Here is a 58,659-nt window from a genome sequence, read left to right on the forward strand (position 1 = left end):
AGTAGAGTGTTGGGAGAGATCCAGGACTACCTGCAAAGTGGTAGGATACCACGCAGACTGCGTCAAGACTATCCTGACCCTGAGCTGCTACGTCTCTGGAGACAGAGAAAAAGGCTGTTTATCTACCAAGGTCTACTACAGAGGAGTACTCTTGACCCAACCTCAGGTGAGCGACTTCATCAGTTGCTGATCCCACGTAGGGATGCTCACATTGTACTTGAGGCGTACCACGACAAATCTGGACACTTTGGTGTACAGAAGACCGAATCAACCATTCGGAGAAGGTTTTACTGGATTGGCATGCGCCAGGACATTGAGAAGTGGTGTAGAGAATGTCCTTCCTGTACAAGGACCAAAGGAGAAAGACATGACCAAAGAGCTCCTTTGCATCCTATCAAGACTCAACGTCCTCTTCAAATTGTTGCTATGGACCATGTAAAACTGGAGTCAAGTAGGTCTGGGTATACCTATGCCTTGACCATAGTCGACCACTTCACAAAGTTCGCTGTAGCAGTACCAGTGAAGGATTTGACTGCTCAGACAACTGCTGAAAAGCTTTGGAAGAATTTCATTCTACCATACGGCTGTCCTGATCACATTCTAACAGACAGAGGAGCTGCCTTTGAGTCGCAGTTAATCCACCAACTCTGCCAGCAGCACAACTGTAAGAAGTTGAGAACCACCGCTTACCATCCTCAGGGTAACGGTCTTTGTGAGAAGATCAATCAGATCCTCATCAGTATGTTGAGAACAGCCTCAACCTCTCAAAGGGCTGATTGGCCAAAATCACTACCTGAGTTGGTGTACACCTACAACAATACAGTCCATTGTTCCACTGGATATACTCCATACTTCCTGATGTTTGGTCGTCAAGGACAGTTACCATCCGACTTGGCCCTTGGAGTACAAGTACCAGATTCAGTGAACCCTTTACCAGAAATCACCTGGGTGAAAGACCACCAAAGACGTCTGGAAGAAGCTAAGGAGATTGTTGCCACTAAGATGGAAGAAGCCAGACGTAAGCAAGAAGCAGATTTTAATCTACATGCTCGATTGGAACCATTACAAATGGGAGATAGAGTTTGGCTAAAAAACCATCATCGAACAAGTAAACTTGATCCAAAGTGGGAAGCCGAACCCTTCACAATTGTGGCTGTACCCTATCCAGACGGAGAGGTCTACAAGATTGAGAAAGAAGGAAGAGAACCTCAAACCGTACACCGTAACCGATTGAAACTTTGCCTAAAGGAAGATCATCCAGCAGAGTTCAAGGATACAGAACCTAGTTCACAGACAGAAGAAAGCTCAGAGCTACCTGTTCATGTACCAAGTGCATTCTTTGACCCACTGTACATGTTTCTGGGACCTATTCTAACTGTGCCTACCCCAAGAGTTCCTACCAGAGAACTGGCTACCTCAAGAGCTGAACCAGAATCCGAACTACTATCAGTAGTAGTGGAGCAGCCACCTCCATTGAGGAGATCTGAGAGAACCACCAGAGGAATGCCTCCACTCAGATACAGAGTCTAAGTTCCGGCCTTGTTGGCCATATTGTTGATTGCATTATAATGTTCTTTATGAGAAAATGTTATAGCAATGTAACGTTCAAGCTTTAGTGCCTGACTTAAAGTCAAGAGTAACGTTTAAGATATGTGCCTGGTTATATAGCCAAGATTCCCAGAACTGTTTATGTTAGTTATAATCTGCCATGGACTGCCTATTCAGTGACCTTACTTACCCAGAGACTCTCATGGACACTATCTTTGTCATGTGCCACAGAGCGTTATTTGTTTTGCCAAAAAGGGACTTTATGTTCATGGACACTACCAGGACTCTATATATATTGAGCGGTGCCAGAAGCCCTATACTACTACACTGTTATTGCAGCCATGTGTATTGCTTATTCAAACGGACCACTCTAATATGGACGCTGTGCTAAGTGCCAATAGAGAGACTTTAAGAGTTCCCTGTTGGGCAGGAGCCCACTATGTTTACAAAATTGTTTGCACTATATTTGCCTATGTGCCTAACCAAACTTTTACACTTTTACACAGGTATGGTGCCTTTTATTTGTGTTTCCAGCTTTCATCCTCGCCCCAGCCCGTCGCCGAGGCCGGCTTATTTTTAGAGGGGGAATATGTAGTGTACCAGAGCATGGTTCCTGTGGCTGGGCTGAGGATGGCACCTGTCTACAAGCAGTTTATTGTCTATTCTAGGAGGTAACATGTTTTATGTGCAACTATTCTGTGTATTTCTCTGTACCAGTAACTGGCAGGCAGAGAATGGGTTACATGCTTTACACTGCACACCACACAACAGCGCCATCTACTGACCTTAGTGGGAACTGCTCTAGGTAGAGTAGAGATAGTGTATTAATCCCATAGGAAGTTGCTAGAAGGGGGAGGAGCAGTCTCCTCACAAGACCTAGCTGTGACAGGAAGTGGTGTTCAGTCCAGTTCAGTCCAGTCAGTGTGCAGTCACTGGCAAGTCAGTGTGTACAGCCACTATACAGTGCAGCTAGTGGTTGTTCTGCCAGCAGGCCAGTCCAGCCTGCTTGTTACTAAAGAAGGGGAAGGAGATAAAGGAGGAAAGACTGAACCAGAGGAGAGTTCTTCAGAAGTATTTACAGACATACAAGGTATTTCTCTAGTGGGAATCCTAAGGGCAGAACCCCTAAGCAAAAGGACTTGAGCATACTGGGTAGCAGAGATAACTGAGGCCTCTGTACCCATCTTCCTGAAATTCGGGGGGTAAGATTGACTAGGACCCCTGGATACCTCTGGGACCCGAAAGTTGTGGCCTAAGGCCCGGCCCAGTAACGGAAGCAGGAAGCTCCCTAGCAGACTGAGAGGGATTACAGACTCAAGCACCATTGGGGGAAGAGATCCACAGGGTCATAGCGCCCATCAGCATTCCACACACCACCAGGCTCTCCATCAGTACAGTAACCCAGTCAAAGCCGCCAGTATTCACCACTGTATGCTAAAGGACTGTATAACACCTGCAAGTCTTACAGTAAAGGAGTTGTTGCTACACTGCCTCCCTCCTTGTCTCCCTATTGTCTGGTCCACCTGCACCACACCACCATCAAGGGCCATATTACCAGGCAGCAGTATTTTGGGGTTGGCCCCGGGGGAACTATAGGTCCACACCACCGACCACCTTACACACGGGTGCAGCCCCCCTACAGAAACCGCTGCAGCAGCCACAGAAGAGAGAGAGATACCCGGGAAGCGCCAGAGAGTCCCCCTGTACCTGCAGAAGCCCTCGTGCCCACCTGTGACCGTGACAAAGTTCCAGCCATCCTGCAGGTATAGCACACTCTCCCCCTGCAGCCCTCAGTGCATCCCCTCACAGAGGAGCTCAGCCACACGCTCAGGAGAGACTACCATCACCATCATCCTCTCCTCACTCCCCTCACTCTCTTCCCATTACCCCGGCTTGCTGCACATTACCCCACCTGGGCCCCATCTTAATCCATCCCCCTGCAACACACACACACACACTACCTCACTTGAGCCCCCCCCCCCCCCCTGTTACAATACTCACCAACGGCGAAGAAGTGAGGCAGGGCAGAAGTCCACCACCTAGAGAACCACTGGGTGACTTCCTAGAGCGCGTGTCCGGTGGTAGGAGAGAGGATGTGCAGGAGCGTAGCGGGTGACGTCACTGATGCAGCATCTGAGTGTTTCGTGTGGGTGGGCAAGGTGCTGACCCGCACCTTGCCCGCCCTCACGTACCGCTCAGGCACTGCATCAGTGTCTGAATCAGTGGCCAGGGATCAGAGGCGGCAGCTGCTGTTCATAGGCGCTAGTAGGTGGCATAAGTCAGGACCAAATAACTTTCGGGGCAAGGCAGAATTATTTGGGGCTTGGGCCCCGAATGATTATGCCTAGCGATGCCACTGCCTCACAGACTTCTTCCTCTGCCTGTCCCTTGTGTGCCCTCTGTATATAAAAGGTAATACTTTTTATTCTAGAAAATATTCTTTAAGTATCTCTTTGTAACCAATTCTATAAATCATTGTATGCAATTTATGTTCCTGGTTCGCAGATTTCTGAATGTATAGCTTCATGTTATTGTCTAAATATTATTGTTTTAAGCAACCCTGTACCCACAATCTGACCCCCCCAAACCACTTGTACCTTCAGATAGCTGCTTTTAATCCAAGATCTGTCCTTGGGTGCGTTCGGCAGGTGATGCAGTTATTGTCCTAGAAAAACAACTTTTAAACTGGCAGCCCCATGCCTAGATTGTGTATGCATTAGGCTGGCACAACCTCTCTGTCCCTCCTCCCCACCCTCTTCATCATTATGAATGCTCCAGGCAGATTGCCTCCTATTCCCCACCTGTTTAGCCCGGCCCATGGGCTGGATCGTTAAGACACCTGTGCAATTTTCAGCATGCAGAAAATGTTCCAGTGGCATTCCTAATGATGAAGAGGGCAGGGAGGAAGGACGGTGGGGTGGTGCAAGGTTAGGGCACACACACTCTAAGCCACGCCCGTAGGGCACGGGTCTGCAAGTTTAAAAGTTGTTTTTTAGGACAATAACTGCATCACCTGCATCACCTTTAATCCTGGATTAAAAGCAGCTATCCGAAGGTACAAGCAGTTGGGGGGGGGGGGGGGCAGATTGTGGGTACAGAGTCGCTTTAAATGTTCATAGTATAATAAAATTGTATTCTTCTTTGTAACATCATTCTCCATTATTCATGATAAAAAAATATATTTTGTTGTGTTTGTAAGAATTTTTTTTTATACTTATTCCAGGAGCAAACTCACATATGTACTTAAAGTCTTCATGATTGTTATAAAAAGGTTACAAAAGGTTACAGTATTGTCTCTTGTATCTCCAGTGGTATTTCTCATTAGACTTTGAAAGCCTTTTACTGATTTGTCAAGCAGTAATATACTTTATTTATGGTAGTTTGACATTTGTAAGATATGCCAGGTGCTCTTACAAGTTTTTGGTTTGAGAAATAATTCTCAAGTTTTACTAGTTTTAATAGTTTTTTTATTTTGGTGACTCATATGTTTTTCTACCAACAAAAAATACTCCTGTTCCATCATTTGCCATTACTATTTTACTATTCCATATTAGTGATTAGTATTACTAATTAAAGTTAAGCTTCATCTTTCATTTACATGATATATACAGTATTCAACTATAATAAAGTACCTCTCCGACGTGTCCTTGTTGCTTTTTACAAGTTTAACTTATTGTTAGAGATATTTTTTAACACAAAAAACTCTCCCGCTACTGAAATCCTTATAGGTATAGTCATTACAGCAACAGTGTAATACTAGTTGTACATAAAAATCATGTACAATTACCTTTGACAGTATGGCTCCCTATGTACTCTGTAACTGCACAGTTACTGCTGTAATTGACACATTGATGGATACATGTATAGGGTGGTGCTAACTAACAGGGGATATGCCTAACATGTGGGAGGAGGGGGTGGAGATAACATTAGGGGATACTACATACTGGGGGGGGGGGATCTTCCAGGAGGATGCCTACTGGTAAGGGAGTTGCTAACTACCATAAGGGATTACCTAAAGGGGGATGGCTAGATGGGGGGGGCTTACTTTTAGGAAGTTACCTACATGGAGGCATAGAGTGTGAACCTGACTACTATATGAAGGCACAAGTGGGGCTTATCTGCTGTATGTGGGCATAGAGAGGGCCTATGTACTATTTATAAGCCCAAACTGGGTCTTCAAACTACATGGCAGCACAAAGTGAGCATAGCTACAATGTGGAGCAATACACATGGGGACTTGTATAGAGAATATTGAGAGTATAGAATATTGAGAATAGAGACGTACCAGATATCCTAAAAAGTTTTATTAATTCTGTGAGGAGGAAGAGTCCAATAAGAGATGTTCCTTGGGAGTCACTGGATGTACAATAACTGTGCTGTAATATGTTCACTGTATATAGCTAAAAATAGTCTGCTTATAGTGCAGGCAGAAGGATGTTATTAGTTATTTGGTGGTGGTAATATAAAGTTGTGGTATGGAGGTATTATTAGTCCCCTGTATTGCGTTGTTACTGGTAATCGTAGCTTTTATTTAGTAAAATGGTACAATGGTAACATGTAGTTGTTATGTGCTGATTGTAGCTGGTAAGGTCATATTCACACAATGTAAATGTTCTATTAATCACGACTATTGTTGCTGATTTGCAACAGTGGCCGTGATTAATAGAAAATTTACATTGTGCTTCAGTCTATGGAATCGTGGCTGGAGTGTATACTCAAGCTGGGATCCCTAGCGGGCGCAACAGGAACAGACATGTCAGTTTCTGAATGGCCGGTGTCATACATTGTGTGAACACGGCCTAATGGTGCGGTAATGTTATTTGGCCTTATATAGAGCTGGTCTCAATGTACTGGATATGGTCAGTGTGATGGTATTATGTATGAGATAATACTTTCTTTTAGTATTTAGTAAAATATGTGATTCACAATCACAGTGGGGTCAGAGGTCTGGTCACTTATAGGCTGGGTTCACACTACGTATATTTCAGTCAGTATTGTGGTCCTCATATTGCAACCAAAACCAGAAGTGGATTGAAAACACAGAAAGGCTCTGTTCACACAATGTTGAAATTGAGTGGATGGCCGCCATTTAATGGCAAATATTTGCTGTTATTTTAAAACAACGGCTGTTATATTGAAATAATGGCCGTTATTTACTGTTATATGGCAGCCATCCACTCAATTTCAACATTGTGTGGACAGAGCCTTTCTGTGTTTTCAATCCACTCCTGGTTTTGGTTGCAATATGAGGACCACAATACTGACTGAAATATGACTGAAATATACGTAGTGTGAACCCAGCCATAAGTTGTTTCTTTATTGCAACCACTCAGAAATGCCAGGTTTTACAACAGGGTTCATGGAGATTTATGGGGCCCCATAGCAAAAAACTGTATTTTGACTGGATAACACAGTCTGAAGAATACCACCATGTTGTGACTGGATAACACCGCCATACCAGACCTGAACAATACTGCCATGTTGTGACTGGATAACTCCGCCATACCAGACCTGAACAACACCGCTATACTGTGACTGGATAACACCGCTATACCAGACCTGACCAAGACCACCTTACGCCCCCCCCCCCCCCCACCAGACCACGGGTGCCTAGTGGTAAATAAGGTCCTGGATGTGACCACACAGACCTCTGACAGCAGCCCTGCTTTTCTATTCTAGCCTGTTGTACTACGCTACTGCTTTGTGGGGATCTGCAGCTCCATCTTGTATCTAAAAACTGCTGCTGTTTTTTCATAATATGACATATCCAGCTTTCTAAATGTTTGTTTATTTAGTTTTACCTGTTATTCAGAATTTAAAATATATATATTATTTTGGGGGTGTGGAACCATTTGTCTGCATTTCAATGATTCCTAATGGGAAAATTTGCTTCAGTTTAAGAGTGATTTGGAATACAAGCACAGTCCCGGAATGAATTATGCTCTTAATCCAAGGCAACACTGTATATATACACACATACATTCTCCTTCTGTGTGTGCAGGACCTAGCAGATCCTGCTCCTCTGTTCCTCTTCTTCTGACTTCCAGCCTGCCCACCCTGCACTACAGTGAGCAGGCTGATCAGTACAGTGGCGGGTCCCTCTCCGGGCCCCTGGGGGAGGGGGGGTGCAGTGGTCAGCTGTCTGTGGCATGCCTACCATAAAGGCAGAGCATGCTTTTCGGGGCCCCCTTCCTGCACGGGCCCCATAGCCTGGGCCGTAGCTAGGGGGGGGGCAGGGGGGGGCAGCTGCCCTGGGTGCCAAGACCAGGGGGGGCGCCATCACAGGGAGCAGAGAGAGGATGGCAGTGGATGAGGCAGCCTGGAAGCTCCTGCCCTCTGTCAGTGTGGGGAGGCTGGGGAGGATTTTTGCTTGATCAGAAAAGGTATTTCCCATACTGTACTGTCTCTTGGCTGCTGTTTAGCTGTAATTTGCGCAAAATCGAGGCGTTTTTACCACGATTTTGCGCAAATTAGGGCTAAACAGCAGTCAGGAGACAGTACAGTACAGAGATGGCGAAGGACCTTGACATGTGACTATGATGTCACCGCAGGTCCTGTATGTACACTGCACTATGGAGGAGGAGGAAGAACGAAGATACAGGTGTGTGGGAAGGGGAGGACAATCAGGGGTGCGCAGTCTGTGGAGGAGGTACAGGGGGGGTACAGGGTGACACCAGTCTGGGATGGGGGGGTAGACACACAAGAGAGTTGGGTCCAGTGTCTACTTAGGGGCCCCTTTATAACTGCCCTATCCAAATATATATATCCCATTTATATAAACCTTACCTACTATCTGCAGGGGTAGGGAAGCTTGGCTCTCTAGCTGTTGCAGAACTACAACTCCCATCATTTCTGGACAGCCAAAGTTTTAGCTTTGACTGTCCATGTATGATGGGAGTTGTAGTTTTGCAACAGCTTGAGATCCAAGGTTCCCTGCGCCGATCTATAAAGCACCTGTATCTGTCATTTTTCTAAATTATTTCTATTTTGAATTTGGTGATGGAATACCTTACTGGAGGTGTTACTGCTGTTGTCTCCGCTACTGAGTGGAGTTGATGGAACCTCGGGAAATCCTGGGTTCTATAGAACTGAAACATTCACGAACCTGCCGCATTTGATTGCTGATTCCTTCCTGGTCCGTGGGGAAGGAGGAGACATCCCGGGTACCGACTGGAAGTTCGATCAATTCTACTGCTAAGCGTACCTGTGCATTAGGAGACGGCACCATAGAATCACATTACACTGGGTGTCACACTGGAGATAGATCAGGAAGCTTTGCCTCCTAATTCACAGATACAGACAGTAGGGAGCAGAGACAACGGCGCCTCCACAGGTACAGACAGCAGGGAGCGGGGACAACGGCCTCTCTTCAGGTACAGACAGCAGGGAGCAGAGACAACGGCGCCTCCTTAGGTACAGACAGAAGGGAGCGGAGGTAACAGCCCCTCCTAAGGTACAGACAGCAGGGAGCAGAGACAACGGCGCCTCCTCAGGTACAGACAGAAGGGAGCGGAGGTAACAGCCCCTCCTAAGGTACAGACAGCAGGGAGCGGAGGCAACGGTGCCTCCGTTAAGGTACTTAGGGACCAAATTTTAAATGGGAACATTCCAGATACACAGTAAATATGACATTATGTATCCCATATTGTGAACACCACACTAGTGCTGCCAGTAGAGATGACCGAATCACTCATCTAAACAATCCCTCATCTACACTTCATAAAGGCTACAAACACACTTGCTGTATCTGCAGCGTATCCCGGCCCTATACTTTCAATGGCAGACAAACACGCAGCAGGGATGTACATCCCTGCTGTGAGTTTGTCCGCAGCCCGCCCCTTTAACCCGCCGGATGCCGGAGACTATACATTACCGGGTCCCCGCTCCTGCTTGCTTCGGCGGTTCCTGGCATGTCCCGCACGGCCAATCAGTGCGATGCCCTGCCACAGTGCACTGATTGGCCGAGTGGGATGTGAAGACACCGGGAACCGCCGAAGCAAGCAGGAGCGGGGACCCAGTAATGTATAGTCTCCGGCAGCTGGCGGGTTAACGGGGCGGGCTGCGAGTTTTTCTGACATTGAGTAAACAGGGATGGGATCCGCAGCGAGTTTTGCTGTGTATTAGCAGTGAGAAACTTTGTTTGTACCCTAAAAAAAAAATATATATATATATATATATATATATATATATATATATATACATATATATATGGGCCCCCCTGTGCTTACTGCGCATACGGGGGGGGGGGGGGGGCAAATTGAATCTTTGCCCCAGGTGCAGGAGAGGCTAGCTACACCTCTGCCCTTAGCAGTCACCTTCCTAGCCTTCATGGTAGCTACATGACTGTTTTTCAAGCTGTGCATGCTTCGGAATGGCACTGCTGCTGGAACATTGCACTTTTGAGTACTTGCAATAAAGAAACAACTTATATGTGACCAGACCTCTGACTCTGCTATAAGTGGGATTTGCATCTGATTTGAAGGGAATCTGTCACCCCCCCGTGTCGGGGTGACGCGCGCCCGACCCCCTGGTGGAGCACCATATACTTACCCCTTCCCCAAAGTCCCGGTCCTGGACCCGGTCCCGTCGCCGTGATATCATCGTCGGAAGTTGTGCGTGCTCCAGTCACTCTCTATGGGCGTCGGACTAATCACTGGTGAGCGCGTGTATGGCTTCCCAACAGCGGCTTCCCGACAGTGGCGGGACCGGGACTTCAGGGAAGGTGGAAGTACATGGTGTTCCACCGGGAGGTCGGGCGGGCGTCCCCCCGGCATGGGGGTGACAGGTTTTCTTTAAGGATCTGGATTAAGCACTCCAGTTGGTTGCGTGCCAGGTGGATGGTGTCCAGTGCTGGCTTTTCCATTAGCTGCATGGTATTTGGTAACAGCACGACTATAGGGTTACTCAATTTTTCTGATACTGTTATACACTGGGATTTTCTACAATAAAACATGTTTCAGAAAATCTTTAACAAGCCTGTCCCTGTGTGTACTATAGATTTGTCATGGTGGGGGTGAGGAGCAAGTTTTGTGAACAGCTCGGGTACAGTTAATCCATCTTTGGATGGCAGGCACAGAGGTGGTCTTGGGTTGCAATGACAACACTTTTGCTCTAAAGGTTATGTGACAGGGGAAGCCAATCCAACACCTGAACCATCAATGATACACTGTACAGTTATCTAAATGTAACTGTCAGCTTTGACTGTTAAAAACCGCATTGGTGATCCCTCTGTGCCCTCTTATATTGAAGGGTTTAAAACTGAGCGGCAAATCTGCTGGTGCATATAAAACACCAAACAAGTTATCCTATGTTATATTGTCCACACTGCCTGGGTGTCCACTCTGATGTCGAAGGAGTCCCCCGCTGACTGTAGAGCCTCCACTTCTCTGTGGAAATTGTTTTGAAAGTGACAGCCCCCTGAGATTGGACAGCCCCAAAGCCAGTGATTGGCTGAGTGGGCTGCCACTCCCAAGTTTGTTTGATTATGTGAACAAATAGGGTTTATTGACAAAATGACATCTTACATATGTTTTCATTATATAATGAAAAATAATCTCACAGTCATTTTGAAGGGTCTTGCTTAAATTTTCACTAGTATTCTCCACATTGAATGTACATGTGTGCTGCTGTTCTACTCACTAAGGGCCATCTGCTAGATCAGCACTAGTTTGCTTAGCCTATTACATGGCTTTACAATCATGCATTAAGTGCTGCACGGACATTATTTACGATGTCTGTACAGCCTTTTCCTTAAAGGAGAAGTCCGGCCAAAATTATTTTTTACATTTTTATGTTATTAATGATGGAAAGTTATACAATTTTCTAATGTAGGTTAATTATGGAAAATGCTCATATACTGCTATTTCCCTTAATTTAGTGTATCAGGAAGTGTTAGAATTATCTCAAAAGCAGTGACGTCACGACAAATGGTGTAATTCCTATGGAGTGTCGATCTGGGGGCGCACTATATATAGAAGTCAATAAGTACCATTGACTTCTATATATAGTGCGCCCCTGCTGGACACTCCAATGGAATTACAATGGATGTGTATGTAAATGTAATATACAGTGTTTTTGATTGAATACATTTATGGAATACTTTGGGGAGCAAGTGTCCTTGCTCCCCAAAGTATTCCATAAATGTAATTAATCAGTAAATCACAGTAAGCCCACCGAACCACCGCCGCCCGCCGCTGCTGCCACTACCGAACGCCCGCCGCTCTGGACTACACTCAACTACTACTCTCATCACCTGCTTATAGCATGAGCAGGTGATGGGAGGTAGTAGCTGGGTTATATCTCTGAGATCGCCCCCGCCACCGCTGATGCTGCTGATGCCGTGCAGGGGAGCCGCTCATCACTGCAGCCATCATCCACCTCCGCTCCCCCCTCCTGCTTCTTCCGGGATCCGGGCAAACTTTACACTATCTGATGGCTGACTCCCCGCCCGGCCGCCACTCCTCGATTACACATGCCGGCGGCCGGGCGGGGAGTCAGCTATCAGATAGTGTAAGGAAGAAGCAGGAGGGGGGGGGAGCAGAGGGGGATGATGGCTGCAGTGATGAGCGGCTCCCCCTGCGTGGCATCAGCAGCGGCGGGGGCAATCTCAGAGATATAACCCAGCTACTACCTCCCATCATCTGCTCATGCTATAAGCAGGTGATGAGAGTAGTAGTTGAGTGTAGTCCAGAGTGGCGGGCGTTTGGTAGCGGCGGTGGTTCAGCAGTCTTACTGTCATGTACTAATTGATTACATTTATGGAATACTTTGGGGAGCAAGGACACTTGCTCCCCAAAGTATTCCATAAATGTATTCAATCAAAAACGCTGTATATTACATTTACATACACATCCATTGTAATTCCAATGGAGTGTCCAGCAGGGGCGCACTATATATAGAAGTCAATGGTACTCATTGACTTCTATATATATAATGCGCCCCCTGATGGACACTCCATAGGAATTACACCATTTGTCGTGACGTCACTGCTTCTGAGATAATTCTAACACTTCCTGATACACTAAATTAAGGGAAATAGCAGTATATGAGCATTTACCATAATTAATGTACATTAGAAAATTGTATAACTTTCCATTAGTAATAACATATAAAAAAAATAATTTTGGCCGGACTTCTCCTTTAAGTGTAAAATAAAAAACTTTATACATACCTGTCCACACTTCCGATGTTCTTCTAGCCTCTTCCCACTGCCAGCAGCTGCCGCTGTAACTTCAGAGCCAGTCTCTGAAGTAACAGGCCGTTTAGCCAATCACTGAGATGGGACAGCACCATGGCCAATGACTGACTGAGCAACCTATCACTTCAAAGACTGGTGTAGAACATTCAGTGGTGGTTGAGGGGAGAGGGCAGAAGGACAGGTATCTATAAAGTTAATTTTAGTTTTTTACACAGTCATCAGCTGTTTGCCATATATTGCTATTACATGTAGCAATGCGCAGTTGGTGGTCAATGATTTTTAGGCAGGACTAAAAGACACAATCAGTTTTCATTGGCTGATCTTATTCTTTATTACCTGGAGTGATTAGTAATCCAAACTAGAATAATGTACCAACACCAGTCATTGCACTAAGGGGAGGCCAGACAGCTAAATGATGTCTGTTATTTTAGACTCAAAATAACGGACGTAATTTTAAAACGGAGCTAAAAAAAAAAAAAAAAAAAATCGTTGTGTGAACATAGCCATACAGTGGACCTGTGTAAACATACCTATGGCTAGATAGGACTAGACATCAGAATCCCAGTCTCTTGCTGAGTTGGGGAATGCCTTATATTCTCTTGCTGCTAACAGTCCAGCTTTTACCTCAAGGTATCCTATTTATGTAATAGATGTCCATGAGCCACACAAAATTTTCAGATAAACATGCAAAACAGTATTCTAAAGGCAGAAATATTTATTGCAGCCATTTAAGATCCCTGCCCTGCAAACAATGAAACATTCAATTCTTTTTCCTTAATGTACCAGTACATAAAAAATAAATGATAATGCCCAGTGTTAGCTGTCATTGTGATGCATAATATACATAGAGTTCAATGCCATCAAAGCAGGATATTGTGAAGAAATTAAACAAGGTAAAAAAAACCATGTTTCTAACAATAAACTGCAAAAAAATGTTCTTTATATTTCTTAGTAACCTAGTCACCTGCTTTATTGTAGCTTCAACTTAAAGAGAAATCACAATTTTTTTTTATCTTTTTGTTCCTCATTTGTGTTAAAAAAAAAAAAAAAAAAGACAGCCAAGAGCTGCTTATAAGCACGTTTCAGTTTGAACCACAGGAAGGAAAATAATAAAGTGGAAATCTCATCGCTAAAGCGAGTCAATTTTCTTTATCAGGATAGAGACAGCATAGTTGTGAAGGTTGTTGAGGTATCATTTCTTATCTATTGATATTTGAATATGGCATGTAACAACATGGCATGTACATGAACAAGTGAACAAGTCCTAGTTAGGCTATGTTCACACAACGTCAAAAATAAAGAAAAGGCAGGTGATTTTCATATTTAAAATAACGTCAGTTTTTGCCGATATTTAACTGACTGCAATGGCAATGCATTGAAGTCAATAGGAAGATGGACGTCCAATGCACACAATGTATTGAATAACGGACATTTTTGCCGTGGGCGTCAAAATAATGAACATGATCATTATTTTCGGACGTCTTTTGCAAACAGCGGATGTTTTTTATTAGTAGTTCACACACAGTTTTTCTTTTGTCACCGTTCTTTCTCCGTTTTTACTATCAAATTCAATGGATTTTTCAATTAAGCCGCACCCAAAGACCAATTAGTAACCCAAACTAGAATAATGTACAAACACCAGTCATTGCACTAAGGGGAGGCCAGGAGTTAAAAAAAACATTGTGTGCACCTAGCCTTGTACTGATTTGCTTAAAAAATATACTGACCTTTCGATGCACCTATTAATATCCTCTCAGTCGTACACTTTTTCAGTAAAATACTATTTTATTGATATTTTAGATATGTTCATTTTTCTTTGTAATGTCTATTCTCAGATACATCTAGTAAAATTTTCTAATCAACTGCATTTTATATTGGTAAAAACATAGCGTAGCACAAGAAATGGGCAATATGGACAATATTGCAGAGATGTTCTGGTACCCCAGGTAATATTGCACCCCATGCTCCATTCTCCTTTCCACACTAAGACTGACACAATGGCCAACATTTACTAAAACTATTTTTAATACAATGGCCATTATTTTGCATAAGAAGACATTGTGGGAATATAGCCAAAGACTACGGGCGCTGTTCAGTGGCATGTCAGTTTACTGTGTGGCCGCAAAGAATCCCGTCCGGAGTGTATACTATGGGGGAGATTCATCAAACATGGTGTAAAGTAAAAAACTGGCTCAGTTGCCCTTAGCAACCAATCAGATTCCACCTTCCTCACAGACTCTTTGGAAAATAAAAGGTGGAATCTGGTTGCTAGGGACAACTGAGACAGTTTTATTTTACACCATGTTTGATAAATCTCTCCCTATGTGTATACACTCCAGCCTGGATTCCATAGAAGTCAAAGCAATGTATTTATTAAATTAATAATGGCCGGTGTTGCAATCTGCAACAACAGCCGTTATTAATTGAATAAATACGTTGTGTGAACTTAGCCTAAATGTGGAGACAAGTCTTGTGCGGCCCTTTTTTGGCCAGAATTCTGCTGAAACACATTAGTAAATGTGAGCCAATATGTAAAGGCATGTTGCATGTTACGATGCACTTTGTAAAGATTTTATTCTTTTTATATTTATATTATTCTTTATATATTTATATGTATATGAAAAAGTTATCACGCTGTAGCATCCGGCCGGCCACCCATAGTTGCCGACACCAGAGCCAGGCCGGTTGCTAGGGGCGCGCCGGTGAAGGCGTCCTTTTTTCCTGCCAAGTGTGACTAAGCTAGACTGTATAGTAATTTGGTATTCCCTGGTTTCCTGATTTTTGGCTTAACTTGTGACTATTCTCCCCAACTTCTGATTTTGTACTGCTACGCCTGACAGTTACCCTGCTGGCTTGTTTATCTTGAGACTATTGTGTTTGTTTTTCTGTCTTCATCTCTGTGTTTCACCAATCCAAGTCAGGGACTGTTGCCCAGTTACCTGCTGCTGCCTAGGGCAGATAGTGATGAGTAAGCAGGGATAGTGGGGCGGGTGTCTGTGCAGGGCCTCACCAGTCCTGCGTTCTAGAGTCCAAGCCTGATAGGAATTCTTTTCTTCTGAAGGGATTCTTGGCTCACGTTAGTGTCGTAATCATTATAAGAAATAGGAGGACACATGCTTGAGTGTGGCCCTATTCAAACTACTCTTTGCACCTGTCCAGAACCTTGGAAGAAAGCAGTCCCATGGTATCCTGCTTGTCAATCATTGGGCTACCCACTGATAGCCAATGGGCAGATAATAAATGCTGCAGGCTGGAGTGTCCTTTTAGCAGAGATAAAAAAAATTCCCTAATGTGAGTTTAATATTTGGTTGCATAGTTGTTTAATCTGTTTGCTATCTGTATTTCTTTGCCAACCACAAATCCCATACAATACTTTCATTGCAGTGGCAAACAATTTTCTACATGCGTAAGTGGTTAAGTTTATTACTTCTTTCTTTTATATTGTTTACCTTCTAATATTTCAATGTGTTATAGCAATAGAAAAAAAGATAATGGTTGTGAAACAAGGGTAAGATGTTTATCAGTTTCTAAATTTCAGCACATTATTCGCTCTTTATTTTTCTTTTTGTTGTTCTCAGCGGAAAGAGATATCAGTGTCTACTGCGGTGTCCAGACAATTACAATGAAGATAAACTTTTGCACGGTTCTCTTTTCTGGTTATTCCGAAACAGACTTATCACTTAATGGGAAACATGGAGATGCTCATTGCAGAGGATTCATAAACAACAATACCTTCCCCGCAGTGGTTATCTTTACCATCAACCTTAGCACCTTGGAATCTTGTGCAAATAACCTAGTGGTAAGTTGGTTATTTCTACATTTCTTTTGCTTATGTTATTATTTTTTAAATGTTTAAGGTGTATTCAGATGGTACAATATTTATTAGGGTGCCTTCACACGTACCCGATTCGCAGCATATTTCGCAGCGAAATCTGCAACGAATCCTTGTAGTGTGAAGTTCAATGGAGTTACATACTCGCAGCTGAATTTTCATTCCACTGTCAGTATGTAACCAGGCCCCTTTAACCCCCGCAGCCCGCCGCCCACACCCAGAGCATACATTACCTGCTTAGCACCGCGGCTGCATGTGAGGCTCGCGGCTCCTGTCAATCCCCATCAGCCAATCAGTGCACGTGTATGCTCCGGGCGCAGACTGTGGGCTTTGGGGGGGGGGGGTTAAAGGGGCCAGGTTACATACTGGCAGCGGAATGAAAATTACGCTGCAGGTGTATAACCCCATTCAACTTTACACTACATGGATTTGCAGCGGATTTCACTGCAAACTCTTAGTGTGCTGCGATTCCGGTACATGTGAAGGCACCCTGAAAGTGAACTTTAAAAAGGAAAACAAATTTCCATTAAACAGTCTTAGGCTATGTTTACACTATGTTCTTTTTCAGTAAATAACAGACACTAATTGCAATGGAATCAGCGTCCGTTCTTTACTGCAGGGGCGGCATTGCATTGAAGTCATTGCAATGCTGCCATCTGTGTTCACACATCGTTACTTAAATGCCTGTTCTTTATAATTGATCCGTTAGAAATCCGTCAATTTTTTACAAAACTTTCTACAGCTGTTGAAATAAAACCTGAGGAAGCAGGTGAAAAACAGGCTGCAAATAATAAGCATGTTCATTATTTTTATATCTGTAATCAATCAAGGCACGTCTATTGACTGGGGAATTGTTCTAGGCATGCTCAGTAACCTATGTAGTATATGTAGAAATCACTGCAAAAGGTGGCAGTGGAGGTGAGCTAAGTCCACCAAAGGGTGTAATCTTGTTTTATCTATGTAAAGTTATTACCTGTTATTGTCCCACCTGTGAGAATAATAATAATAAGACTGCTGAAAAGTTATCTTTAAAGAACACTACATAACACTCAGTGGCCAGAGGAAAAACTGCAAGATTTCAGTTTTTTTTTTATTTAGATAATCATATGGAAAATTCAAACAAGTTAAACAAAAGTCGTTTTCTTTGTCGCCTTTGTTATTATTGTTGATAATTACAAAGTCATATAAATAAAATGTCCATAGAAAACAAATATTTATAAGTCCATTTGATTGTTCTTCTTGATCCAACGTGTTTTTCTTTGGCAACAACCGGGTTACTTTAGTTTCTCTGCCATTACCATGGACTTTTTATGAATAAAAATAATCAACTATTAATATTTCTCTCATTTCATTTAATTGATTGCAGAAGTTCTTTATAAAAATATGCTCAACATGATATTATCAACAATACAATTGCTTACAGTCAAGAAACTTTGGCATTGTGTCAACTAAGAATTCATGATAAATTATTTTTCTTCTGCATTATATGAAATTATATAATCAAAGTTTTGCAATTCCTTTCAAGTGCAAATTGTAGACAATTAAAAAAAGAAAAGAAAAAAAATTCTATAAAACAGTTGCGATCAAGAGAAACACATGTGGATTTTAAAATATTTGTTTTATTTTTTAGGATTTCTTTTTATTTTTCGTGGCTCTTTTTTAATTAAAAAAGAGGCTGAGGACTGAAAAGAAGGGAAAGGGTAAGTAAATGTAAATTACAATTTGCTTAATTGGGCACCCTGACCCTTCTTTATTTAATATTATTAAACAGTATAAATAAATGTTTGAAAATGGATATATATGTTTAACATGAGAATTAAAAATAATTAAAAATTTTTGGGGCCTCTCAACTATCATCCTAATGATGATGTCAGAGGAGAGAAGGATCAGGAATGCTGAATGTCATAAGCTTTTGTTCTACGAGAGATAAACCTCCATCAGAGTAGTCTGGCAATCAACGTCCCCTTCTTTCTCCACTGCTAATTATTGAAAGGATATAGACACTTTAACTGATGAAGTGTGGAATATTTCCAAGGTGGCCCCATAATGTATATAGTACATGTGACCCTGCTATGGATGTAGACTACAATGAACACTACAGTTTGAAGTATTTGAGGGACATGAACAATGTCAATAGAGCAGAGCACTTAGAGAACACAGGGTTGCGATAATAACCATGCTTGGGCTTGGACATGAGAACAGGGTCTTACATTTAAAATATTGTGGCACTTGGTTTGAATAAGGCTCCTGAAAGACCGCTAGCTGTTATCCTAGTTCGCTGCTTTGAGATTTGACTTTTTATTCAGAAAGTTAACCAAAAAAGTGTGTGCTGAGTACAAGAGAAATTGTTATTTAAGAACTGTCTAAATATAGTATCATTGGCATTAGACACTATTACTTTCAACACTAAATACTAACAGTGTTACAAAATCCTTGATGAGGGGTGGGATGGGGGGGAGGCAATCATATTAACTTTCGCAACTGCAATCTGCTAACAAAATGCTCTTTAATGCTGCAGTGAAGTGCCAAAGCAATGTGGCCCAGACAGTTCAGACACTATTGGGGACATCAATCAAAATGTGCCCTTGGCATACATGGAAAAGAGGCAGAGTTGCCTCTTTTTTGTGGCATACGAAAGCTGTATTCACTACTGATGGGGGCTAGGGGGAGCAGCAAGGTGGGAAGGAGGTGTGGCCACCTCCTGCACCTGATTTATCATGATGTACCCCTGCACAATTTTACACCTGCTGGTGTAGATTTGTTGTGCAATGCCTGCTCCAAGTGCAGGGCCAGACAAATTTACTCAATAAATCAGTCTGGGAAATTAGGGACTTTATTTAAGACCTGCGTACTCGTACACCAGTCTTGGTAAATGTCCCCCCATGTTTATCCTTTTCCAAAGACCTTTGTAACACTGTCAGCTCTTTGGTAATGAATTTCCAGGTGGCAGATTCCCTATAAAGATTCTGACATTTCTTTATGCATATCATACATAGAATAAGATCATGGCTAGACTACAATTTTAGTTGCACAATCTCAGGTAATTGCTTGTTCCGCATTAAAATTTATTATGCTATAATTATTACTTAAGGCTTGTAGGTTGTGTCACTCCCATTCTATTGGGTGTATTTGGAAAGGGAATGTTGTGCAATAATAAAACAAGGCAAGAGCTGCACGACTGATGTTGTCTATTCTTGGCTTAAAGCAGAAGTCTGGAACTTTTTAAAATTTGACAGCTGGTTGGGGGGAGATAATAAACAAAAACTTCTTACCTCTCCCCGCACCTGTGAAGCATCAGGTTAGAGGCTCCAGGACCCCTGCCGGAAGGCATTTCCCCCCAAGTTCTGATGTCTTCATGAAAATGCCTGACCTGGTTAATGGATGCCTGATCAGCCAATCAGTGACTGCAGTGGTGTCCCACCCCAGTCACTGGCTGGGCGGGGCATCCATCAACTGGGTTGTGACGTTTCAGAGTTGAGAGCTGTAAAATGTGATGGGTGCCCTGGTAAATATGCATTCTTTTTTATGTTCCCCCAGCTCCTGCCCAAACTGCATTTTTGTTTTCCTGTCACACTTCTCCTTTAAGGCTGGGTTCACATTATGTATATTTCAGTCAGTATTGTGGTTCTCATATTGCAACCAAAACCAGGAGTGGATTGAAAACACAAAGGCTCTGTTCACATAATGTTGTAATTGAGTGGATGGCCGCCATTTAATGGCAAATATTTGCTGTTATTTTAAAACAACGGCTGTTATATTGAAATAATGGCCGTTATTTACTGTTATATGGCAGCCATCCACTCAATTTCAACATTGTGTGAACAGATCCTTTCTGTGTTTTTAATCCACTCCTGGTTGCAATATGAGGACCACAATACTGACTGACATATACGTAGTGTGAACCCAGCCTAATAGTATTGCAGAACTTTGAATGATCTCAGACACTTTTTAAATTGCTTTGTGGTAACTTGCTAACAGGTGTCAACTGTACCTGGAGTCAATGCTTACGGAAATGCATCAATGGTACAAATAGGAAATATTTCAGGATATATAGACACGCCAGACCCTCCAACAATTATTAGCTATTTGCCTGGACTTTTGTACAAGTTTAGCTGCAGCTATCCTTTGGAGTATTTGGTCAACAATACCCAGCTTGCTTCGTAAGTACATGTTTTTACTATTTTGTTATCATATTTGTGAAATCTTCTGGATTTTGGAAGATGTGAGATTTGTTGTGTGCAGAAGTATGAATGCAGCTCTGGACTTTATCAAAGGCTGTAACTCAGGAACAATGCAAGATAAGTAAAAGTGTTTATACTCTCTTTACACATACTATACAGTAATGAAATTGTACACCACTTGTTTTTGTAAACATTTAGCTTTTTTATATCTTAAAATTTCTTAATGGGCAAAGACCCCATTGGGAGTAATGTATAGATTATGCTGATATGCAAAAATGGTTGCTGTAATAATTCAGAATATGCTTGTCCTGGTTCAAGTGTACACGCAAATAACCTCTTGACATGTCAAATAGACATGTCAAAAGTTTTCATCAGTCAGGATGAGAAGAATGAGAAGGGTGAAAACCCTGGATTACAGCACAATCCCCTCGCTCTGTGTCAGTGATTAGCCCCATAGACTTCCATCATGCAGCCATCTTCTCATGTGACACAGAGCCAGGAGGGGACTGCATTGAGCGTGACTTCTCCTGACTCGTTCTGCCCCTACCAATCAAAAGCTTTGCTTTTTTTCTCTGACATGTCAAAAGTTTATTTTCGTGACAGTACCTCTTTAAAGTGTCACTGTTGTTTGTAAAAAAAAAAAAAAAAAAAAACAACTTTTAATATGCTATAGAGACATATCAAAAGTTTTTATCAGTCTAGGTTTGAGTGTACAAACTTGTACTGATTAGGAGAACGAGTGGGGAAAGGACTGCACTTCAGCACATCTGCTCTCCGCTCTGTGTAAGAAAAAAAGAGTTGGGCTCCATAGACTTACATTATGAACCCGACTCATCAGACTCGAACAGATTAAAACTTATGAGATGTCAAAAGTTTTTACAAACGACAGTGACACTTTAAGTGATTAATGGTATTTACACACAGAGAAGAAAATTAACATGAGAGGTGACTTCATTACATAAAAAGTGGGCTTAACATTACTTTTAAAGGGGTTGTCCGGGACAAGTAAATAATTGGGAATGCTAGCTGTCCCATTCCACCAGTGCTGCCAGATCCTGGGCTGCCCATTCTCTGCCGCTGTCAGTGTTTCAGCAACATCCAGTGACATGCTGCTCCCACCAGAAGTGACCACTCAGCATACACAGTATAGAATCTACGCTGAGCTGCCATTTCCAAAGTGAGCGAGACATCACTGGATGTTGCTGAAACACTGATAGAAGCAGAGAGCGAGCGGCCAGGGATAAGGCAGCTTGGACAGGTAAGTATACATGACTGTCATGTCCCCCACAGCCCCAGCAGCACCCCTAATTTATCCTTAACAACCCTTTAAACTATAGACTATGGGTCTGTACTGTAAATTCAAGTGCAAAATTTCACAATCAATACATATTGAAACAGTTTTTGTATTTATTCATGTGCCTTTGTTATATTTTTTTTTACCTTAAAATCACTCAATGTGACATAGCTGTTAGTAAGCATAAATTCACCAGCTATTAATAGTTTAACATATCTCCCCTGTTGAGTATCTAATAGACTTTGTTAAAAATTACCTGCGGCATATAGAAATGTGCTAATCACCTTGCAAAATTATTTTCAATTTGCAAAGGTCCTTTGTCTTGTAATCTTTCAATACATCCCCAGGCGTAATTACAAAAATATCTCTTTCTCCAATCACTAATGTAATAAATTTGCAGCCACATTACCATCTGAAATCATAGCATGCGAGTCACAATTGTCAAAATCCATTGTGTGTGTTGACATGTTAATTTCGGTCTTCCAATCACAATGTCCAGACTTTTTTTTTTCACAATGACATTTTTATTGTATCTTTTGATATGCTTTAGTTATACATAAAGTAGTTAGGTGGTATTGACATAAAACATACAGAATCTAGAATAAAAGTGTAGTCTATACACACCAGGGTACATGGTAAATGTAATGTTCACCTAATAGAATTTCATTCTAACGGACTATAATTGTACATTTATCAATCCAGATCTTCAGCTGCTATTTCTGTAAGAGAAGGGAATGGTACATTCATCAGCACATTGAATTTACTTCTCTATAATGTAAGTTGCAACAATATGTTTGTTTTACTTATTAGGTTTTGTAATCACTATCTGCAATGTTCCACTGCAAAATAAAACATCTTGTGCGCCACTTAAATCTACTGAGGACAAAGTTGACTGAAGTTCAGCTACATTGTAGTGTTTCTTAGTCATACATACTGTGTATATATATATATATATATATATATATATGCTACAGGATGACATATATGACAGGATGACATATTTACATTGCACTTAGTAAGAGACCAGCCGTTCCGTGACCCGGCCAGGTCACAGAACAACTGCGCCAGCATCATAACTCCCCACAGCACACACGCTCTATTGTGTGCACTGACAGGGTTTTTTGTGGCCGCTATTTACTGAATAGCGGCCGCAGAAAACTGACATGTCAGTTTTCTACGGCGCCGCTAGGGATCCCGACCGGAGTGTATACTATGTGTGTACACTGCAGCCGGGATTCCCTCAGGCTGCAGCACTACCTAAGTGCCGCAGGAATCACGGCCGTTGTAACAACAGCCGTGATTTCCATGGCACTTACGTAGTGTGAACATAGCCCTACTCTGTAAATAGGTGTGACGCAATGTAGTCAATATTGGCCTGCATTAATCCATTTACAGTATTAATCTTAGTTTTTTATGTAAACTGCAACTTTTTAAAGAGGTACTTTCAGGAAAACGTTTTCAAACTAAATGGTTTTAGAAAGTTATACAGGTGTGTACATTTCTTCTATTTTAAGTATTCAAGTCTTTCAATAATTATCAGCTGCTGTATGTCCTGCAGAAAGTGATGTATTCTTTCCAGTCTGACACAGCGCTTTCTGCTGCCCCCTCTGTCTGTGACATGAACTGTCCAGATCAGGAAAGGTATGCAATAGAGGATTTGCTATTGCTCTGGACAGTTCCTTTCACGGAGAGAGCACAGTAGCAGACTGGAAAGAATACACTACTTCCTGCAGGACATATGGTAGCTGATAAGTACTGGAAGACTTTTTTATTTTTTTAAATAGAATTTACAAATCTGTATAACTTTGTTACACCACTGATTTAAATGTTTGATATTTTTCTCTGAAGTTCCCTTTAAACGGTCACAACTGGTGACAGATCAGTGCAATTCTCTGTGCAAAATTGTGGTACAAGACTACTTGTGTGTAATTTTAACCCATTGGAGAGATCAAAATGCACCAATTAATTAGGAGGCGTGTGGCTTTTAATACATTTGACTGAAATCTTGTCAACTGTCATCTTTACTGTGATAAAATAGACCATTCTTAGTAAATGTGTGGCTATATATATATCATGGCTATGTTCCCAATGTCTTTTTTAATAAAGACGAACGTCATTATTGTTCATGACATTTTTCGCATTAAAAAAAGAAGTCAAGGGAACATGGCCATGCAATGTTTGCTGGTGTATTTCTGTACACTTTTACTATAGTGCATTTACAAAGCCAGCACAAATTATGTGGACCGCATAGGTCACTTTAGAAAACACACTGATTGTTCTTTCAACTTGTAGATCTGTAGAAATCTTGAATCTTGCATCCCTTTGCTGGCCATAAAAATTGTGTTTTGTATATTCCTGCTGAATGGGACTCCAACATGCAGTTTTTCTGCTACCTCATTGAGGCTCTATGAATTGACAGTTTATGTAGAAAGAATGGACAAAAAAGGGAAAAAGGTTTTAAAATAGTGCTATTTAAAGGGATTGTACCATCAGGTATTAGACTGGTGCCGTGCACGGGAACTGGGCCGCGGTTCAAAAAAGGGATCGGCATCGGCTTTACTGCACCGGTGCCGCTTTATTGATGTGCACCACTTGAAGCGAATGTACCTGATGGTACATTTCCTTAATAACTTCTCTTAGCCATGCTTCTATGTTTCTAGTGAGGTAAACCCAAAACCAGTTATTGCATACAATGTATTCTTAACTATTTATTTTTTAAAACTATTTTGATGAGTAAATCCCCCCTGTGTATATTCATGGCCAAAACTGTTAAGGTTGTCACAAATTTTGGTTTTCATAAAGTTTGCTGCTTCAACTTTTTTTTTAGATATTTTATTAAGATGTTCCTGTGGTATAATAAAGTCCAGTTATAAAATTCCTATGTTTTTAAACTTGCATTAACAAACATAACTTTATGACTCAATTTTTTTAGTATTAGTCTTCTTTTTCAAGACTTCTCTAATTCTCCCTAGCATGCTAGACTGGGCTCAATCCTGATCGACAGTAACCCATTCTTAACTAATCTCTGCTTAGAGTTTATCACAATTTTTATGTTTTTGTTTATCCACCCACTTTCTGACGATTGACCATTTGGGGAATTGGAATTGATTTCTGGCCATGAACCCAAAATGTCATTGTTTTATTCACTGAGCCGTTTAGTTATCACTTTTAGGCTATGTTCACACACAGTAAGAGACCGGCCGTTCCGCGACCCCACAGTAAGTACCGTAAGCATGAGTTATTCACAAATTTCTTCTGGATCATTGGGAGATATTTCGATACTGTTCTTTATTCATGGCAGTAATCTTAGGCAAAATTGTGTCTGAGTCCATTTTCATGGATGGAAAAGCAACCCCGTACTTAAATGGTCTCAGGATACTTTACTGTTGACAGGACACAGGACTCATAATAGCACTCACCTATTCTTCCAAATGTCTGAAACAGTCTAAAGGGGGCATCATTAGAGAAAATTACCCCAGCCCTCTGCAATCCATTCCCTTTACTTACTGCAGAATGTCAGTCTGTCCTTGATGTTTTTCTTTGGAGAGATGTGACTTTTTGACGCTGACACCTGCCTGTTTTTCATTTCTGAGCAAGCTTTGCACTGGTATTATACCAATCACATACAGTAGCTAAATCCTCTTTAGGAAACAGTCCTGGCACTTTCTTGACTGTTTTTAAGCCTTTTTTACAGTAAGTAAACCTCTCTCCTTGAAATTTTTGATGATCCAATAAATTGATGCTTTAGGGGAATCGTACCTTTTGATGCAAAACAATGATGACTGCTCATGTTTACTTGGAGGTAACCATGGCTAACAGAAGAAGACAATTATTTCAAGCACGGTTCTTCTTTTAAATCATCCAGTCTGCTCCTATAATTCAATCAGCATGACATAGGGATTTCAGCCGCCTTGTCCTCATTTGGTCTCCCGAGCTAATGAGAAGATCACTGAAAAGATGTCAGCAGGTCATTTTGTAGCAGGGCTGAAATGACTTATTGCAATTCATTAATTGCAATCCATCATATCATTCTTAATAACAATCTAGGGTTAATGCAAATTTCCAATACATAAAGTGAAGCGGAAACTTTGTGAAAACCAAAATTTGTGTCAGTCTCAAAACATTTGCCGATGACTACATGGCAAGATTTATGCTTACTTACAATGCAAATTGAAATACAACTAGAATAATAAAAAGAAAACTAACTATAAGACAATGCACAATATTTCCAACCTTTTCTAGCATATTTAATTCTACTAAGAAAAATTGCTTGTTGTTGGTTGCAATGCAATGCTTAAAGTGACTGTACCACCAGGCCCAGGGTGAAGCACTGTAGGCGGGCCGACCCACTCTTAGTGGGAAGAAACCCCAGCCCCTCCATGACGTGACTCCATTAGAATCAATGGAACCCTATCATAGAGGGGCTAGGGTTTCCTTCCACTAAGGGTGGGTTGGCCCGCCTCCAGTGCTTCAGCCTGGGCCTGGTGGTACAGTCACTTTAAGGCTGCATTTACATATCCTGTAAAATACATGGATACGGGACCACAGTCAATTTTACGAACCAATCAAGTGAATGGAGCCATTCACATGATCCGTGCCGTGACCCCCACTGTGAAAAAATAGGACATATCCAAGTACGAATCTCCCCTCACTGCCCGGCAGCAGAGATGACACGAGCGCATAATTGCTCTCCTGTGATCATATCTGAAAACTTCTCAATTTCTCCTTCGTGCCGGCCAGCCGGCTACATGTTCACCCTAAGTGGCATAGAATACGCTACCTTCGTCTCCTGGTGGTAGCACGAACCAGCGTAGTCCACATAAGTTCTGGTGAATATGTAAGCCGGCCGGCACAAGGGAGTAGGTAAGTAATATTCAGATGCGATGACAGGAGCACACATTATGCACTCCTTTCATCTCTGCCGTGGGTGGCTGCATTGCTATTAAGGGATCCCGTCTGGTCATCGCGGCGCGGATCACGGCACAGATGAATCAAGCCTAAGGCTGTGTTTACAAATGCAGTGACACAATGAAAATGCAATGAGAATGCACCAAGTAATTGCAGTAGTTGATCATTTCACTGCAGTGCTGCATCATTTCATTGCATTACTGTATCACTTCATTGCAGTGATCAATCATTTAATTGCCATCCAGTCGTCCGTTATTGTGTTAATGCAATGAAACTCCAACGTATTGTCAACATACCCTCACAGAGCCAATTTTGCAACACTTGTGAAGATTCATTTATATCAATACTGTGTACTATTACAGGATTCAACCTACAGAGAACAATTGCTAATTCCAAGCAGTGGATTGCCATTGAAAACTAAAATATATGCAGCAGTGAGAGCAACCAACCTTGACGGACGGTATTTTGATGCAGCTTTTTATTGTTCCTACTTGTTTTTTGTCTTTTGTCCTTGCATATGAATGATTCACAAAACATGCTGTGGAGATGAAGAATGTGCATAGATGTCACCTCTAGTAAAAAAAAGCAAAGATAAGCTTTAGAGTCAGAGAACACCCAGGGACACGAGAATATCAACATTATCAAACTCTCATCTTCTTACAATAATGTTATTTAAACATATTCATGAGCACAATTAACCAGCAATGATTAGTGCAATTTGACACTTTTCCTTTAAAAATAATAACATCTTAATACCAAGGAGATTAAGGCTATGTTCACACATAGCGTTTAATTAGCATTAATTAATGCTATTTTGCCACAAAATGCTCAATCACAGTAAAATGTTGCTATATTTGACACAATTCAGTCAAAAATGGGGCAAAATTTTTTACCGTAACTGCGCAATTTGCGGCATAATGTTGCTTATTATTGCTAATTAAACACTAATTAAAAGCTATTTGTGAATATAACCTTAATGGGGCTGGCAATGTACGGCGGCAACTTTGTTTTACAGCTGAGGATCATTACTAGGAGGCTGCCAGGGCAGCTTCATTTTTGAAAATGCCAAATTGATGATGAAATAGCTGAGACTATTCTCAAGGATGGTATAAACACACAGCACTTTTATTATTATAGATTTCCAGTTATTCCTGGAGCACCAGACATAGAAGAGTGTCTAGATTTCCACTAGAAAAAAACGTTACGAGTTTTTAGAGAAATAAACATTATTTGTCCTTTGCGTGAACATATAAAACGTCTCTTAGTAGGCTAAATGCAAAGAATCAGAAACAATGGCTGCAATTAGCAAAACACAGTTGTTTCATACCTTCAATCATTCTGATCAAGAAAATATTTTCAGTGCACCTCATTTCTTAAAAAAATAAAAGGGTTTTGGACAACAAGGGAATTTGGTATTTAAAATACTAACAATAAACTTGTGTCTCCCAGACTCAAAGGACATGGCAAACACTCCTTCTAATTTCCCTAAATATCCCAACAAGATTGCAAAATAAGATTATGTTGTACATCATTTCTCTATTGGGTGCCGAGGGTTTAGTTGCATGTACATGTAGGTCCAGGAGCCCATAAGGTCTTTCTTCCCTATTTGAGTAGACCAAATTACATCTCCTAGAAGAAGCTGGAAAGTATAAGTTCCTCATTGTCTTCACTGTGGTAATCAGTTCCTTTTCATCTAATAATTCTGAAACCCATTCTTAAATGTGTATTCCCATCACAGTTTACATAAGAAATCTGTCAGCTCCCGGGCCCAACCTAAGGTGATTACAATGTGCTGTAGCTGGCAGTCCCCTAGTGAGCATGTTACCTTTCTCAGTTGAGTATGCACAATCCTACCGTAATGAAGTTTCAAAGAGGAGTTGTTCGTACCACACTCTGGCACACTTCACCACTCCTTCCTCCTCCCTCTTCTATATGAATAATCAATGCTGCCCGGCTACCTGCTCACTTAGCTGTCAGCCAGTGTATCTTATTTCAGATCAGTCCTCTGTAGGCAGTTCATGTCTGAAAGAAACTCTCAGCTATAGTTGAATCTTGAATCAGCTATATCTGAGTGTTTCTTTCAGATATAAACTGCCTACAGAGGACTGATCTGCAATCAGAGACACTGACTGATAGCTAAGTGAGCAAGAGGCCAGGCAGCATTGATTATACATAAAGAAGAGGGAGGAGGAAGGAGCGGTAAGGGGTGCCAGAGTGTGGCACAAACAACTCCTCTTTGACTCTTCATTATAGTAGGAGACCTGAGATTGTGCATAATCCACTGCACAGACAAATTACCAAAAGGTACCATGCTCACTAGGGGACCGCCAGCTACAGCACACTGTCAGCACCTTGGGTAGGGCCCAGGAGCTGACAGATTCCCTCATAAACAATTGATTTACATACGCCACTATATGTTTATACAGTCGCATATGCTGGGGCTTTTCAACTGATGACAGAGAATACTCCTGACATATATGTGTGAAGAAAGGCTCAATCATGATGTGAACATAGCCTAAGCTGTAATTAAAACCAGAAACAAACATATCTGTAAATACCAGAAAAAATGGGAATGGAGTTTTATAGTAAGGATATATTCACACAGTTACTAGAAACCATGGGGAATATTTACTAGTAAGTCTAAAATCTGTGACTTTGCTACAGAGTTTTCATCTGTTTTTTTTTTTTTTTTTGTTTGTTTTTTTCATCTGTTTGCCCAGCGGAATAGATCTGATTTAACAAAATATTCATAAATTTGTGAAAAAAATATTTACAAAAAAGTCACCTGGTTTATATGACTTTTTGAAAAGTCGCAAATGATAAATTGGGTGCAAATCCCAGGTTATGTGAATTTTTGGGTAATTACTAAAAACAGGCAGATTAAAAAAAAAGTTTCTTTAGAAAAAAATTTGCCTGTCGAATATTGGTTCATAAATAGAACGTCGACCAAAAATGGTTGAAAAATCTGATTATTCACCTATAAATAGATGCAAAGCCCTTGATAAATCCCCTCCTCCCCCATATGTGTAAACCATGTGGAAAACCGCCACCAAAACAGCTTGCAAATCAGCATGCTTGAAAAAATAATGCCCAAAATAAATGCAGTTTGCAGCATCCATCGATTTCAGTGAGAATGATCAAAACATGTGCTGCTTCTCCTTTGCATTGTCATATGTATAGTTATCTTTTTTTGCTGAAATAAAATTGTGCTTATTACTATAGATACATCTTTCTATCTTTGCGAAACAGTTTTGCTATTTCTTACTACTATTTTATTATTTTATACCATAGGTGGAATGTTTTAATGGACTATTGTTATACAACACCTTCAGGTAATCCAAATGATGACATCAGATATGATCTCTTCCTCAGGTAAAAATTTTATTTTAGTAGAAAGTACAAAAAATGTAATAGATATTTAGTAGAATATTGTTATGAGATGATTAAATTACCAGTAAGAACAAAGCAGCGTTCCTATCAGAATTTTTGTCATCAGGCTACAGGCTTTGAAGTCTGCTCCCCTTCCTGCCACTCCTCCCAGTTTCCCAGGACTGGATCCAGCTTTTCCCCGCACCTGGGAAGGAGTGGCAGGGAGTTGAGCAGACTTCAAAGCCCATAATGCTGATAGGAACGAAGCCCTTCACTTCTACTGTGAATTTGCTCTAAAATTCCTAGTTATATCTGCTATCTTTTTATATTATCTGTTTGTATATATTTATTTGTAGCTGAGAGAAAGTATTTGTTAGAGATGAGCGAACATTTAGTTCGGCAGGTTGGCCGATCTTTAAAATAAAGACTGGGTTCGGCCAAACCAAATCTTAAAACAGCTTAATATTTGTAGGGCTTTAGAAGTTGGTTCATCATTACTTACCTGCCCGTGCTCCCCCGGTGTCCCCTGCTGATCACAGTTTCCTACACTTCCTGACTAAGATGAGAGTGACAGCGTACTCAACCAATCACTGACTGACAAAGTCTGGGACAATGCCACGGCCAGTGATTAGCTGAGTGTCACTCTCATCTCAGTCAGGAAGTGGAGGTGGCTGCGATCAAGAGGGGACAACAGAGACCCATATGAGAACACTGGGGGAGTGCAGACAGGTAAGCTTCTTTTTTGTATTTTCTCTCAGCTAAAAATGTGAAACAAGCTGTTAACTAGCACATTTCTACATGATTTACAATACAATGTTACACATCATGCTAAAGTATCTGCTAAACCCTACATATAGTAAAGGCATAATTGTTTCATTAATATAAATATTTACCAATGTGCATTTTTTATTTAAAGCTGTGATAAGGACCCGCAGACAACTATTTTTGAAAATGGCAAAAGTCAAATGGGGAGATTTTCCTTTGAAGTGTTCCGCTTCGTCAAACATAAAAACCAGAAAATGTCCACAGTTTTTTTGCACTGTGTAACCAAACTGTGCAGATCAGATGACTGCCATTACTTAACACCTGTAAGTACTGAAACTGTTATCCAGTTATAAAAAAGTATTGTGTTCTTTATTTACATAAAACTAAAAAGTTCTGTCATCCATATTCATCTTTATAGTAATATAATATACTAGAAAATGTACCCGGCGCTGGCCGGGTATAAAGTGTCAGTGTGTTAATTAGATTTTTTCTAAGGTGCCCAGGAGGCCAAGCTAAAGGTATTGTTTCATCTGAGTTAATCAGTGGAATTAGTGTATACCTGTAGTGCATAGTTGGAGGGGTTCTGTATACCCACAATGTATAGTTTTTAGGGGTCTTGCATATCTGTAGTGCATAGTTGGGGGGGGGGGCTGTATAACTATAGTGTATAGTTGGGGGGGTCCTGTATACCTGTAGTGTGTAGTTAGGGGGGCTGTATACCTGTAGTGTATAGTTGAGGGAGGTCCTGTATACCTGCAGTGTACAGTTGGTGAAGGTCCTGTATACCTGTACTGTATAGTTCGGGGGTCCTGTATACCTGTAGTATATAGTTGGTGCTGTATACCTGTAATGTATAGTTGTGGAGGTCTTGTATACCTGTAGTTTATAGTTTGAGGGTCCTGGATACCTGTAGTGTATAATTGGTGGAGGTCTTGTATACCTGTAGTATATAGTTCGGGGGTCCTGTATACCTGTAGTAAATAGTTTGAGGGTCCTGTATAACTATAGTATAGAGTTGGTGGAGGTCCTGTATACCTGTAGTGTATAGTTTGGGGTCCTAAATACCTGTAGTATATAGCTGGTGGAGTTCCTGTATACCTGCAGTATATTTGGGGTCCTGTATACTTGTAGTATAGAGTTGGTGAAGGTGACGTATACCTGTATTATAGAGTTGGTGTAGGTCCTGTATACCTGTAGTGTATAGTTTTGAGGTCCTGTATACCTGTAGTGTATAGTTTGGGGTCCTATATACCTGTAGTATATAGTTGGTGGAGTTCCTGTATACCTGTAGTGTATAGTTTTGGGGTCCTGCATACCTGTAGTGTATAGTTTGGGGTCCTGTATACCTGTAGTATATAGTTGGTGGAGGTCCTGTATACCTGAAGTATATAGTTTGTGGAGGTCCTGTATACCTGTAGTGTATAGTTTTGGGGTCCTGTATACCTGTAGTGTAAAGTTTGGGGTCCTGTATACCTGTAGTATATAGTTTTGTGGAGGTCCCGTGCACCTGTAGTGTATAGTTCTGGGGTCCTGTATACCTGTAGTGTCCTGTATGCCTGCAGAGTTGTGTTTACCCATATGGCAGTGTTATTCAGTCACAGTGTGTCGGTATTGGTCATGTCTGGTATGGTGGTGTTATCCAGTCACAGTATGGCAGTATTGGTCAGGTCTGGTGTGGCGGTGTTATCCAGTCACGGTATGGTGGTATTGGTCAGGTCTGGTATACCGGTGTTATCCAGTCACAGTATGGCAGTATTGGTCAGGTATGATATGATGGTGTTATTCAGTCACAGTATGGCGGCATTGGTCAGGTCTGGCGGTGTTACCCAGTCACAGTTTGCCGGTATTGGTCAGGTCTGGTATGGCAGTGTTATCCAGTCACAGTATGGCGGTATTGGTCAGGTGTGGTATGACAGTGTTATCCAGCACAGTATGGCGGTATTGGTCAGGTCTGGTATGGCAGTGTTATCCAGTCACAGTATGGCGGTATTGGTCAGGTCTGGTATGACAGTGTTATCCAGCACAGTATAGCGGTATTGGTCAGGTCTGGTGTGGCGGTGTTATCCATTCACAGTATGGCGGTATTGGTCAGGTCTGATATGACAGTGTTATCCAGTCACAGTATGGCGGTATTGGTCAGGTCTGGTGTGGCAGTGTTATCCAGTCACAGTATGGCGGTATTGGTCAGGTCTGGTATGACAGTGTTATCCAATCACAGTATGGCGGTATTGGTCAGGTCTGGTATGACAGTGTTATCCAGTCACAGTATGGCGGTATTGGTCAGGTCTGGTGTGGCAGTGTTATCCAGTAACAGTATGGCGGTATTGGTCAGGTCTGGTATGACAGTGTTATCCAGTCACAGTATGGCGGTATTGGTCAGGTCTGGTATGACAGTGTTATCCAGTCACAGTATGGCGGTATTGGTCAGGTCTGGTGTGGCAGTGTTATCCAGTCACAGTATGGCGGTATTGGTCAGGTCTGGTATGACAGTGTTATCCAGTCACAGTATGGCGGTATTGGTCAGGTCTGGTATGGAGGTGTTATCCAGTCACAGTATGGCGGTATTGGTCAGGTCTGGTGTGGCAGTGTTACCCAGTCACAGTTTGGTATACCTGTAGTGCCCTGCATATACCTGTACTGTATAGATGGAGTAGGGGGTCCTGTATATACATGTACTGGATAGATGGAGTAGGGGGCCCTGTATATACATGTACTGTATAGATGGAGTAGGGGGTCCTGTATATACATGTACTGTATAGATGGAGTAGGGGGCCTTGTATATACATGTACTGTATAGATGGAGTAGGGGGTCCTGTATATACATGTACTGTATGGATGGAGTAGGGGGTCCTGTATATACATGTACTGTATAGATGGTGTAGGGGGTCCTGTATATACATGTACTGTATAGATGGAGTAGGGGGCCCTGTATATACATGTACTGTATAGATGGAGTAGGGGGTCCTGTATATACATGTACTGTATAGATGGAGTAGGGGGCGCTGTATATACATGTACTGTATAGATGGAGTAGGGGGTCCTGTATATACATGTACTGTATAGATGGAGTAGGGGGCCTTGTATATACATGTACTGTATAGATGGAGTAGGGGGTCCTGTATATACATGTACTGTATAGATGGAGTAGGGGGTCCTGTATATACATGTACTGTATGGATGGAGTAGGGGGTCCTGTATATACATGTACTGTATAGATGGTGTAGGGGGTCCTGTATATACATGTACTGTATAGATGGAGTAGGGGGCCCTGTATATACATGTACTGTATAGATGGAGTAGGGGGTCCTGTATACATGTACTGTATAGATGGAGTAGGGGCTCCTGTATATACATGTACTGTATAGATGGAGTAGGGGGTCCTGTATACATGTACTGTATAGATGGAGTAGGGGGTCCTGTATATACATGTACTGTATAGATGGAGTAGGGGGTCTACCAGTTATTACTGTGGATGTTGTGAGGCAGCTTCCCTAGCAACCATAACTCCCTGTGAAAATGAAAGCAGTAATCCTATTGGTTGTTAAGGCTCCAACTGCCGTGTCTGCTGCAGCTAATTATATCACCTGTGTTTGCAGTGAGGAGATTTTCCCATTCATCTCTAAGGGATGAATGGGAAAATTTCCCCTCCCCCTCCCCTCCTGTACATCTGGCGGGGACGGGACCTTCACAATAACCTTCCCGGGCACCCAATGTGCCAAATTTGGGATCAAACAGTTCAGGCGTTTGGAAGTCTATAGAGGACAGACAGACTTTGATTTTTATGATATAGATATAAGCATGCAATAAGAGCATGAACTCTTTATATTTGAATGTTTATATTTTAGATATTATTACTGAGATATATATATATATATATATATATATATATATACAGTAGTTACATGAAAAGTTAGATGATAAAAAAAAAACTAAAGCCTACCTGACATTAGACAGCCTGTGAATTCTGTGCTTTAGTCCTATTGAATGAGAGGGCCTGTGCACAGAACTCACCCTTGTAACCAGTGGCAGGAGTGATGGCACGTTGATCGGGTAAAGCTGTCTAATAACAGGTACACCTAAAGAAATCATACATTTTATGGTGTCCGTTGAGATAAATTATTTTGATTATTACGTAGATGTGTATTACCAACTAGTGCAGAGAGATCATTAAGACTATGGTAAACAAACATGGACATAACTCTATGTGGTGGACGTAACTCAAAAGACTCTTTTCAAGGAAGGAAGGCACAAATACTGTACTAATATTCTTACTGTATAACTGCAGACGTGATAAACTATTACTTCAAATATTTTGTTTTGACAATGCTATATTAGTTGATTGGTCTGGAAATATTTACTAATCTATATTTCTACAGACATGCCACAACAGAGAAAGAAGAGATGCACATACAAAGGCTACACTCGCCCCGCAAAGTCTTTCTGGAAATGCTGTTGTATCTGCTGGCCCCATTATTACAAGAAGCGGTAATGTTATTCTTATTTACAGATTCCTTTACCTTTTACAACACATATATAATTTATACATTTATTATAGTATGCTAAAATGTACTGTATCCAGGGCCGTATTTACCACTAGGCACTCGTCGTCCGGTGCCTAAGGCAGCACCTTGCAGGGGGGCAGCACCAGGGAGCAGTGGGAAGAAAACAACTTTTCAACCTCTCTTTCGAACTTTCCAGTAAATCTGGTGTCTCTTTTTATTTTTTGAAAGGGGGAGGGGAGGAAGTGGGCACAGGTGTGATTAGAGAGTAGAGTGAGGGAGACTGGTATGGTGGTGTTATCCAGTCACAGTATGGCAGTATTGGTCAGGTCTGGTATGGCAGTGTTAAATTTGGCACCTGGAGCTATTACCTACCAATCTACCAATCTTGTGGTGGGGCATCTTCAAGTTTAGTGCCTAGGGCAGTATCAGCGGTTAATACGGCCCTGACTGTATCTATCCTAAAGTGGGTTTCCTCCCTGGACATTTATGACATATTCACAGGATATTACATAAATCTCTGAAAGTTGTGGGTCTCAGTGGTGGAACCATCATCTATCTCATGATCAGGGGTCTTCCAGCTTCCTTTGGCCTGCTTGTGTTTACTGGAAGTACAGTATGTGGAAACTGAAAACAGCGTAATATACATAACTCCTACAGAGGTTAAAGGGAGTAGCATAAATAATGTAGCACCGCTAGCTCTGGGAGTTACATAACTATCATACAGTATCTTAAGGTGCTAACCTATTAGCTCGGCTCCTATTAATGTCAATAGGAGTGCCGTAAACCGCCTAAAATGGCCACCTCAGCTATTTTTGCTTTTCAACCACCTCCAGCAGCAATAACCAGCAGTTAATTTCTTGCATCTGGTATTACAGCCTCCCTAAATTTAGATGGATGTGATGAGCTGTGCTACCAGATTTCTGGATTTCTGGAAGAAGTACTCTTGCCAGACCTTATATATTAGATATATTAGATATAATAGATTGTTTTTAACCCTTAATTAACATTTTATTAATTTAAAGGGAACCCGTTACCATGAAAACACTACCTAGGATATCACCATCATGTTTAAAGCAGAAGAAGCTGAGTGGATTGATATATATGATTACGGGGAAAGATTCAGTATAACTTGTAATTTCCTGATTGAAATCTCTGATGTTTTCATGCTACAGAGTCCAGTCCATTGAGTGACACCGCCCACTGGACTCCTTAACACAAAAGCAGGGATTTCAATTTCCAAGTTACACATTATACTGAATCTTTTCCCACAACGATATATATATATATATATATATATATATATATATATATATATATATATATATATATATTTATTAAAGGGGTATTCCCCCCAAGAGCTAAAAAAAATGAAATGCTCCCAAACCTAGCTGGTCTTACTCACCAAGTCCCCCTGAGAATTTTGAGCCGTCTCCCGTCTTTCTAGCTGCTTCCGTTCCTGAGTTACAAGTTTTTTAGAAAGCCGATCTATATCCAACATGGCTCCAGCCAGAAAACTACATCTCCCATCATGCAATGCTTACGTCTGATTGGTCCATGATGTAGCAGAGCTGTTGCATAACAGTGTTGAGTGCGTTGCATAGTAGTGTTGAGTGCGTTGCATAGCAGAGTTGTGTGCGTTGAATAGCAGGGTTGTGTGCGTTGCATAGCAGAGTTGAGTGCGTTGCATAGCAGAGTTGTGTGCGTTGCATAGCAGTGTTGAGTGAGTTGCATAGCAGTGTTGAGTGCGTTGCATAGCAGTGTTGTGTGCGTTGCATAGCAGAGTTGTGTGCGTTGCATAGCAGAGTTGTGTGCGTTGCATAGCAGAGTTGAGAGCGTTGCATAGCAGAGTTGTGTGCGTTGCATAGCAGAGTTGTGTGCGTTGCATAGCAAAGTTGTGTGCGTTGCATAGCAGAGTTGAGAGCGTTGCATAGCAGAGTTGTGTGCGTTGCATAGCAGAGTTGTGTGCGTTGCATAGCAGAGTTGTGTGCGTTGCATAGCAGAGTTGAGAGTGTTGCTTAGCAGAGTTGAGTTATTTGAGTGAGGGGGGCCGCAGGTCAGCCGGTGAGCCGTGCGTGGGGGGGTTGGGTGCCGTGGGTTGAGTTGCGAAGTACAATGACCCTATATATCTATATGGAGGAGGGAGGGAGGGAGAGAGGAGGTGAAGATGGAGGAGAGAGGAGGTGAAGATGGAGGAGAGAGGAGGTGATGGGGAGGTGGAGGTCGGGGGGGAGAGATGTGAAGGGGGGGAGAGAGATGTGAAGGGGGGAGAGAGATGTGAAGAGGGGGGGAGAGATGTGAAGGGGGAAGAGATGTGAAGGAGGGGAGAGAGATGTGAAGGGGGGAGAGAGATGTGAAGGGGGGGAGAGATGTGAAGGGAGGGAGAGAGATGTGAAGGGGGGGAGAGAGATGTGAAGGGGGGGAGAGAGATGTGAAAGGGGGGAGAGAGATGTGAAGGGGGGAGAGAGATGTGAAGGGGGGGAGAGACATGTGAAGGGGGGGGAGAGAAGTGAAGGGGGGGGAGAGAGATGTGAAGGGGGGAGAGAGATGTGAAGGGGGGGAGAGAGATGTGAAGGGGGGAAGAGACATGTGAAGGGGGGAGAGAGATGTGAAGGGGGGGAGAGAGATGTGAAGGGGGGGAGAGAGATGTGAAGGGGGGAAGAGACATGTGAAGGGGGGGAGAGATGTGAAGGGGGGGAGAGAGATGTGAAGGGGGGGAGAGATGTGAAGGGGGAAGAGATGTGAAGGGGGGGAGAGAGATGTAAAGGGGGAGAGAGATGTGAAGGGGGGGAGAGAGATGTGAAGGGGGGGAGAGATGTGAAGGGGGGGAGAGATGTGAAGGGGGGGAGAGAGATGTGAAGGGGGGGAGAGATGTGAAGGGGGGGAGAGATGTGAAGGGGGGGAGAGATGTGAAGGGGGGAAAAAGATGTGAAGGGGGAGGGAGATGTGAAGGGGGGGAGAGATGTGAAGGGGGGGAGAGAGATGTGAAGGGGGGAGAGAGATGTGAAGGGGGGAGAGAGATGTAAAGGGGGGGGCAGAGAGATGTGAAGGGGGGAGAGAGATGTGAAGGGGGGGAGAGAGCTGTGAAGGGGGGGGAGAGATGTGAAGGGGGGAAAAAGATGTGAAGGGGGGGAGAGATATGTGAAGGGGGGAGAGAGATGTGAAGGGGGGAGAGAGAGATGTGAAGGGGGGAGAGAGATATGAAGGGGGGAGAGAGATGTGAAGGGGGAGAGAGATGTGAAGGGGGGGAGAGATGTGAAGGGGGAGAGAGGGAGTGAAGGGGGGAGAGATGTGAAGGGGGGGAGAGAGAGATATGAAGGGGGGGAGAGAGAGATGTGAAGGGGGGGAGAGAGGAGGTGAAGGCTTGGGGGGGAGAGAGATGTGAAGGGGGGAGAGATGTGAAGGGGGGGAGAGAGATGTGAAGGGGGAGAGAGATGTGAAGGGGGGGAGAGATGTGAAGGGGGGGAGAGATGTGAAGGGGGGGAGAGAGATGTGAAGGGGGGGAGAGATGTGAAGGGGGGGAGAGATGTGAAGGGGGGAAAAAGATGTGAAGGGGGAGGGAGATGTGAAGGGGGGGAGAGATGTGAAGGGGGGAGAGAGATATGAAGGGGGGAGAGAGATGTGAAGGGGGGAGAGAGATGTGAAGGGGGGGAGAGATGTGAAGGGGGAGAGAGGAGGTGAAGGGGGGGAGAGATGTGAAGGGGGGGAGAGAGAGATATGAAGGGGGGGAGAGAGAGATGTGAAGGGGGGGGAGAGAGGAGGTGAAGGCTTGGGGGGGAGACACCACCACCCTGTTCCCACCCGCAGCACCTCGCCCCCCTCCCCGTCTCAACCGTGGCACAGCTGGCAGCGGCGGTACCAACACCCCCGGACCCCACACAGCTCAGTACAGCACCCCCCGCCGCCGGCTACTTTGCTTGGTTGCCGGGATGCGGGGGGGTGCTATGGAGCGCTCACTAATCGTCCGATCCCCCCCCCTCCTCCTATACCAAGTACATCCCCCCCCTTCCGATACGGAATATATCACCCCCTCATCAGATCTGCAGTGCCGGCCCGTCTCAGCTTCCATCATAGCAGCTGCAGCAGCTCACCGTGCTTTGTCGCGCACAGAACGCTGTGAGCTCCTGCTGTGATGGAAGCTGAGAGACGGCCCGGTGCTGCAGATCCGATGAGGGGGTGATGTATTCGGTATCGGAAGGGGGGGGGATGTACTTGTATAGGAGGAGGGGGGGGGATCGGACGATTAGTGAGCGCCCCATAGCACCCCCCCCCCCCCCCGCATCCCGGAAACCAAGCAAAGTAGCCGGCGGCGGGGGGTGCTGTACTGAGCTGTGTGGGGTCCGGGGGTGTTGGTACCGCCGCTTCCAGCTGTGCCACAGGTGAGACGGGGGGGGGGGGGGAGTTCGTGGGCCGAGGTGCTGCAGGTGGGAACGGGGGTGGTCGTGCCGCGGGTGAGACGGGGGTCTTGGGCCGAGGTGCTGCGGGTGAGAATGGGGGTGGTCGTGCCGCGGGTGAGAAACGGGGGTTGTGGTGCCGGTGAGTCCCGGAGGGGGGGGCGGGGGGTGCCGAGGTGAGCTGCGGGGGGGGCACAGGTGTGTTCAGGGGCGAGGGGGGGGGTGACCTGGGGGGAGGCAGTCGGGAGACAGCAGCAGCAGCTGTCAGTGTCCTCCCTCACTTCAATAGGCAGGGTTAGAAGCCAGCCCATTGAAGAGAGGGAGGACACGTGATGCCGTCTCGGAGGGTCGGGGCCAGGAGCAGGGAGCGTGTCGGAGTGGACTGAGAGCTGATGATTCTATGCAAACGGTGGGGGTGAGTGCTTCTAGATAACATCAAAACTGTGCAGAATCCGTAATAACTTTATATTGGAAAGATGGAAAGCTAAGGGTGGGCAACGTATTAATGCAAAAAATTTTTGGGGGGGAATACCCCTTTAATCTGCTCAGTTCTTCCTGCTCTATAACAGGATGCCAATAGATGCCAAAAAAAGCCCCAAATAAGTAACAGTAAACCTCCCACGTCCAAATACGCTAAACTTAACCAAAACTGGACCAGAAATGGACCAAAGACTGGCATTTAGGAAAAAGTAAAATACTTTTTATTGAATCACATCATATAAAACACATATAAGTCACAAATAGACAAACAAACAAAAAAATCACATAAAAAGGTGGTGGCCGGATGAAAACAGAATAAGGGTAAAAAATGATAATGGTAAACAGCATCTTTTTCTTCTTTTTTTTTTTTTTTTAATTTCTTTTTATTATTTTCAATTTTCAAAACAGACATCATAAACAAGGCGAACTTACAATTTCGCCTCCAGATATAACAAAAGGCTCTGCATTAAAATCCGGACCCATAATGTGAACTTAGAGAATACAAAAAAAAGAAATGATCATCTCAGTCCGCAAGCAGAATAAGCTTTGGGGTAATATCCCCAACATAAATGTCCATAAGGCATACTGCAGCATACAAAACAACCCCCCCCTCCCCCCTGCCCACGTCCAGTACTCGCAGAACAACCGCTTCCTCTCTATTGGGTCTCGTCATCTCAGGTCCCACTAAATTTTCAGCCTCCCCAACGTGCCTGCTACATCTTTGCACATATACCAGACCGTGTCTTTAAATGGTGACATAACATGAACTATTTCGTCCCTTGAGAGAAACGATAGAATAAAAGTTTTCCATTTTTTAAAAAAAACCCTTGATCAGTTTGTCTTTAGATCTGCACACCTCCATTTGATCCCATATCATATACTTTTTTACTTGTTCAACCACATCACTTGAGGAGGGCATTTGCTGTACCAACCATTGCGCTAGAAGGCACCGTTTCGCCACTAACACAAATACATGAATTAACCTGGTCACCTCTCCGTCCTCGGACAGCACATGTAGTGCCAGGAATGAGGGCTCCAATGGAACGGAGACATGTAGTTTATCCCTCAGCAGATCCTTCAAGTTTAGCCAAAAAAGTCTCGAAAACGGACAGGCGACCAGTCCATGGAGAAGGTCAGTGCTTCATTCATTACATTTTGGGCATGCCTCTATCCTGTCGGTGTGGTCAGGTGTTCTCGGAAAAGAGAAACCATATGTGGCGTGATGCATGATTTTAAACTGAGTTTCCCTCCACGCCTCGCTCACCACTGCCTTACACACCGCCGACCATCCCTCTAGGATAGGTTTGCAGAGGTCCGTTTTCACCAACTTGGTTTCCCAATATTTAAAGATGCCCTGCGCAAACTGTGTGGATGAGGACCTTCTTAATATCCAGTAAATGTGGGACAAAGAATGGACCGGGTTTTCAGTTTGTGTCAGCTCCTGTAAGAAATGAGACTGAAACAACGAAGTTACAGTCGACAATCTATCTCTAAGGAAACCCATAATTTGATTATATAGTAGAAAATGACCAGTCCCCAAACCATATCTGTCCCTCATCTCTGGAAAGGTCATGTATCTGTGTTCAGATGGATGTAATAAATGTTGGACTATCAGTATATTCTTACGTTTCCATTCAGTATGAAAAGTATTAAGCACCTCAGCTCGAAGTTCTGGGTGTGACCACAGAGGCATCATCTTACCAATCAGAAAAGGTAGGCCAGCACCTTTAAGGCATGCTCTCCATGCCAGTATAGAATCCCGTAGCAGGAGGTTACGCTTGACCGCCCCCGGAATCGCTGAGAATTTAGTAAACAAAATGGCCGGCAAGGACCAGGGGGCAGCCATGGCCGCCTACAACCCTACATTTGAGTACGGACCCTCCCCCCGCACCCAATCCACCCCATGACGCAATAGGCATGCTAAGTTGTATGATCTGACATCGGGGAAGTTGAGACCCCCTTGGTATTCATATGGCCTCTTACCTCTCCATATGAATTTTCCAAAGGCTGAGGTCAATTTGTTAATATCCTTATGACGCAGGAGTACGGGGAGGGTCTGCATTGGGTAAAGCAGCCTAGAGAAGGCTAGCATTTTCAGCAGATGGCATCTAGCCATTATGGGGAGGGGAAGCTTTTTCCACTTGTCCATATCCTGTAGGATGGACTGAAAGAGGGGAGGGTAATTTAAACCATATATCTGTCCCGGCTGGGGGCATACATGAATACCCAAATATTTTATCTGTGATCTTGTAATAGTCACCGGGGTGTCAAAATGTCCTCTAGGGGTTTTGATGCAAACAACCTCCAACTCCAGACTACACGGATTATGGGGCGCAGGTCCAACTTGAGATCGAGGCACAGTGAGTAATAAAAATATATATTTTATTGTGGAGACTCAACGCGTTTCGGAACCGCACCGGTTCCTTTCTCAAGAGTCATGATACTGATAAAACAGAACAGCACGGTGCTGTTCTGTTTTATCAGTATCATGATTCTTGAGAAAGGAACCGGTGCGTTTCCGAAACGCGTTGAGTCTCCACAATAAAATATATATTTTTATTACTCACTGTGCCTCGATCTCAAGTTGGACCTGCGCCCCATAATCCGTGTAGTCTGGAGTTGGAGGTTGTTTGCATCATTGTTTCCTGTTGGATATCGGGAGTGGCTGCGGTCCTTGATATATACGCTGCAGAGTGTTGTGCCTCCCTTTGTACAACCACATCAGGTGAGGGTTGCCGTGCACCCCTATCCCTTTTTCACCTTGCCCTTCTGATCCTCGCCATGGAGCGCTGTCGCCCTTTGTTTTTTCTCTAGGGGTTTTGGATAAGTAAAGTAAGACGCTCTTCCCCACATTTACTCGGAAGCCAGATTGGATTCCGAAGTCGGCCAAGCACTCAAAAACCACCTTCAAGTCCCTATGGGGGTTTTCCAAAAACAGCAGGAGATCGTCCGCAAAGAGAGCGAGTTTGACAGGAATGCCCCCCACCCTTATGCCCTCAATGCCACTATGCTGGGCTAAGACTCTAGACAGCGTCTCCAGGGCTAGGTTAAATAGCAGGGGGGATAGGGGGCACCCCTGTCTCGTGCCCTTCTCCAGTGCAAAAGACTGTGACAAGAACCCGGGTGTGCTGATTTTTGCATGTGGAGAAGAGTACAAGACCTGCAGGTAAGACATGAATTTCCCCTCGAATCCCATTTTATCCAAAACCGCCCACACCCACTCCCACCGCACAGTATCGAAAGCTTTTTCAGCGTCAATTGATAAAATGGCGGGGGAGGGGTGCAGGTCAGGGTGCCAATGGACTTCATCTAAAACACCAATAACCTTTCGGAGATTGGACACCGCCGACCGCTCCTGTACAAATCCTACCTGATCTGGGGAAATAATATAAGGAAGCAACGTGGCTAACCTGTCAGCCATGATCTTTGACATTATTTTTAGGTCAATGTTGATCAGGGATATGGGACGATATCCTCCCGGTGACGTGAGTTCCTTTCTTGGTTTGGGCAATACTTTAATATATGCTGTATTCATATCATGTGAAATGGGGGATCTCTGCAGGTAGGAGTTGTACAGTGGGAGGAGGGCCGGAGCCACCTCATCAGCAAGCAACTTATAAAAATAGCCCGCGTAGCTGTCTGGGCCCGGGGCCTTGTTAGGTTTTAACGTCTTTATGATTCTATTGATTTCCTCCAGTGAGACATCCGCATTCAACACTGCCCTATCCTCTTCAGTAATAGTTGGCACCACATTGTCCGCCAACCAGTTACGGGTCGGATTGTTCATATTGGGGGAGTCAGAATATAGGGAATGATAGAACTCCTTCAGTATCATGTTAATCTTGGCCGGATGAGAGTGGGCAATCCCTGCAGTGTCTTTAAGAGAGTTAATATGATGAAGGGGAAACTTGCCTTTAGCCAGACGGGCCAAAAGTCTCCCCGGCTTATTGCCGTACCTGAATAGGGTGGCTTCAAAGTGAGACCGATTAATATTTTCCTTGGTTTCCAACCACCCCTCATAGTCTGCCCTAACTGTCTGCCATCGTTCCTTCGTTACCTGCGACGGAGAGGCCATAAAGGCTGTGTAGGCTGTTCTCAGTGCAGAGCTAAGGTCATTAATGCGGTCCGTCGCTTTGCGCCTTAGGCCATGTACATATGTCATAATACGTCCCCTCAGGACAGACTTGGCAGCGTCCCAGTATAACTGGGGGGTCATCACATGTTCTGCATTGGTCGTTTGGTATTCCATCCACCACCCCTTAAGGAAGGCCTTGAAATTCTCATCCCTAGCCAGCCCATAAGGAAATCTCCAGATGTAGTCCGTACCCCTGGGAATCTTGTCATGAAGATTTATATGGACCGGGGCGTGGTCCGAAATAATAAGATCTTTTATCCTAACTGCGTCCACCCTTGGCAGCAGGGATCGAGACATGAAAAGGTAGTCAATCCTAGACCATGAATTGTGTGGAAAAGAGAAGTGAGAATATTCTCGAGAGTCAGAATTGAACAGCCTCCACTCGTCTACCACCGAGATCGCCTCAGCCCACCCAGGTAGGGCCCTATCCCTATGTCTAGGTGGTATGGCAGCAGGGCCTCCCGATTTCCTGTCCTCCTCGTGACACATGACTGCGTTAAAGTCTCCCTCTATCAGTCTATGAGTCACCTGATCCCTAAGTAAGGAGTCAGTCAGGGAAGTAAAAAACCTCGTATTAGTTTCAGAGGGGGCATACACGTTTACTAACTGAAGGATATCTGAGTCTGTTTTTATGTGAAGTTTGCATATCCTACCCTCTGACCAAGATTGACATACCTCATATCTGAAGGTTTTGTGCAAAAGAATCAACACCCCCGCCTTGTGGTCCACAGAGAGAGATCCATAAACCTCCCCCACCCACGATTTTTTCATCCTGAAGAAGTCCTCCTCCGGCAGGTGTGTCTCCTGGAGGAAAACAATATCGGGGGAGAATTTCTTCAGATGTCGTAATACCATGTTTCTTTCATGTGGAGACCTGAGACCCTTGACATTCCATGTCACCGCGCTAACCATAATGGAGAGAAAGAAAAAGCGTTAGAGCCACAAAATAAGCAAAAACCCCTATCTGGACGTGGGCCCCCCACCCGATCCCCCCAACACCATAAACATCCCCAAAACTCAATGATGCTGCAGCATAAACTGTACATATATAAAACTGAACACAGGCCATAGCAGTGATGAAACAGTAACAAATCACTGCCACTAACGCGGCCTCAGGAGTTCTCTTTTTTCCATGAGAGAAAAGAACCTCTCCAAACATAGTACTACCACACAAAGATCCCGCCCCGCTGCCCGCTCCCACAGCCGGACAGGATAGAGAGGGACCATCTATTAGGCTGATATCAGGTGCCCAAAAAACCATGTATATAATCCACTAGGTAATATTACCTACAAGGGGGAAAGAGGGAGGTGGAAGTGGCCCCAGGGTGAGGAATGGGGGAAGAGGGAGAAAGGGCTGGAAGGGAGAGGGGAGGGAAGGGGAAAAGGAGCAGGAAGAGAGATGTATAGGGGAGGGAGGATAGGAGAGGGGGGAGATGGAGGGAGGGGGGGACGGGGGGAAGGGGAAAGGCAAAGGGGGGACGGGGGAGACAGGAAAAGGGAAGAGGGTCCAGGGAGAATGAAAGGGGAGAGCAGGGAAGGAAAGATGTGGGGAGGGTACTGACAGAGGAATGGCTGGTAGGCACAATGTAATAAGTGAAGAACTATAGAACCACAAAACAATCCCGAGTGCAGTGCCAGAAATTCTCGCCATCAGTTTGTCATATCCTGCCCTTTAGTGATGTCCAAGACCAGGCAACTGTGATGGAAAAGTCACACTCGCCCATCTTCTCCATCGCTGCGTGTCTGGTCAGCACGTCTAACCCGTTTCTCCTTAGGGGGGCCAGACCACACCGTGAGACCCGGTGACCTGTGCGACAGGGGAGGGCTCCCTATCCTGGGCTGCGATCTATAAGCAGGAGAGTCACTTGGAAGTCCTCGTCCAGGGGACCCTTCGGGGGACCTATGGGGGTCCTTATTCAGTAGATCTTGTAGTCCCTCCGCGGCGTCCTCCGCGGTATTAAAGGAGGAGACAGAACCATCAGGGTGAAACACCCTCAGGATTGCTGGATACATCAAGGCAAAGCGAATTTGTCGCTTGAAGAGAGCAGTGCAGATAGGGGAAAGAAGTTTTTGTCGTCTGGAAACTTCAGCAGAAAAATCACCGAAGATGAGGATTTTACTCCCTTCGAAGTCAAGACCTTCTCTCCTATTCTTGAAGGCACGCTGTATAGCCACTTTGTCCGTAAAATCTAAGTATTTTACAATCACTTGCCGTGTCCTCTGCCGTGAATGAAGGCCTTGCGGAACCCTCTCCTCTGGTGCCAATAACCTGGGGTCCGGACCCAATCTGTGAGCCCACTCAACTTTGCACGGTCTGGGGAGATCCAACATGGCAGGTATAGTCTGTTCGCATATACGCGCGAGATCTCTCTGGCGCAGTGATTCCGGGAGGCCAACTATACGGAGGTTGTTCCTCCTGGAACGATTTTCAAGATCTTCCAGTTTTTCCCAAAGTCGTTTATTTTCATTCTCCAGAGAGGTTATATGCGTCTCTCTCCCGTCCTCTGCATCCTCTAGCCTCTGCACACAGTCCTCGGCTACAGTAAGCCTCCCGCCCTGAGCCGTGACCGTCGCCTGCAGCTGCGTCAGAGTATTTGTGACAGCCGCTGTGATAGAGTCCTGCAGGCCCGGTACGATCCGCTTAGCCACTTCAGCTGCCAGGGACACGTAATCTATGACCACCGGGTCCGTCTCTTCCTCTCCCCCTGAGTAATCACGCTCTGACCTTTCCGGCGACTGTGCTCTCGAGGAGGCGGGGGATGCCGCCATGCTGGCGTCCGCTCCCTCAGTCCTTCTCTGCTTGCCACGTCCCTTGGGCTTGTTTGCTGTGCCCCTTTTCTGCACATACCGGTCCATCAGGGTGTCCAGGAGTGCAATTCCCCGTTCGGGACGTGCTGTGTGATTCTGCGGGTGTTCGGGAAACTGGTTTGTGGGAGCGCGCACCGGAGCCGAGGTGAGGTGCTGCTTTACCTCATGGCGCCGGAACCGGAAGTCATCTTTTACTTCTTACCACACTGAAATGCCACATGCTGTTCTGCTCCTGACCCCTTACCGTCCCCCCGACCCCCTTATTCTGTTGCCATCAGGCTTCTACCTTTTTATGTGGATTTTTAGTTTGTCTATTTGTAACTTATATGTGTTTTATATGACGTGATTCAATAAAAAAAATCTTTTACTTTTTTTTTATACATCCATCTTGAGGCTATGTTCACACTGCATATGAATCTGTCCATAGTGCGAACCGCGAATATACGCACGTAGTTTTGAGGTTGATGTATACGATATACGCCCGCACAGTGCCCACTACGTATGAGCTTACGGCAGGATCGTATGCGGCGCCATGAAAAATGAACAAGACCATTGTTTGAGGACAGAAATGTTGAAACTCACGGCCGTGGATTTCCATGCGGTCCCATACGGAGTACTTATTTCAGCCAAATTGAACTTGATTTTTCGATCCAAAAGGTTCTGTGTGGTTAATGGGGCTGGGCGAAGATTTCCAAGTAAATGACCTGCCTCAGATCGCTTCGAAACAAGCTAGGGAAGCATAACTTTATTACGGGCGTATGTTTGCGGTTCGGCCGCACATGTACAGCGGCGTACAATCTATGGACGGATTCATACGCAGTGTGAACATAGCCTTGGTCTGTTTCTTGTCCGGTTTTAGTTTTCTTTTAAAACACAACAATCACTGGCCTCAGGGAGATCACCAAAAAAATACAATGGAGTACTCAAACAAGAATCTCCATTGATACATTGCCCCTAAAGAATTTGAATACAGTGGTGCCTTGGATTACGAGCATAATCCGTGCTGGGACCATCTTTGAAAAGCAGACAAATGGTTCCACACCCAAAAAGCAATGATTTTTTTATTCTGAACAACATGCACAACAGATGAAACAAACAATAAGAAACAGCTGAATATGTTATATTATAACATGTCATGTTACTGTACAGTATAGCAATCAGCATGTGGAGTATAATGTACTTTATAGTAACTGCATAAACCTGAAAAACAGCAGCAGGTTGTAGATACAGGATTGAACTGCAGATCCCCATAATACAGTAGCATAGTACAACAGGCTAGAATAGAGAAGCAGGTTTGCTGTCAGAGGACTGTATGGACAGCATGACAGGGGTTAAGCATGGACCAATGAGGAGCTGTGGAGGAGGACAGTGACAGAAACTTTTCTATACAGCCGTGTGAAAGGCTGAGTGTAAGTGCAGGCACATTATAGCAGCAGTGTGTATAGATGAGTGTAAGTGCAGACACATTATAGCAGGAATGGAGGGGATCGGAAACACAAGGACTGCAGGGAGCATTAGGTAGGAAGGAAGTGGATCTGTCATGATTTGGAAGGTGAGGGAGACTTTCTGGGTCAGGGTACAGAGCAGTAGACCACTTATGCAGACCATGCCTCTCCTGTCACTTACCGATCGGGACCCCCGCAGCAAGTCTACGGGGGTCATGACATGGCCTAACTGCTGGAGGTCTCTTACCTTTCTTTGTGCAGTCAGGTCTTCAGATCACAGATAACACTGATCCCTGCTATTCTATGGCGTAGCAGTAATCAGTGTATTAAATCTAATGTATTAATGTAAAAGTCCTGTAAGGGGACTTAAAAAGTGTAAAAAAAATAAATAAAATACAAGTTTTAAAAAATGTCCCCAAACCCCTCCCCCAATAAAAGTGAAAATCACCCTCCTTCTCATTTTATACATAAAACACATTAAAATAATAAAGTTAAATAACATATAATATATCATTGCGTGTGTAATCATCAGATCTATTAAAATAAAACAATATTGTTCCTGCACGGTGAACGGCGTGAACAAAAAATATTAAAAAAACGCAGGGATTGCTTTTTTTAAATTACATTTTATGTATAAAAAAATTAATAAAAAGTGATCAATATGTCTGATCTAGAAAAAAATGTTAATAAAAACAAGAAATTATGGTGCAAAAAATGGCACCCCATACGACCCCATAGGGGAAACAATAAAAGGGCTATAAGAGTCACAATAAGGCCATTTTAAATCTACCTATTTGCAAAAAAAAAAGTTTTACCGCTAATAAAAATAGTAAATAGTTAGAAAACATAGTAAACATGCATATCGCTGTGTTCAGACTGACATATAGGATAAAGAAATAATGTCAGCTTTACTGTTAAATGCATTATGTAAACATGGAACCCTAAAAAAATTTGCGGAATCACATTTTTTTACCCAAATTCACCCCATAAATGATATTTTGGGGGTTTCGTCATTCATTTTATGGCAGATTGAAAGATGCCATTACAAAGTTCCCCTGCTCCTGAAAAAAACAAGCCCTCACATGGCCCTGTAGGTGGAAAAATAGAAGGATTGGATATTCTTAGGGTCTATTTACACAGAAAGTTTATCTGACAAATTATCTGCCAAAGATTTTAATCCAAAGACAGGAACAGACTATAAACAGAGATAAGGTCATAAAGGAAAGCCTGAGATTTCTCCTCTTTTAAAATCCATTCCTGGCTTTGGCTTCAAATTTTTGGCAGATAATCTGTCAGATAATCTTTCTGTGTAAATGGAACCTTAGAAGGATAGGAAAAAAAAAAAAACAAAAAACCACAAAAGTGACAATTGGCCCGGTCCTCAAGGCCATTTCAGGCTCTGTCCTTAAGAGGTTAAAATATGCACGCCTTTATTTTAATTCACCACTTAAAGCAAATCATAAACTGCATCTATTGCTTTTTTGTGCTAGCTGGATATGTAATATTTGTTAAAGTCTGATTTTATTATACAGGAAAGAGAACAATGAAAGTAATAAATGGTTGCTGTAGTACAATGACAAACATATATCTAACAATTACTATACTCTATAATTCATTTTCCTGTTTGATTCCTTGCGAAGATCTTATTTTCCAACTACTGTAACCATACAGAGTTCATTTTATCTGATTTGAAGACAATACTAGAAGAGCCGGCAGAACTGCAAGAATGTATTTGTTAATTAAATGTCAATCAAAACACTTTTGGATTCTCTTTTGGTTATACTGAACCATGGATTTTAATCAGTAACTTAGATTTAAAGAGACCCTGACCTCTAATTGCTGGTTTTATTTTTACATAAATCATTTTAAAAAGTGGTGTGGACTGTTTCCTTATATAATGCAATATGACCAATCCAGAGTTTCATTGTGACTTTTAATTAAAACTGAGTCTGATAAATATTGATTAGCAGTTCCTATTCTGCCCAACTCTGTCTGAGGGCTTTAGAACGTCACAGACATAAAAATGTCACAGGCTAACAAAACCTCAATCAATATATTATAATCAATATTAACCCCAAAAATGGCCTGAAAGAGAAACTGACAGCACAAAACTCCATATATCCATGCTGCCAGTTTCCAGATGCTGATCACACAACCATTGTATGCATACCTTTAGCAATGCTATGTTTGCCGGCATCTTTGGTAAAAATGTTCTTCAGTCCCCACCCCCTCTCTCTGGCTGACACTCTGTCTTTAGAATGCCTCCCTGCCTCCTCTAGAATGATTGACAGCCAGAGGAGGTGGGGCAGTGGTCTGAAGACAGATCAGCAGGAGGGGCGGGAGGTTAAAGTGTCACATACACATTTTTACCAAAAGTAGCAAGCAAGCTCGTATACATTTAAATTTTATTTTACTGTCCCACTAGGGGACTTGACTGTACCATTTGTGAATAACAAGTATAATGGAGTGCAGTACCAATCAGTACTGGAGTGTATTATGCCTGTCAGTGTTATATTAGCAGATCAGTCTCTGCCTTTGGGCAGAACCTGATCAACTTCCATAGACAAGACATTAGAGACCTCAGTGCTAAGGCTACCATTAGGACTCTCTGCTTTGACTTCTCCTTCTTTTAACCCTGCTAGATGCAACGATCACTGTCCTAATCAAAGCACAATTCCAGTCCCGACAGTTGCAGAGGGTGCCTGGTTGTGATTGACACCTGGGACAGCTGCGGGTGACACAGGCACTGCTTTTGTGCCTGTGTCATCCCATGGGTGTAACTGTACATCCATTTGCCATGTATAGATGTACAGTTATTCCCATATGTAGGAACAGATTAAGCAGCATGCATTTGATCACATTAAATCTTTACAGACACTTAACAGGAACCTGTCATCACTTTTATGCTGCCGGAACCATGAGGCATCAGGGCAGTCCCCAACTGTGTCTCCCAGCCCCAACAATCTTGATTAATACCCTTGCTCTATACCCAAACCGGGAGAGCTGTACTAATCAAAGCTTATGAGGTAGGGAAAAGCCACCACGGCTCACAGTAGATGTAAAATAAAGCAAGCCTGCAATATACATTCATCATTTTGTTTGTTATCATGGAAAACATGGCACTTTCTGTGTTTAGACTCTTTTTTTTTTTTCTCCAAAGAATCTAACCAGAAAAAGTCCTGTGTATCCCAGGCCATCTGAGCGCTCACAGAGAGAAGGCAGTCACGTGATTGATGGACACATTGAGCTGTGACTCTCTGTACTGTTCGGAATTCCTGTGTTTAGTCTTTTTTTTTCAACCAACACAAGACTAAAAATCTGCCTTCAGGAGACTGGACCTGAATTTCTGGTAAAAATAGCTGTGTTTTACAACATGATAATAAAAGAAATAATAATAAATAAATAAAATAATGAGTGTAAATTGAAAAATTGCTTAATTTCGCATTTACTGTTGATTTAGAATTTGAAAGTTATAACAACAGGTGCCCTTTAAATAAGACAAATAATCAGTATTCTGTTAACATAAGATAATATACTAGCAACACATTGTAACAGTTGTGCCAGTTAGACTGAGAGCTGGGCATTTTATATCTAGTTTGATCACAAGTTTTAATACTGCTTCCAGATTCATTTGGCTTGGTAAGTGAGGTTAATTTCCAATACTGGCGGCAATATTACAACAGTATACCATCATAATTTCACAGATTGCTTTGATGCATAATTAAAAACACAAACAGAACATCCAGAAAAATGGAAGGGAAGCATAGCTTAGCAAACAACCAACCAAGAAACCATGTTAGTGTGATTTCACACATGGCATTTGCCAATTTTTGGGGGTGAAAAAGCAATGCAGCCAGATGAAAGCTAAAAATCAGTAGGGAAATATAACATACTATACCCATTACTCTTTTTTGTAGTGTTTTTCTCAAGCATGTTTTAAGATTGGTACTTTCCTCCAGGTTTGTGGCATTTTCCTCCCCTGGACATATAGGGGGAGATTTATCAAACTGGTGTAAAGTAGAATTGTCTTAGTTGCCCCTAGCAACAAATCAGATTCCACTTTTCTTTCCTCAGAGAATCTTTGGAGAATGAAAGGTGGAATCTGATTGGTTGCTAGGGGCAACTGAGCCAATTCTGCTTTACACCAATTTGATTAATCTCCCCCCCCCCTTTTTTAACAGATTAAAAAAAAAATAGATTTAAAAATGTGTCCAATCTTTGGTTTGGTGTTTTTCGGGGGTTGGGTTTTAATGGAGGTTTTATTATACCATTTTTCTTTTTAGCCTTTTATTATGGCATTCTTTTGATGTTTTTGACTCTAGGCAGGCCTAATTAAGCCAACTTGGGTACTAAAGGATCCTTTGGTAGTCTCAGGGTATAAATCAATTTTAGCCCCAATGATCCAGCAGAAGACAGACTCTTTTTTATCTGGAAGCAGTGGTATTTCTTATTCAAAAATAACCTATTAGGAAATGTTCATCATATAACCTGTGATAATAATTAAATGTTTGATGCACATGATAAAGTGAATGTGCACATGTTCTGTATAGTAAGAATATGGAACTCTCCTGAAAAGCATCTCTTCTAGTGGGTATGATGAATTCTCCATCTGACATTGGCTTTTGATACATTTGAGCCAATTTTTACCCACAGTCCTCCATTTTCATAAGAGCTGTATCACATACACAGTTTTTTTCCCACTAAGAAGGCCAACTGACTCCTTTAGTTAGACACCCTTTGCAAATGCATTTCATGAGCAGACAAAACTCTCATAAGGAAATGATTAATTAGCACGCAGAATTGGTTACTTATCCAACCAGCCAGGGCGATAAGCTCACTAAAGTGCTTGTTTAGCATATAAATTGCCCAAAGCCTTGACATTAAAATGTACAGGAAAGAAGACAGCACATTTTTTTTTTTTATGTGCAGGTAACTCCAGGTCTATATAGAACAAAAGAGGGATTGAAACAGAAATGACAGGACTTGACAGTAAAGTACAAAACTTTACACCTCGCTACTCTTAGGAAGAAGTGGCTTGGATAACATCCCTCAGATCCATCAGTATTGTACAATCAATACCGCTATAAGCCACTAATCAATATTGCAGCAAACAAGCACTTATGAGATGAAGTGCTCTTATCATTTCTCTAGGAGATGAATTCCTGACAGATTTGTTCTGAAGTTGAATCCATTCTATATTAAACAGTGATAACGCATAAGGCACTTCTAATTAAAGTTTACTGGCTTCGGATTTGAACGTTGTGATAGGTGTGCCTGCTGCCTGCCCAGCTTTTAAATGTGGCATTTGTTTTTAATTCCGCTCTTTAAGTGGTTACAGAATGCTGCCAGCTATTGGTGTATGTGCGGCACTGGCAGAGGAATCTTCAATCCTCTGCAATTAATGAAGTTTCTCCGAGGCGAAACGATTCCACAAATACCACAAGCCTATTTGGACTGAAGTAATAGGAGCCTTAGAACAGCTTGAGGAGCCGGATTGATATAAATATTGAATTTAGGCAGGAATAGAAAAGGGACACAGTTTGTAATAAAGGTGTCATACACCGAACCATTTTATTCATCAACACTTCAAACGTTAAACATTTATGGCCGTAACTTCAGTAACAATCTTTCATACACTTATTGCTTTTGTGAAGTTGATGTCAGCACAGGGTTGTACTGTATTATAGAGAAGAAATGTGCTTTTTCCAGTGTCACACTTGTCTTGTATTGTAGTTTAGCCCAATTTACATGGAATACAATAAAAGGCACAGTCCATGTACAATAGTGGTGCTCTTTCTGAAAAAAGTACCTTTTTTTAAATCTATTACATCTTCTTTTGATAAAAGTGTTTTCAAAACTCAAAATATGCTACAATTTGTTTTTCTATAATTTTTTTTTTTTTTTTTTTTTTACAATGCTTGGCTACGTTCCCACCTTGGGATTACAGTGGGCAAAGGCGTCCGTCTCATTATTACAGTGAACCTTATTTAGAAACATGCTGTATACAAATTAATTTTAGTATTTTAAAATATTTATGGTCTCTTTAAATACTGAAAAAATGAAATGATTTGTTGTAATTTTTTTTATTCCAGATGAAACACCCACAAATAATTCACAACTTGGTAAGTTTAGTTAATTTTGTACAATTCGCTTCAATAGGAGCGAGCTACAATACCAAACATAACCTGTGAACAAGAGTAGAGCTAATTTTGGAATAAAATGTTTTTCTGATGCTGGATAGTGATGAGCGAACTTGTTCGTAAATTTTCTTATGTTCGTACGAACATGGCGCTAATTGTTTGTATCCGCCGATCACGAACAATTTGTTTGATGATCGGAATGGTTATAACAATAGTTTTCGAATATATTCTAACATCAAACGTTTATCTCGCGATGTAAGCAACTGCATAATTTACACTCTGTACCTGATTACATTGCACATTACTTTGCGGGAACAGCTATTAATTACGGACACTCTTTGGTGGACAGCGTCCAGAAATAATAGGCAGGTGCATTATTTCAATACCTGTTCTAAAGAATGGGTGCTAACATAATAATATGTGAACACAGCAGGCGGCATTGCATTGACTTCAATGCAATGCAGCCCCTGCAGTAAAGAATGGACACTGATTCCATTGCAATCGGCGTCCGTTCTTTACTAAAAAAATTACATTGTGTGAATATGCATATATAAATAAATAAATGTTTTTACTCATATGTTTAGTTTCAGTTATTAAAACCTTACAATTTATTAAATTACCCCTAGCACATTTTACACATACTAATTGAATGTGAAGGCATAGAGAAATAAACTAAACAAACAAACAAAAAAAAAATGATTTATTTCATGGACAGCCAGAACTATAGATTTCCTCTGTGCTACAAAAATATGATATTTTTTTTTATGTTTGCCTTAGGAGAATTGCAATGTTCTCCTCATTGGTTGCATAATAAATCTAATACATCAAACAATACATACTCACAATATATACTCACCATGTATATCAATGAGAAGGGAGATTTGAATAACCATAGCCATGATTGAAGCTTTAAATAAACATTGTTGTAGATGTCATACAACGTTGTTCAAATAAACCTTTACCAGATTGACCTAGTTTATCTAGTTAGTGAACTGGATTTGATGTATCAGCTAATGCAACAATATTCCTTTAATATTACATTTTAATTTAAATTCCGCACTGCTGGCTATAGAGAAGAGTGCACACTACTAAGAAAAAATTACAATTACACTTAAAGAGATTGTGACATCAGAAAATTACTTATTGTTTAAAATGTCACTGTCGTTATAACTTTCAAAATCTAAATCAACAGTAGATGTGATATAAAGCAAGTCTGCAATATACATTTATTATTTTTTTCTTATCATGCTGTAAAATAAAGCTATACTTACCAGAAATCCAGGTCCAGTCTCCTGAAGGCAAATTTTTAGACTTGTGCTGATTGGAAAAAACTAAACACATAAAGTCTGAGAGTACAGAGTACAGAGTGTGAGAGTACAGAGAGTCAGGGCTCAATGTGTCCAATGTGCTTTGTCTCTGAGCACTCAGATGACCTGGGAAATACTGGACTTCCAGTTTTCTGATGACCCACAGTTAGAACACAGGAAGCACCCTGTTTTCCAAAATAACTAAGAAAAAAAATTACTGTATATTTATATCAACTGTTGATTTAGACTTTGAAAGTTAACAGTGAAACTTTAAATAATGTTTTTTATGTTAAACATATTATTCTAAGAATTTTGGGATATATTTTTTTCTATTTTTCCATTTTTCTTTTCATAATATAAAATAATCTCGCAGTTTTTATTCTCACCACTGGGGCAGAAACTAAGCTGAGACTTCCTGCTCTGTCTGTGGTGATAAGATGAGGCTGCTGTAAAGTGATCTGTACACCACTGCAGCGACATGTGACACCAGTGGATAGAGAAGGCAATAGCAGACTAGAATGGCCATTAAATGTCACAGAGAACAGTAATGTTTCACATTCATCTCAAGGGGACAGACTCTATTTACTACGTCTATGTCCATGAGTCTTGGTGTAAAACATGTCACTAAATGCTTTTAAAATAATGAGGTGAAATTTTAAATAAAATACAGTGATAAAAAAGAAACAGATTAGAATAAAATCAATCATTAACCCTCTCCCGCCGCTGCACAGTAAATTAACGTCGCTACAGCCTATGCCTGATGCTGCAGCGCCATTAATTTACGCTGCAGGATGACACAGGCGTAGAAGTTTCTCCTGAGTCATTCGCGGCAGGTCCTGACTATCAGTGATTAATTTGCATATTATGCTCTGTTTGAACCCAGTACCTACCGGGAGATGCATAAAATAATTGCATTGATCTTCTTTTTTCTGCAGCCCAGCCACACAATGCGAAGTTTCAGATGAACTCAGTGACCAGTGCACTTATCTCAGGAGTAGTAATCCTTGGTGTCACCAGCATCTGTTTTTTCACAATCTCCCTTGCACTCCTGAACAGAAACAAGAAAAACAGTTTGGTTTTATGTGGAGTCCGAAACCCAGCTTTCAGTTCATGAAAAAATTGCACTCTTTTTTAATTGTTTTAACCTCATTATGTACTTTATTTGTACAGTATGTGGATATCCCATTAACATGTTTTCGTGTCACCCTAATATGTTTTAAAGTAGCATGTGCACTATAATATACTTTATTAATAAGCACAATGGATGAAATGCAGATTTAATGTTCCATTTATATACAACTTATTGTATTATAACTCCAATGAAAAGCAAAGTTATGCTGTTTATCTGTTTTTTATATGTATACTATAATCACATTTGTATGATAGTAATACTTTCAAAAGTTAGATTTGTATTATAATAATTTACATTATGATTGTGAAGAGAATTTTTTTCAATCCTACCCCTCCCCCTTTCTTTTTACATTTAATATTGATGCCTAGGCATTTAGATCAGAAAAGCACTGCAATTGTAAATATAACTTCTTTGCTAATAAAAAAGGAAAAGTTACAATATTATTTTATAATATAATATTATACAAAATAGTAAGGGGGATGTATAGAATATCTAGTGCAGAAGAAACATGGATGGTTTGTTTGAAACAACTGATGAAATAGATGCTTCCATTTTCCAACTCAGGAAACATGTTTGCTATCATTTAAATGTTTGCTATTGATAACACCATTATTCCACTGTTTTAAAGGAGAAGTCTGGCCAAAATGAAAATCTGCCGAAGAAAGGGGGGTGCAGGAACATAGTGAAAAACGTATACCGACCCATTCCTATGCCCCCACAGCACTGCACCACCACTAACAGACCCCGTTGGGCTCTTGCAGCTCTTGCCCCTGCCACATCATGATTAGAAATGATCAAACAGCGCTGATGTTCAGGTTCGTACGAACTCGAACCATAGGTATTTGACTCAAACAGTCTTCCCGTTCCGTGGGGAAGGTGGAGACAGCCAGAGTCTTGCCTGGAAAACAGGAATATAGCCTGGGCCATAGGTTGTATTCCTGTTTTCCAGGGGGGACTCAGGCTGTCTCCACCTTCCCCATGGAACGGGAAGACTATGGGAGTCAATTACTGATGGCTTCAGTTCGTACGAACCTGAACATCAGCGCTGTTCGATCATCTCTATTCATGATCCGTGCTCAGGAATTCCCACTCAGCCAGTCAGTTACTGAGTTACTGAGATACTGCTGCAGTTACTGATTGGCTGAGCTGGTACTTTACTCTGGGTCATGATGTTCCAGGAAGCTGGGAGAAAATGGAGCCCGGTGGCGGTCTGAGAATTGGTGAT

General features: G+C 42.5%; 1 protein-coding gene across 1 annotated transcript; it reads left to right on the forward strand.

Moving 5' to 3' along the window:
• Window positions 1-8,113: 8,113 nt before the first annotated feature.
• On the forward strand, window positions 8,114-57,609 carry LOC138793761 (zona pellucida-like domain-containing protein 1). Its single transcript, XM_069972452.1, has 10 exons — window positions 8,114-8,149; window positions 16,324-16,544; window positions 20,556-20,737; window positions 22,755-22,827; window positions 27,323-27,420; window positions 30,252-30,332; window positions 31,246-31,417; window positions 35,471-35,579; window positions 54,948-54,977; window positions 57,238-57,609. The coding sequence occupies exons 2-10, from the start codon at window positions 16,368-16,370 to the stop codon at window positions 57,414-57,416; spliced, it is 1,101 nt and encodes a 366-aa protein (XP_069828553.1). The 5' UTR covers window positions 8,114-8,149; window positions 16,324-16,367; the 3' UTR covers window positions 57,417-57,609.
• The last annotated feature ends 1,050 nt before the right edge of the window (window positions 57,610-58,659 follow it).

This window comes from Dendropsophus ebraccatus, chromosome 5, assembly GCF_027789765.1.
Source record: "Dendropsophus ebraccatus isolate aDenEbr1 chromosome 5, aDenEbr1.pat, whole genome shotgun sequence".
NCBI classification, from domain to species: Eukaryota; Metazoa; Chordata; class Amphibia; order Anura; family Hylidae; genus Dendropsophus; species Dendropsophus ebraccatus.

Coding starts and splice junctions, on each gene's coding strand:
- LOC138793761 (XM_069972452.1), top strand. CDS start 16,368: ATGAAGATAAACTTTTGCACGGTTCTCTTTTCTGGTTATTCCGAAACA. Junction 27,421..30,251: donor GCAACCAACCTTGACGGACG/GTATTTTGATGC, acceptor TTTATACCATAG/GTGGAATGTTTTAATGGACT. Junction 54,978..57,237: donor CACAAATAATTCACAACTTG/GTAAGTTTAGTT, acceptor TTTTTTCTGCAG/CCCAGCCACACAATGCGAAG.